At 36.7% G+C, this 65,185-nt stretch overlaps 4 protein-coding genes and 1 non-coding gene across 5 annotated transcripts; 2 read left to right on the plus strand and 3 right to left on the minus strand.

Annotated features, from left to right (window-relative positions):
• Window positions 1-5,545: 5,545 nt before the first annotated feature.
• On the plus strand, window positions 5,546-5,618 carry TRNAF-GAA. The gene has a single exon. It is a non-coding gene; the product is annotated as a tRNA-Phe (tRNA).
• A 491-nt stretch (window positions 5,619-6,109) lies between these two features.
• On the minus strand, window positions 6,110-8,364 carry LOC110737790 (peptide-N4-(N-acetyl-beta-glucosaminyl)asparagine amidase A-like). The gene has a single exon (XM_021918138.1). The coding sequence runs from the start codon at window positions 8,092-8,094 to the stop codon at window positions 6,286-6,288; it is 1,809 nt and encodes a 602-aa protein (XP_021773830.1). The 5' UTR covers window positions 8,095-8,364; the 3' UTR covers window positions 6,110-6,285.
• A 982-nt stretch (window positions 8,365-9,346) lies between these two features.
• LOC110737791 (rab3 GTPase-activating protein non-catalytic subunit-like) lies at window positions 9,347-19,363 on the minus strand. The gene is made up of 8 exons (XM_021918139.1): window positions 18,607-19,363; window positions 17,140-17,274; window positions 16,162-16,353; window positions 14,799-14,860; window positions 14,523-14,680; window positions 10,583-10,731; window positions 10,356-10,493; window positions 9,347-9,760 (listed from the first exon to the last, which is right to left on the minus strand). The coding sequence occupies exons 1-8, from the start codon at window positions 18,955-18,957 to the stop codon at window positions 9,575-9,577; spliced, it is 1,371 nt and encodes a 456-aa protein (XP_021773831.1). The 5' UTR covers window positions 18,958-19,363; the 3' UTR covers window positions 9,347-9,574.
• A 3,548-nt stretch (window positions 19,364-22,911) lies between these two features.
• On the minus strand, window positions 22,912-31,200 carry LOC110737792 (polynucleotide 3'-phosphatase ZDP-like). Its single transcript, XM_021918140.1, has 12 exons — window positions 30,679-31,200; window positions 30,341-30,388; window positions 29,869-29,931; window positions 29,006-29,059; window positions 28,757-28,825; window positions 28,368-28,424; window positions 27,530-27,606; window positions 26,532-26,613; window positions 26,269-26,385; window positions 24,105-24,217; window positions 23,905-23,974; window positions 22,912-23,174 (listed from the first exon to the last, which is right to left on the minus strand). Exons 1-12 carry the CDS (start codon window positions 31,057-31,059, stop codon window positions 23,127-23,129), a joined length of 1,179 nt encoding a protein of 392 aa, XP_021773832.1. The 5' UTR covers window positions 31,060-31,200; the 3' UTR covers window positions 22,912-23,126.
• A 4,350-nt stretch (window positions 31,201-35,550) lies between these two features.
• Window positions 35,551-36,546, plus strand: LOC110737505 (tropomyosin-2-like). The gene is made up of 2 exons (XM_021917861.1): window positions 35,551-35,700; window positions 35,800-36,546. The coding sequence occupies exons 1-2, from the start codon at window positions 35,650-35,652 to the stop codon at window positions 36,316-36,318; spliced, it is 570 nt and encodes a 189-aa protein (XP_021773553.1). The 5' UTR covers window positions 35,551-35,649; the 3' UTR covers window positions 36,319-36,546.
• Window positions 36,547-65,185: the final 28,639 nt, after the last annotated feature.

Consider the following 65,185-nt stretch of genomic DNA (forward strand, 5'->3'; position numbering starts at 1 on the left):
TGACACTTCAGTAGCTAAAACATTGTCTGCAGTCATACAAAATACTGTTTATACATTAGATCACTTAGTGAGATTAGGCTTGTTAAAAGTTTGAAGCTTTGCCCTCCTTGTTTGCACTCCACTTTAGGTGACCGGTGCTTTGTAGCTTGCACTGGGCTGACTGGAAGGAGTCCTTGTTTGACCTACACCCTGGGAGTCTTGTTGGGACAATGGCTGGTCTTGTGAACCTTTCCTTTTGTTGTGCGATTCAAAACCTGGCCTCTCTTAGGGAAAAGATCTATTGCCAATGCTATTTGGTCCTGCTCTATTGGCACTCTGTCAGGGGAAAAACAAGATCACATAAATGTCCATTGCACAGACAACAAAGAAGACAACAAACGTTATGTAGAGTCTTTACCTTCCTTGCTGCTCTTTCCTCCTTCTTCTTCCTTTGGTCCACTACCCAAGGTGAGTTTAAGGGAGGTCTACCTGTTGTTCTTTGATCAGATGCTTCAGGAACAAAAGGCAGCTTGCAAGTCTTTGCATAGTTCCCATACCCACCATAATTTCTACATTGATTCTTCCTATGCTTGTTCTGTTGCTGCTGGACCCCTCTTAATGATCTCTTACCCTGCTCCAACTCCTTTTTCTTCTGTTTAGGTCTTCCTAGATGTACCTTGAAAGTTGGTGGAAGTGGTTCTCTGACATTCACTCTCTCCCAACGTTTAGGACCTGGCATTGGCTGAATTGGGGGTTCATAACTCTCCTGTACATGTCCATGCTGTAGTATGGGTGCACAAACTGCTCAATGTCAGCTCTTTGGTCCAGGACACAAGCATAAGCATAAGCATGGCTAGCCAGTGAGTTCCCAGTGATAACAAGTACAAGTTCCCTCTCCCAAAGTCAACTATCACTGTATCATCCTTCAGAGTCACTTCATTAGTATCTCCCTTGAAGGCTTACACAACAAAGTTTCTATTCTCTGAAAAATTTTCCTCACATGGGGGGTTAAGTTTCTTGTAATGATCTTAGCATCTTCCCATTTCTTATTATTCCTTTTCATCATGTACCTACTCATCCATTCCATTTGGGTGAGGATTGGTTTGTCCCTTGCATCTTTAATGACTACATTAAAGGTCTCACACATGTTGTTCAATAACATGTTTGACCTGCAATTGGGTGTGAAGGCATGCCTACACCAATGTTGGGTGGGAATACTTTCCAAGTATTCATAGGCTTCTTCATTAAGGGCCTTAATTGACTTCATTGCAGCTTCATACTCAAACTAATCATGAAACACAAATAATGTACTAATTACCATATTGTTTTCAATAAGATAATAGCAAAGGATGTTGCAGAGTTACTTACATGAGTAGTTGCTCTAGCAGCACTCCAGAATAACTCCTTGTACAGTGAATCTGAGCTTGAAATTGGCCCAGATGTGTCTACCACAGTATCTTGTCTCAGCTGCAGGGACAAATGCATTCAAAGCTTCAACCAATCCCTATGCAAGAAACAAACAAAGCAAATAAATAAATCCAAGTAGTCATTTACACATTTCAGTACCAAACACAAGAGCACTTATAACACATACCTTCTGTCTATCGGACATGAAAGTGAAACCAGCTCCATCATCACTTCCTATCAGCTCCATCAATGACTCCAAGAACCATTGTCATGTTTCTCTATTCTCTATTTCCACTGTTGCCCAAGCTAAGGGTAAATGGCACTGTTCCCATCTTTAAAAACTGCCACTAGTATTTACCCTGGGTATGCACCTTTGAGGTGGCACCCATCCACCCCAATTATAGGCCTACAACCCTTTAAAAAAACATCTTTTAGTGGCCTTAGGAACTCAAACATCCTCAGAAACAATGCTGGTTGTGGATTATCAAGAGCATCAACAACTACATTACAACCAGACCCATGATTGTGCTTCATAATAGCCTTGCCATAATCCCAGGCCCTAGCATATTGTTCACTAGTTAAACCATAAATGATTAGCTTAGCTCTATATCTTGCCAACCATGCTTTGAAGTAACTAACTTGGATTCCCAAGTCATTGAGCACCATGTCCCTTATTTGTTTCACCTTTCAACCAGGATTGCTCCTGAAATCCTCAAGGTACTTATCTGCAATGAACTCTGCGGTAACCTTACTGTTGTCCTTTGATCTCATACAGTTATGCTGTAATCTCAGACTTCTAATTTTCCTATTATCTTGCCTAAGTAACTTCCTAGCATTCACCTTAAAATTACACTTGACTCCACCTACACATATACAAAGAGGCATCCTGCTTGTTTTTGTACTAAATTGACAACCACATCTATTCCTACACTGAATAGTAATCCTAGTGTTGTCATTGTATAAGAAGTAGTACTCATACCTGTTTTCAATGACATGCACCCTTAAAGCTTTCCTCAAAACCCAACACATTCTTGAACTTTGGAACCAGTTTTACAGTCTTGGTAAAGTCAACCTTCTCATTAAACCAAAGATTGTTGTCTTCTTCATCAGATGAACCATGCAGGCTTCTTAGCTCATCAGAATTTCCTTCAACTTCCTCTTGAATCTGAACCTCAGATACATCCAAGTTGTCACTGAGTTTTGAACTCTTTTCCTTAACCTGCACACCCTCACCTTCTTTCTTTAAACCCTTAACAATTTTCCCTGATACTTCATAAAGAATCTTAGCTGAATTTTGCATCAACCACCCTTCATCACCATCATCATACTCCTCTTCAGTAGGTTCCCAATTTATGTCAACATCACTAACATCATCACTTGAATAATTTGATTCACTCCCAGATCTACCCTCATCACTATCATTGTCAAACACCAACCCCTTTGAAACTAGCTTCCCTTTTCCCTTAACCTTATCCTTCCCACTGCCAGAAGCTTCACATAACCCTATACTCTGTACTTTCCGTTTTCCCTTGTTGTTTTTGGAAGGCGATCTAGATCTAGGTTTGGGTGAGGAATCTTCCCTTTGACTGTCCAGTTGTTCAATTTTATGTAGTCTAGGGCTTTTCCTAAGTTGTACAATGTTACTTGCACTTCTACCCTTTGTTGAACCAATCCTTTGTGGAGTGTGCTGGACCTTAGGAATAATGGGCCTTATTGTTTCATTTGAAGTAACAAACACTTCTACACACCCTTGCCCATTTAGGCATTTACTGTCTCTAAAAGCCCCTTAATTTCATCTTCATTCACTATGTCCCTTTTCTCAGTGTTAAAAGGTCTTTCCTTTTTGCTTATACCAACAGCTGTAATGGGTAGGCACTTGCACATTATAGCTAACAAATCCATGTACAGCAGCTTCCCTAATATAATGCACATCAAGCTTAGATACTTTCACACCCCTCCTCCAATAACACAACCCACCACACCAACAAAGTAAAGTCCTTTTTTTGTTCACTTTCTTCTGTACAAAAGCGCAAAGCTATATCTATCAAATCACTGACAACGAAAACAATAAAAGGCAACATATTATATCCTAATTGCATAGTCACAATGCAAGCTCTAATTCCAAAATAATTAACAACTGAGAAAAACATCAAATTCCTACCACACTACAGTTCACAATGCAACAAACCCATACTTTTAATTAAACAATCAACAAATTATATAAAAAATTAACAACAATTAAGCACTAAGTACGCCAATTTAGCCAAGCAAACCCTAATTAACCCTAAATCACATTAATTGACGCAAACTTTGACTATTTTATAGTCAGCGACATTTTTCCCCAAATTAACCATAATATCAACACCAAAATTTCAAAATTGACATAAAAAAACTACTATAAAAAAGTTCAATTGGTACCTCTTTTGGAATTTTCTTCCTGTCGCTGTCAGTAACCTAGAAAAATACAAGTTTTTTCTTTGATGAAGATGGCTGACGAAGTTACGCTGAGTTGTTTCGCTCAAACACTGACACCTCTCCTTGCAATTCAATTTCCCAACTACACAACTTAGCCTAGGGTTTGATTCTCCATCTCAATTGGTGGTTGAGTCTTATCAGAGAGAATTCAATGTGTGAGTAGTTGGGTAATGAATGAGAGAGGGAGAATCGAATTCAAGAAGTTAAAAAAGTGGATGGTAAAGTAAACTGTGGGCCCCACACCCATTTTCCGTCACAGAAACCGTTATCTGGTGGTGATATCAAAATTTTATTTTCTTATGTGGCTATAATAAAACTTTGGAAAAACGTGGTGTTATAATCTATTTTTTGCAAAATTTATAGTGTTATTTTCTAATTTTTCCCAATTAAAATCAAAATTATTTGATTATTTTCTAAAATTCGCTACCCAACTTTAACCCCTCTTGTCTATTTAAGTTAGAAGGCAAATCTAAAATCGGAAATCAAAATTCACTACCCAACAAATAAGAATATGTGGAAGATGAATCCTTTTAGCCCTTAACCAAATTCAGAACCAAAGTCAACAAACAAGAGGCAAAACCTCAAAAGTATTCTAATCATTATTCTGATGTCCTAATTGGTGAGCAAACCAGCAAGAACAAATTGGCGAGCAACCGAAAGCAAACCAGCGAATTGGCGAGGTAATGAAGAAGATCAAAAATAACAAAAAAATTAAAATTAGGCCAACGAAGAAGAAGATCTGGGGCGGTGTGAGGTGTAAGAGTGTGAGTGCCGGAGCGGGGGCTGTGAGGGTAGGTGTAAGGTGTGAGACTATGAGGGGTGGTGGCCACCTTAAAGAGAGAAAAAGGACTTTACTCACTTCAGGGTTTTTAGGGAGAGTTTTGAGTGAGCTGAAGGATTGAAATGTTTTTTTAGGAACATTAAGAACTTTTGTTAAAGAAAATATACTTCTATTATACTTCATATACTCCTTTATATTTCGGATATCGGTTCGGATATCCAACAGTTTTCGGATATCGGATATCCGAAATTTTGAAAATCAATATCCAAATCCGCATTTAATATTCGGTTTTTCGGATCGGATCGATCCAAAATGCGGATTCGGATCGGATATCCGATCCGAAATGAAAACTCGGATCGGGTATCTAAAAATTCGAATCGGTTACGGATCGGATTATCGAATTTTCGGATTCTCAGATATTTTTGTACAGGCCTAGGTACACTATAGCATATTGTTGCTGGACTAGAAGCAACTTAGCTAATTCATAATGATCGGTGCAGTAGTTTTTAATCTCCTACCCTCCAATTTTCACAACTTTGGCAAAATTTGATTTGTAGTAAGATTTATCCTGCCCTCATTCCTTCACAAAACAAAATTTAAAAAAAAAAAAAAAAAAAAAAAAAAATGATATTATTTTTGAATCATAACGAGGTTGGGGTAGTTTATCAAATTGATTCTAATCAAATGTGTCCAATTAAGCACACGATCAATTTCCAAAAGCTTAAGCACATGATCATTGCCAAGTAGGAGTACATTTATGGAAATTACCGAATCTTTGTAGGATTATATTAGGTTAAATATTCTAATCTCGAGATTTATCTTTTTGGAAATTTTTGCACTGTCACAAAAATTTTTCCCTTGAAATATTATTAAATAAATAAAAGGCAGTAAAAAGTCAAATATGCGGGGATAGCTCAGTTGGGAGAGCGTCAGACTGAAGATCTGAAGGTCGCGTGTTCGATCTACGCTCACCGCAAATCTTTTGTTTTAAAGAAAATTACTCATTAAACATTTAAATACGACGACTCTTAATTATGAGATGTTACAACAATGTTAAAATTAAATTTTAAAGTATGACGAATCTTAATTATGAGATGTTACAACAATGTGAAAATTAATTCCGTACAAAGAGATTCATCACAACCTGAATCAACACCAAAAAACTGAACACTTAATTCTTTTCCTCTGCTTGCACATTCCTATTGCTGCTGGTTTATCTGCATTATAGTTTGTACTGAACATATACTCTCCATTTCAACTAGGTATTTAAATAATTAAGTGAAAATTCATAATGTGATATTGTGAGGTACCTTCTTTCGTTTTTACTTGCTTGCAACACAGCATTGTAGTGTTAATTTACCTTCACTAATCATTTCTTAAAACTGCATGTCTAAAGGTGTGCGTTTATTCAATTGTGCAAATGTGCAGCCAAATGTTCAACTAAACTTGTGTCAGAGGAAATTGTAATGGATCGAAAGTTAACCTAAAAATTTACAAAGATTAACCAATTTACAAACACATTTATCTCTTACAATCTTCACTTCCTTTCCTCGGAAGCTGTATTTATTATAACATTGGCATCCTTATTTATAGATACCAAGCAAAGAACAAACAAACAAATAAATCGAATGTTGAAACTACTCTTACAGTAGTGTAATACGATGATTAGAGAAACGAGGAATATAACCTCGGGTTTCAACCTTACATTTATCTTTCACTTCGTCGAAGACAATAGTGTAGTTGTAGCTGCTCACATTCCTAAAGTAACAAAATTTACCAGTGTTATCAGTATATTTATAAACCTGATGTGTACGCCCCAATCCACCGGACACCAAATTGTTCTTCACCAACATAGTTCCATCCCCCTTTTGCCAGTTTCGCAGAGTGCTCGAGGAAAGCACACCTTCAGCAGCCAATATCTTATCCTCGTCAAATCCTAAGGTCACATTGCTCAGCAAACTATACGTGTTGTCACCTTGATCAATCTGGTTGGTATACACAAACAACGGAAACTTCTTGTGTGATTCGATGTTATACAGCAGAGAGGCAGACCCAATGTTTGCAGAAACAGTGGTGTTAAAGTCAATAGTCTGATTCACTGTCTGAAAACTTCCATCATTTTTAAGCACATTAGTGTTTAGGAAATCGAATTTTTGAATCGAAACAGTTGTGATATTCCCCTTAGAGGATTCTACCCAACCTTTCGACAATATAGCTCTGCTTGCACCAGCTTTAAACTTGCCATTAAGACCTTTGAAGTGTGATTTCGTCGACAAAGTTAGAGGCTCAGCATTGTTCTCCAATAACTCCCCCTTCACAACCTTCACTTTATTGTCCAACCAAAGATGCAAATTAGCATCAACATACCACACATTTAACGCATTCGTAACACTAAACCCAAGATTATGCAGTTTTCCATCCAACAACTTGCCCAAGAACGGAGTGATTTCAATGTCATATGTAGGAAGATCAAATGATCCAATCGCGCTAATCGGCCTCCAAAGGAGGGGATTAATTCCACCAGTGAAGATCACAGTAAACGGCCAAACAGCACCAATCAATTCACCATCCAAACTCACCAAAACCTCCCTAAAAGCCCCATTTCCGGCCGTATTACTACTCAAATTATTCGCCAACAAATAATCATTCGGCAAATTTGTATACCAAAATTCATCATTCTCATGAAACGAAACATAAACTTCTAACACAGCCCTATAAACATTCCTCGGAATGGACACCTTTTTCGACTCAAAATCAGTGGAATTCTCAATTTCAAACCACAACCCATCATTCAATGGCAAATTCCTCGAAATGGGTACTATCAAATCCGCCCAATTTCCATACAAATCACCCGAATTCCCATGATCATTCACAACAGGGTAATAATGAAAAGTGACATTAACATGATAAACACCAGTATAAGTTTGATCAACCAGATTCCCAATATAAACCGCAAGAGTCTGATTAGATTGCGAAAGCAAAGAAGAATACTTAGAAATATCCTTACGAACCTTCCAGAAAATACCGTCGCGCGTAGGCTCGGCAGTGCAGCTGCGAAGGAGCTCAACCCCAGAAAGCCAAACACCAAAGATGCGGTCAAATTGGCGGCCACGGCAAGCGGCGGAGAACTCGAGGACGACGGCGGAGAAGCGGGTGAAAGGGCAGTGAGAAGGGGGAGAGTAGGGTGCGGTGATAGGGGGGCGAGAGTAGGTGTTGGCGAAGTCGTGCGAGAGGAGGAGGTGGGAACACGGGGTGGTCGTGCGGGAGAGTGGTGGTGGTGGTGTGGGTTTGGTGACTTCGAAGAAGATGGTGGGGTGAGGGAGTAGTGGTGCGATGGTGGAGAGGGTGGTGGTGGTGGTGGCGAAGGGCGGAAGACGGTGGGGTGGGATGGCCGAGGAGGAGTGGAGGAGAGAGAGTGAAGTGAGGATAGAGAAAATAATGATTGGATGCATTTTTTTATTTTTATGTTTTTTTGTTTGAGGTCAACTTGGAGAATTATATTGAATGTTTGTTTTTATTATGATAGAAGTTTATAATTAGAAAAGATAATAAATTGAATTTTATCCAAATCATATTAATTTATATAAAAAGATCATGATGTTGATAGAAATTGAATATTGGTTGAAAAGTTAACATAAATGAATGAGTATGATAGATTGAAAAATATTTTAGGTATGGTCATAAAAAAATATTGTAAATACTTATTATAAGAGATATGATTGTGTGATAATTTAGAAAATTAGAAGTATTATAGATTCATAGTTCACATATTCTATGGACTTAAAAAGTCTTGGAGTGATATCGAAAACTTGAAATTGAATTCTTTCTATATGAAGTATATGACCACCAATTAGCAAAAATTGATTTGTTTTAGGTACTCACTTTACAAGCATAGTTTGGTAAATTTATCATTCTCCAAATCTCCAAGTAGCATTTTATGGTCCTCTCACAATTCCTTTACTCTTACTACTAATCTGCTATTGTTCCATCATTTCCTAATATTGTATTCCAACTATTTTGCCTTAGTTTTTCACATCACACCTAATTTACCCGTGTTGCTTTTTGCCTTTGTTTGAAATCAATGAGCATTTGTTGTGGTATCCCACGTAGGTATAAAGATTCCAAACACAATAGTAACCTAATAAGGTGTATGATACTATGATATCTTACTCTATTTCTCAATATATGTATCATTACTACTCCGTAGTTATTACTATAATCCCTCTGTCCTCATCTATTTGCATTAATGGGTAGATTTTTGAATTCGAATTTTTGGTTGAAACAAGTTGATAAGAGAGAAAAATGGCAGGCTTAAATGTAGTGCCTGGTAGAGTAAAATTGTGGATTAATACAAGTAAAATATTTTTTCATTTATAAGCTTGCTCCGTTTTTATACAATGTATCATACTATCATCTTCTATTTTGTATCACAATAATTATCTAAGTAGGATTACATAATATAAAATGGAGGAAATACTAAATTTGACAATGTTTTATTACTTAATATATAATGATAAATATACTTGTTTTTTACGTTTTTGAATTAATCAAAATGTATATTTTTATTACTATGCACTTAATGTCTGTAATCCAGGACATAGCCCAAACTGATGCCTGCAGTGATGCAGTATTGATGAACTCCGTCTCTCTTATTCAGGATATTATCAGAACAATCAAATTATTCATCCTTTTTAAGTGCAACAATTAAGCAAAAGAACAACTATGTCTAATTTGAGTTGCTAAAAAATGAATAATTTACAACTTTGTCATCATCCCCGGAGAATTCATGCCAGGAAAGTGCTCAACATACTTCGATGGATCTGACTTGCGTCAAGCACAAGTATACATTGTTAGTTTGTTACTATTATAAATACATGTGAATTTTTACAGCTTATAAAATACTACGTACAAAAGAATGTAAATTAAATCAAATTAGTGAAGTGATCTGTTTAAAACCGACAATTGACCGGAGTCTCCATTTAACAAAAAGACCTCTAAAGGCATGTATGATGAAGAGGATGTCATCGACGAGCTGAATCTGTACGTAGGCTGCAGAATCTTACTTCCTTTGGCGCATTGAATTGTTAGGAGGCGTGGGCCTGTTCTCATCTGCCACACCTGTATCAGTGAATAAGTTATGTTCAGACGTCATTGAGAACATATCACAGATATCCATTAGTTTATGAGTTCTAACATTTCCTATTCTGATTTCTGAATATAGAATTCAATTAACAGATCTAAAGCAAGCTCCCACACCAAAACACATCTTGCCAAAACTTCCCTCCCTTGAACCACGACAATGGCTTCCTACAAATGTCATAGCAAAGTCAAGTATCGGACTAGTGGGATCTCATTAGTGTTGCAGATAAAATAGCAAACAAGACTCCAAAAAGTATGCTTCCAAGTGTAGAAAATAAACAAAAGCCCAATTGTCTTATCTATGAAGTATGAACCAGACCACAGGGCAGGTACAAGGCCTAAAATTATTAGTTGAGCCAAATTTTTGCCAACTCAAAACACACAAGTGAAACAGAACAGAATTAGATAAAATGAGGGAAAAAGGGACACAATTTGTATTGATGGATCAAAATGATCAAGGACCAGATACAATCTGCCCAATTTCGAGAGGTGGGGGTGCTCCTAGGAGAAATTTTAACTTATTAAATGGTCTCCTCTACAAGATAACAAACGTAATTACTGATTTTGCCAGTACCTCGATGATTCCTTTTTTCGGAGCATAAATAGCAAGACACAAGCAATAATCGCTCTTCTTGTACTCGTGATAAGAAGTTGATGCAGAATCTTTGTTGACCAGCATCTCCATGAAAAGACAGTTGGCATCACGATATCCCTGGTATTGAAGATAAATAACATGAATTTACATTTGGTTCTATTAAAGGACCAATTCAATTGAAGTGTGCCATGGAGCACAGAACTCACCTTCCACAACCGGACAACGACAAGAGCTTGTGTGTCTAAGAGCAATATACGACCAAGTGAGTCTGTGATAGTAGCCAATGTACCACTAGGTGACAAGGTCAGCTTCTCTCCTTTTCTTGGTGGATCTTTCAAACAAGTCAGAGAAGCAGCTGTCACACCACCAAGGCAATGATTCAGCTCAAGATAAATCAATAGCAACTTGCCCTCATTTTGTTTTGTACATATTAGTAAAATAAAAAGAAAAAAACAAGTCAAAGTTGGTATATGATTAGTGGAAAAGGCAGAGTAATGCGTTCATATAGGAGCTGTGGAACTGTGGGAGTATTATTTTACCACTAGAATGTGCATCACGAACTTTGTAAATAAGTGGCTAGCTTAGGGGGATGTGTGGGTGTGAGTCTTGTCAAGGGTCGGTTGTTGGTTTTTGTGCTTCATTGTTACCCTCTTTTTGCATAATTGTTCATGAGTTGTTAAGGTTTTATGTGGAATGTTGGATGTGAAGGCTTTGATGAGGCTTTTGGTTATTGTGGTTAGTTTTATATATTGTCCTAGCTAAAGTGTGCTTTCTTTAAGTTGGTGTTTGATCTTTCTCAAGATTATATGGTACATTCAGGCTAGAATTATTGCATTATGATGTGGATAGCCTCACTTTCTTCGCTTATACATGTGCATTAGAGTAACCTTTTTCTGCTTAATTTTTTAAGTGGAGTTTGGTAGATTAATTGAGTGTGCTGTGGTTGATTGAGTTGCCTTGGTATGGATTGAATTGATTTTATTAGGCTTGATTTGGTTGATTGTTTGACTTGATGATAATTATGATGATGTTGATGAGATGTATGGATGAATTTTTCTCCCTTTAAATCCCAAACCCAAAATTCCAAATATGCTTACTTTAAATCCAAATTTTTGTGTTAAATTTATTTTTTTTTTCTCCTCTCTTTGAGGGGGAAAAAAAAAAAAAAAAAAAAAAAAAAAAAAAAAAAAAAAGAAGAGAAAAGAATAGAAAAAAATGACAAAATCTCAAGTCTAAAAAAGATTTCTCCCTTTTAGTGTAGTTTTTGCAAATATTGTTCCTTATTTTTGTAGTTTCCCTATGATGAAATTGGTGAATGCATGGTTAGATTCAATTTTATTCCTTAATTTGAGAGAGTTTGAGCATAAATTGGATGTCTTTGGTTGAGCTTTGAACCTGGCTAATTTCGGCTAGTAAAGAAAATATTTTTAGAAAATGCAAAATATCGGTTTAGGGGAATTGAAGTAAGATGGTATCGCTTTCCCAAGTGATTTTAAACCCGAATAAGTGAAAATTGAACCTTGGTGAGAAATTTTGAGCCATTTAACGGTTAAGACCTCCATCATTTGGCATTTGTTCTTTTCATGTGTGGTTTATTATTCCTCATCGAGGCCATTTAGATCAAGAACTTGCATTGTGACTCTTGTAATCGTGACTCAAAATGTTTTTAAAAGATAATTGAGGTAAATTATCATTTTATCTTCATAGGATTTAGCTTTCTTTAATGTGTATAATTGTTAGTTTTATTTCGTTGTTTTGTTAGACATATGCCCTCTTTGCTACCCCCATATGCAACCTATTCCTGCCTTTATAGCCACATTACAAACCAAAGCCTTTATATGTATCTATTTTGACCATTATTGGCTAGTGGAACATGTTTCCCACTAAATGGAAGTAGTATTTGCAAATATCTCACAAAAAAAAAAAAAAAAAAAATGAAGAAAAGTAAAAAGATAAAAGAAAAAAAATGAAAGAAAAGAAAAGAGGAATGCGTGTTGAAGAATGGAATGAAGAAATGAAGAATGAAACATTATATTATTCACTCCACTAGAGTAGGTTTTGACCACCATTTCCCAAATTTAATCTTACTTTACCTTAAACCTCATCACAGCCCTAAAAGCTGCCCTCAAGATTTGAAAATGGTAATCGAGTCTTTGTTGGTGGAGAGAGTCACTTTTCAAGCATATATGGAAGGGATGGTTTACGATGATGCGATTGTGCTCTTCTTCCCTTAATTTCGTCTCTTTAACTTTTCTAGCTCCTATTTGGATGCTTGAGATGCCACATAATAGGGCCAATTTGAATTTGGGGAAGGACGTGGTATTAATGTTTGCGCCAACCGGATTTAGCATTACTCTAATGGGTTTTTGAGGGTAATCTGTTCTATGTTCCTTCTTTGACATCCGGTTTACGCTCTACTTTCTTGTTGTGGGAAAATGTTTGAATATTTGCAAGCATGATCTTATAAGCTTCCCCCTGTTCCTTATAATACAATTGCTAGGGGACAAGTAATTAGCTAGCTTAAGGGAGTTTGATAAATGGACTTATAATCTACTCTCTATGTAGTGTTTTAGTTCACTTTTGTAGTTTTTCTCCGTAATTTAACTATTTTCAACTAAATCAACAATAATTAGAGAGTTATGGGAGCTTTAGCTTCCTTCTTATAAATACTAGTACTTCCTCAAATCTTTTAATATTGCACCATAGGGGCTTCGCACAATTTTTTTGGTAGTGTGAAAAAGGAAGAGAGAAAGGTAAAAATACAAAAGTGCCTATGTGATAGTAAGCATAACTAAAGAAACAAGTATTAAAAAGTAAGGGTATATTGGGTATTTGCAGTGTGAACAAAGATATATATTTTCCTAAAATGGATATGGTGCAATATTTGTGAAACTTCTTTTAAAGGCAAGTGATGCAATATTGAAACAACAGAGGAGTATATTATTTCATCTACTTATCTATTTCACCTTTGTTTCTTTTCCTTTTATTTAAAACCCTTTTTCTCTTCTGGTTATCAATAAAGTTCCAATGGCCTTTTAATGTGCTTACAACATCTGAATATAAGGCCATATATTCTCAATCTTTCATAATTAAATAAATAAAAGGTTACTTAAAGCTCCTTCATAATAGTTGGACCGGTGTCATACTTTCCTCATCACTCAATCTATAAAAAAAGTAATTCTGGTCATCCTAAATTACAAATTTACAATACGTCAAAAGACTCGAAACAATCAGTCGACATACTTTTTTTATCTCCTGGTTATCGAATTAAGTTCTAGTTCACCTTCCTTCTTGTTCCCTTCTTTAAAGCCCATTTCATTTGGTCATCGGATAAATTTCTAGTAGCCTTTTAAAGTTACCCACCCTGTCTGAAAGTAATGCCGCATAGCTCAACCCCTCAGCATATTCTTTGTGGCACAACTTAACTAAAATCCATTCATAATTGTTGGGCCACTCTAATAATTTCCCCATAACTCAATCATAGTAAGATGACAACTTTGTCTGGTCATTTGAAAATGGAATATGCACCTATTAAATATAAAAAGATTCATAACATGAACAAATATATCACTGGAATACTGGTTACCATTATAGTCAGCCATCAAGCCTCGACCTTGTCTATTATTACTTTCAGAATTACAATTATCCCCACACTCCCAAGTCCTTAACACAAAATTGGCTCCTCTTGGTTCATAGTCTTACTCCATAGTATCACTTAACTTTTACTCAATCTATCAGAGTTTCCCAAAAAGTTATTATACTTCTAAAAGGCCTTTTAATAGCAGAGATAAAACCATAATTTGGTGAGATTTTTTATGCTGAGAGAAGCAATAATTGAGTGGATCATTTCACCTCAGGGTAATTACCTGTGAGGATGATTCATATAGATATGAACTCCACTGGAAAAGGAATATTCAGAGAAAGACAAAACGTTATGCCCTTTGACAGTATTAGCAATAAAGCATCTGATAATGTCTTTCAACAGTCCTAAAATTATTCATTTCATTACTGTGACCAATGGCCAAGGTGAAAGGTGCCAGCATAATCACTAAGAGTACTCAATTCAAGCCTCACTTCTAATTAAGCATTCTTCTACCATTTGCATGATTTTCTAAATTTTGCATAAAAAGAAACAGGATGTCTTACCTCGGGCAAAAGACTGGGGCTTTGGTTCAGCTTTTTTTGGTGTTGCTCTGTCACTTCTCCATATCAATTTAGAGAATGAAGCTATTGTTGAAAATGTTGCAGGAACAACTTTTGATAAGATAGCGCCAACAAGAGACCTATTCTTGTCTTCCGAAAGCCTGTATTAAATTGAAAGCCTCATTCAAGCATGATTCTATAGATAATTATGAGACAGCAGTAGTTTGATAATCAAAGCTGAATAAACAAGCAGCTGAATAAACAAACACATAAGTATACCTGTATGCTGAAATGACAGCATCATTGCCGATTGTGACTGCACGATAATAGCGATGGCTTGACTGCTCAAACATAAAAGTAGCTGAATTCAAGTACCAGAATAACTTCAGATAGCTTCCATAGGACATGGATATACAATGAGCAACAATGAAAATTTGTCTCTCTTATTTGTAAAGGGAACTTGAAGTGAGAGAACAATTTTCAAAACAATTAACAGCCCTTGTAATGGAACTTTAAGATAAAGCCACTGCAAACACACAGCATGGAGTCAGAGACAGCTATGAACACACCTCACAAGTCACAACTGATCCAAATACCTCCAGACAATTTTCACAATTACAGTGCGACCACAGCGTCAGTTGTACCTTCCACTCACCCCAGCCAGATTGCTTCCATCAAGTCGAAACTTCCAACACTTTTAAAACTAATACTCATCACCTCCCTTCGTAATATATACATTTCTACATAAGGTTTTTAGCGTCATTTACAAAATCACCACACCCCTAGAATTGAATCTCCAAACACATTAACACAAAAATCAACTTAACCTAGAGAGAAAGGAGCAGATGGTATTTTTTACTCCTCACCCCCCCCCCCCCAAAACAACCCACAAAATAATGGAGAGGTATAACAATGTTAAATTGACAGAGTAGAGAATTTTGGTGGCCACCAGAGTCGCCCAATATTCTCAAGTCACTCATGAGTCCCTACTTCCTACATAAACCCCTCCCCTCCCGACAAAAATAAAAAATAATTAAAAAAAAAAAAAAAAAAAAAAACCACTCTTCAATGTGCAAATTGGAATTGTAGGATGTGTTACTGTCTTCACCTCTAATTTACAGCCTGATTAATACAAATTAAGTAGAAATCTATATTCACATACCTGTATAAGTACCAGAACATACTTCTTTCCGGGGAACAAAGAGTCCAGAGGTATAAAAGGATTAGGAACAGCACCAGAACTGTGTTTGGTAAGGTGTGTGATGCATTGTTATCTAAGGTTTAAACACTAGCTCTTCATCTTATACTACAGGAGCGCTAAATACTAATAAGTTGCACCTATTGTAATTCTGATGAAGACAGATATCCACAGAGGTCCTTTTTGACCACTTAACATGCAAAAAAATGTATTTTCCACCACAAAGAGGTAGAAGACCACTATTTACAGCTACAGAATAAGGTTATCTTTGGAAGATCAGGATATAAGAAAATTTAGAGTGTACTTCAACACTTATGGCAACCATATGTTGAAGTAGTTTGGCAGGAGAATAATGTAAAGCTGCAGAAGGCTAAAAAATATACAACAGTTCTGAATCCATTCAGCAAACATCTTAATCAAATGGAAAAATACTAGAGTAAATACCTCAAGTTCCATTAATGGAGGTGGCATAACACCTGTAATTGCTGCATCAGCACAAGCTCCATATTTGTTAACGCTCCACAGCTGGTAAGGAACTCTCTCAAAAGAATTTTCAAAATCATCCAAGTCCCTCTTCTTCCTCTTCTGATCCCAAAAGTTTGTTTGTGTATCTCGAAACCATCGCCGCAGCATATCCTGCACCACAAAATGAGGGTGAGATCAACTGAAAGTCTGAGAGTCATATAAGGTCAACTGAAGTTGTACCCAAAATAAAATAAATGGAAAAAATAAAAGGATCAACTGGAAATCATAAAAGTCAAAAACTTGAGAAATCAGAACTGTATCATTGTACGAAATAAGATATAATGGAGATTCAACCACTTTATTAGAAATAAGATGGATTCTATATCTCCTTTTCAACATTCTATCTACGTGAGGACATGCCCCAGCAACAAAACAAGCAAAAGCGAGAGAGGAAAAGTGATGACAGGACCCCCTAATATCCACTTATCCAGGACAACTCAATTTTTTAAGAGTTCTATAACAAAACTAGTCAGAAAATAGTATTAGCTTTATAAACCCTTATTAGTTTAGAGAGAGAGAGAGAGAGAGAGAGAGTGTGTGTGTGTGTGTTGGGGGGGGGGGGGGTATTGCAGTCTTGACATCCAAAGTGATACCACTGATTCTGGTTTTCAAGTAGCCAGTTCCTTTTTTTCTTTCATAGGTAGCTGGTTGCAATCTATTTCATGTTATGATGTTTTCACCTGTCTAGAAGGAAAGAAAAGCTCCTAGTTAGATAAGAAAATTAGTGTATACCAACGGAGTGACAGAAATAGACAACTCTTTCAATGGAAACATGAAGAGAAGTCGAGGAAAAAAGGCAAACAAAAAAAGGACAGTTCTTCAGAAATCTCCAGTATAGAACTTGGACAATAGAAAAACCTACTATAGCTTTGGTATTATTACAGAGAGACCAATCACCTGTAAATCAGATCCATCAAAGCGTGCAATCACTCCATCCATAACAATGCAAACCTCCTCATTTGATATATCTTGTGAAATATCTCTCTTTGTCCCACGAACTCGAAGCTTCAAGATCCGTGTAGGATATATTATCTGCATAGAAGTTTGAGCAGATTATGTCTAAGTTAAACAAAAATAAGTTCTTAAAATCCATCATAAACCTTCACACTAAGGCAGGCACAAAAATGGAATGGATCAACATATGAGCAACGTGGAAATAAGTTGTGAATAATTTCATGATTTCAGATTTAAACCAATGCAATGGTATAAAATCTTGCTTTCCATTTGAGCAAGCTTTGTTATACAGCCTGCATGATTACTAATTATAGCTACAAACAGAGCAGGATAAACATTTCAATTACAAAGGTTGCCCATGAGATACTACCTAAAGTGCAATTGAATCTTATTGAAAACAACTAAGAATGAAATGAGTTTGTAGCAAAGATCCAAGCATGCCCATAACGCCCTTCAAGGGCTTCAACCAGTTAAAGCATTGTAAACAAATTTTCTAACTTGTGCATGATCTGAAAGAAGTATGCACAATTTCAAAGCAATAGTTCATGGTTGAGCCAATTCTCCCCCATACTCCCATAGTTCTCTAATATAGCTTATTAAGGGTTCTCATGAACGAATTCAATAAATACGAGTATAATAACTACTTGTTGAAGGGCATTAAGAGAAATAAAAATCTAAGCTCAACAGACTAGGTAAGTGATTATTGCATGACCGAGAACCAATTCAAACAGCCCACTGTTAACCTTTTTCCAGCTCCATTCTAGTTCAATCAAACCACTTGCAACCCTCGCCTACAAGTGACCATTAAACTTATACTCCAACAGCAAGAAAACTGAATCCTCATTCCAGGAAAGAAGGTTCAATCCACCACAACCACACCCTAATGAATTAGAAAAGACCCAAAGAAGGAGCAACTAATCCTACCAGCCTACACCCAACAATAATTTCTTAACTTTTTAATATTTTTCCCACTTTTACTTTAAACTCAGAGCTTACTACATCATTGCTACTGCAGATTTCATATTAATTCTTACTTCAAAGGCCTACATTCATTCAAGCCAACCATTATGCATAGAACAATCAAGGCTTAACTCAAATCAACCAACTCCTAATGTGGCAAAAATGCTACATTGGCCATAGAATCTACCATTTCAGGACATCAATATAGAATTTCCTATCTTTCATCCAAAAAACATAAAATTAAAAAAATAATCAATAGCATTGATTCATTGTATCCCTAAATCAAGGACACAATTACAGCTCCATAACCCGTGATCGAATCTCGTCTACATCACTACCCCTCTTAGCTCCCTACACACCCGAAAACATCCCCAACTCCCACCCCAACAAATTAAAATCCCATTTCCAAAATCAAATATGAAAATTAAGTTAAGAAGATAAAAAATTCACCTGTTTATGGATCAAACCACCATCCAAAGAATAAATCAACAAATACCCAGAAGAAATCCCAACAGCAAGAACACGAATATCATCAAAAACAAGCCATTCAATGGCAGTAATATACTCCCCACCAATTGGGGAAAGCTCAGGGTGGATCTTAACCTTCATATTATCAAACGGGTCATCGGACCACCCGAATATAAGTATCAAAGACTTGTTTGAAAGAGCAAGAGAATGAGTGTCGAGTGCAGATAGAATGAAGGGGTTTTCGACTAGCCATGATTCTTTGCCTGCGCCCAATTCACTGAGTTCATCGCAGGCTATGCAACCTAATGGGGTTGTGTGGTTTCGTTTCGCCATGTGAGGGAGTCGATCATGGAGGAGAGAGAAAATGGATATTGAATGAGAATGAATTAATGGGTTGATGCCCAAATTCAGGAACAAGGAAGAGATGATACAAGGAAGACCAAATTGTTAAGGAATCAAATGAGATTGTGAGAGGGAAGGAAGAAGGCGAAGAACCAAAGAAGGCACAATGTTGGTATAACACATCTTCCAAGGTAAAAAAAAAAAAAAAAAAATTCTTCAACGATACAGTATATTCGTAAATAAATTAATAATTTTTTAATTAATGTCAGCTTTATAGTTGATGGTGGTTGGATAAACTAATAATTATTGTTTATCACTAAGAAAAAAAGTGAGTAATCTATTATCTATCACTCACCCTAGTGGCTCAGAACTAATCTCGAACTGGGTGGAACACCTAAGAAAAAAAAAAAAAAAAAACTCATCCTAGTGGCTCTCTGAACACCAAAAGTAAAAAGTGGGACAAGGTCTCAAAGTACCAAGTTCATGCCAATAATTACTAGTACTACTTTTTGAAGAATTTAATATGAGTAATGTTGAGTTATTTTCAGATTTTAATTTAGGGTAAAAAGTCCCAATTTTGCAAACCCTAAATTATGAAATCGGAGTACATGATTGGGCATTGATTTAGCTATTAAATCATATTGAAATTGAATGCTTTAAAGCAAATTACAACAAGTTTTAATAATGAACTTATATTGCCGAATATTTTATGTAGTAGCTACCTACTTTGAATATATTATGAAAAAATTTCAAGCATTGGTTAATGGGAAATTTAACTGAGGGTTTCTAATTAAATTAGAGCATGTTTAGAAGACTTTTAAAGTGTTTTCAAGTTAGTTTATATTGCTAGAAATTGTGAGAGAATATGTATTAATGTGTATTGGTAATTACTGGTTGTAGGAGAGTACGAGCGAAGTGACTTATTGCAATAATGACGATATTACTATCATATTCGAGGTACGTACACGTATAGGGAATATTTAATCATGTTAGGAATTACTCCCTCGTTTTAAAATACTTGCTCCACTTTTCTTTTCCAACCGTTTTTAAATACTTGCTCCATTTTCTCATTTGAAAAGCTTTTGCAATATTTAATTCATTTCTCTCACCCAGTGGATCCAACATAAATCATATTTTATTAATTTCATATTCTCTCTTCTCTAATTCTCTCAACTACTTTTGTTTTTTACAATTTTTTATTCTTCCTCATACCCCACTACCTCCATATTTTATTACTTTCTTCAATTTCTCCAATCCTCATAATATCCAAAACACAGACCAATTCTCTCAAAAGTTCAAATTTAGTCAAAATACCATTTTCAATGGTCACTTAGGTCGAAGAGCACTGGTTTGGAATAAAGAATAAAAAGAAGAAACCAATATTTTTTATAGAATATCATTCATCAACTTCACCAGCATTGCGTTTGTAATTCACCAAGTTTGTTTTCCTCTTGTCTTGAATAATTTAATTATAGCAACATCTAACATTTTAATTATTGATTTTCACTAGCATAGCATATTTTGAAGGAAAATTGGCTTAAAATAATACCAACTATCAACGGTAAAATAATACAAACTTACTATTTACTATAAGTGGTATCACCTTTTGTACTATATGTGCAAAATAGTACGTCGGTTACCAAAAAAGTATCGCAAGGAATATTCCGTCTATATTTACTATTAAATTATTTTGTTATTAATTTTCTATTTTCTTTTCAAAATACATATTATGTTAACAATTTTTTTTACAGTCCAATCCAAATTAATAACACCCCACCCCTTTGTTAGTTTTTTTTTTTTTTTTTTTTTTGAATTGTCAATTTTTATTTAAGTTTTTTTTTTTCAAAATACATGTAGTAATTTTTACTACTACAGAATAGTAAATAGGGTATTTAAATGCATTATTATTTTGATATGTTTAGTTTCAAAATTTTTATAAAAAATCCAAAAAATTTCCCCCATTATTTTGGTTAGTGAATGTGGGGAAATTTTGGATTTTTGAAACAAATTATGTCAACATAATAATGCATTTAAATTCCATATATATTATTGTATTATAGTAGAAATTACTACAGGTACTTTAAACACATATTGACAATTAAAAAAAAGGTCTAGCAAAGAGGTGAGGAATTATTAATTTGGATTATAAAGGAAATTGTTAACATAATATGTATTTTTGAAAAGAAAGCATAAAATTAATAATAAAATAATAATAATAATAATAATAATAATAATAATAATATAGACGGAATATTCCTTGAAATACTTTTTTGGTGACCGGCGTACTGTTTTGCATATATAGTATAAAAGGTGGTACCGCTAATATCAAATAGTTGAGTTCGTATTATTTTGCACAGACACTGTTGATAATTGAGATTATTTTTAGCCAATTTTCCTATTTTGAATATAAAGATCTATTATAAAAATATGCACTATGTTAAGAGGAAAATTTGATTTGTTATTTCATTTATTATTTGAAATAGAAATCAATACGCTAAACAAAGATCCATTTATTACATGAATACATGTCACATAACACGATTCCTCTCATTATCATATACATGCTAGAATACAACCTGCAAACAAATTTGTATCCATACTATTAAAGGACTGGCTCGAGTTTCCTTCTTGTGTTACAGAGGTAAAAATCTCATGGCTATGAGATTTGAATTGAGCGACTAAGGTGGTAACATTCGTTGTAGTCATCAACTCTTACAAGTGTAACGTTTCTCCTTTCAACGCGCAACTTGATACCCAAAGTGCAGAAGCTGTTGAGAAGGAGTTCAAGGAGTTCAGAGATGATGATTAGATGAATGAAAAACACACTTTCTCAGTTTAAGGGAGGTTTGCAAGGCTCAAGAGCCCCGTCCTACTTCATAGCCATGCCAAATTGGGAGAATGTGTCTTTGTAGAATGTATTTTTTATCTATCTTTGTCATGCATGGGATAGATTTTCTACTAAGTTATTAATCTCCTTTTTTACTAGATTTTATTTTTTGTCAAATTATCTCTTTTTTTTTTGTAGCCACCTAACAAGTAAAGTTAGGTGTGCATATTTGAGGACAGTCAAGCAGCCATTAAGTCATAAACTAGGTTCGGTGGGAGAAAATATAAGATCATCTTCGTGATAAATAAAAAAGTGTTTATCTTGTGACATTTTTGTAAATAACTTGAATAATTTCTGCGGTTAAAAAACAAAAAAAAAAATAATAATAACACGCAAATCGAGGCATTTACATTTTTTTTTTGCAAAATCTGAGGTCAATTTGGATCCATAAAGGCCACAACGGCCCCCAAAACCTTTAATAGACCATTTTCCATCATGTAAATCGATAAAAAAAATATTAATTAGTGGAGAGTGGGCTCCACTAACAATGATTAAAACAACATAACGGAACTTATTAACGGTGAGATAACGGTAAGGTCACTGTATGGTTACTAATTATACCTGAGGGTTACAATGTGTAACTTTCGAAAAGATGGGGCAAAATACGCAAAAGTAATTATCCCTAAATGATTTTTGTTTATCATGAAGTTGAGGCTCCATCGCGCTTGTGCCATATTATACCATCAATAAATACCCCTTTACAATTTCAAGAGTTTTGATTTTAAAGAGCTTAAGACTCTGCCTTACTGCCCTACTAACAATTTTAGCATATGCTAAGCTAAGAAATATGTTAGGAGTAAAATATGGGATTGAAGAAGCTAATGCCAACGGTCCAACAGTACGAAATAGTAAAAATTATATTTTGGTTCTTATTAGCAATTGTTATCTTTGCTTATATTTGAGGATTAGTAATATATCCTGTGAAAAAAAAAAAAATTCAAAAAAATAATAAAAGTTTGTGATTGCAATTGATAAGAGCAGACAGCTTATGTAAACAATTAAATAACACTACAATAGTAGATCAGTTCTACCAAAGGTGCATTATAAATTTTTACTAGGGCTAAAACAGAGATCTCAACTTCATTAGTATGTAGAAATATGATAATTGACGTACATATGAAGCATACAGCAGATCAGAAAATTTTCAGCAATGATCGACCATTTTTTTATGTACAAGGGAAAATCAGGATGACCATCGAGAAATTAAGCGCAATCAGCTATCAGCAGCAGCCCAGGAATGTCAGTTCATATACATGCTAAGATTAGTGCATGTCTAAACAGTGAAGAACTCCTCTGGAACATAGAACTTCAACCCAACACCCTGCATAACAACATGATCATACACATCAACCATACTTATCAGCATCCTGAAAGTCGAGAAATTTAACCAGCTATTGCAGAAAACCTCAACCAGAGAGCCATAGAGGTAGCTCTGTTGGGAACAAACCTCGTCAAGCAACAAAAAGGATAGGGGGTTTTGGGAAGGATATACTAGCACTGTGTTAAAGGGAATTTAATGAAATATAACTTACCAAATTTTAAATATACAATCAACCACTTTTTGACAAAGTCACATAAGCAACGACAAAAGTTGAACAGTGTTTAAAATGCAATGCATATGTAATAGCTAAAAGCCTAAAAGTCACCATGGTTATACATGAGGCTTGGTCACTCAAGAGAGTTGCAATGCTCAAGTTAAATACCTAGAAATCGAATTATAGCATAGAGATTCAGAGCATGCATAAACCGCTTGCATTTTTACTGATACTGTAGGTCAGTTTTATTGTTAATTGATTCAAAAGAATTCCCAAGCACAATACACTTTGTGCAAAAAACTACTCTATCAGATATTTTCTATCAATCTCGTTAACATGACATGTAACACAAGCTACTTTAAGCTACAAAACAATCTAATTTGATTCTCATTATCTCACCATATTGTAGGAGGCAAAATGGTGATTGTTAGTATTGTTTCTACCCTTAGTTAGAAATTGATAAGATGACATCAATCAAGTATTCAAGCTGTTTAACAAAGAAACCTACAGCAATACCTGAGCAAATTTGATATCAGCATCACTGTGATCATTTTTCCTCCCAGCTGCATCCCCGACATAAAAAGACCTGTCCACAGGACAGCTTATAGCATCTCATAGATGACAGGATAGGAAATTTTTTATAGTTTACTTGTATTACATTATCCTAATCAGATAAAAAAAAAAAAAGTTTTACACAAAGTGGAGAGAGAAATTACTGGTCCATATCAACTGGAATTCCAGAATTAAAGTGCTGTTCCATAACATGCCACATTCCAGTTTTGGGTTTACGGTATGGGTCTGTAGGTCCAAACCCGCATGCTATGTATACCTGTAGATAAATTGTCATCGTATCACTTACTATCTTGCAAGGCAAAGCAATAACATTAATATACTCCCTCCGTTTTTTTATTTTTTTTTATTTTTTATTTTAAGTGTTACACTTTGATCGGCACATAATTTATGGCAAATTTATTGACTTGAATTTTAAAGGATGTAAGTGGGGAAGTTGGAGTATTAAAAATTATAAGAATAGATAACGGGGTTAATATTTTATTGAAAAGTAACGGATGTGAGAGGGAAAGAAATACTATAAAAGTTGTAGTCAATTTGAGTGGGGAACATGAGAAGAGAGAGAGAATTAATATTTAAATAGAGTAGGTTGTCAAAAAAAGAAGTGTAACACTTAAAAAAAAAGGGCTGCAAAAGGAAAGTGTAACACTTAAAAAACGAAGAAAGTATTGACTTTGCAAGCATGAAATGATAATGCAAGTCTCAGAAGAAAAGCATAAAACATCTAACTTTATCCAATGCCCGGTAAACAATTAATCAATCATATAAACAAACAATAATATTTCAAACTTCATAAGCCTTTACTACTCAGACTCAGTTGCTCATGTCAGTTTGGGGCATGTGCCTAAGTGTCCGATTCGGCTATATCGTGATTTCAGCCTAAACTAAAGTGGCATAGTATCCATATCCATGTCGGAGTGACAAGGATCCGACATTGGTACATGAGGCGATATGAAGAGCCTGGATAACATAAGTCAAAAGCAACGACAATATAAACATTGCTAACAGCAATTACATGTCAACTTTTGGGTAAAGCTCACAAACTAAAAAAGAGAAATGAAATTGGCATGCTATATAACCAATTGATCTATAACGATGGCTCAAGCAAACCATCAGTCCATCAATTTTCCATATAAACATGTTTTCATTCATTGGGTGTCTCTGTATCTCCTTAGAAGAAAAATGACGATGTAACTACTAAAGTCAGTAGTCACCTGTTCAAGCTTCATCAACACTTTTCTGCCTCTCAGGCTATCATCCAGCTCAGCTACTTTCCACTGTATTATATGGAGTTTACTTATACTTTCTGCAGAAAGAGGTCTTTCCGTTCTTTACATTTTTTCATAGAAATGCTGGGTGGGGAGTAAAACTAGAAACTCCATTTGATGTTAACTGATCACTAAACTAACTTCTTGCATTTCATATTACTTGTCATTCAAATTTCTATGCATTATTATCTATTGGTTTAAATACAATGCAATATAACTTCTAATGCATGAACTAACAATTATTATACACCTGGGCATAGTCTTTGATGAAGATATAAAGAACAGAGTAAGTACTAGACTTATTGTAAGTTCAACACTTTAACTTCAAAAAAATTTGGCCAGTAAACCACTGCCCAACTTCAGCACTTTCAGCAGTGCAAGTGTGCAACACTGCAAACATTGGACTTAACCTACCCCAAACTAACTTTTTCCAAAGAATTATAATGTGCAAAGCTTCAACTATCTTTACAATAACTAAAATATGCGTAGAAACCTATGAATGCAGCCCTCCATCTCTCCATCATATAGAGCAAACTAAGCCTACTTCAAGAAGTACACCAGATTTTTGCTGTTATCATGCAGCCTTGGTATCAATCAATACAACTATCTTTAAGACGAGCATCCTTCTTTCTCCATATAGTTTATCTGTGTCTCTAGATTTTCACTTTTGTATAAAGTACCTTTCTCACAATTTTTAATGAATTTAGTTTGGCCAGAATCTGCTGTGTATCGGGTGTAAAGCAAACTTGAAGTCAAATTTCAAATTTCTTTTCCTTTCCCTTATCTATCTTTGATCATATCAATCAATGACAAGGAGAAAGAAGCTTCTTTGTTATTGACATACATATATTTCTCCTTGATTCATTGATTGGCACAGAACATATGATATTCAATCACATCTAGTAAGTGGAAAAGTTCAAAATCATAACAAGAAAGGTTTGACATATTGTCATTGGTAAGTAAAAAAGGTACTAAAACTCAACACCATAACCTCATTAGGCCAGTAATATTACCAACACAACAACATCTACAGCTTTTATACCTGAATCGGGACTTTCACAAGGTTGATAAAATTGTTCAGGCGTCCAACTTTTGAATCCACGGCTTTCTGTCTCTTATTCTTCCAGCGGTCTATGTTGGATTCATTAGTAAATATGACCTGAAATAGTTGCAGTCCTATTGAATACATTCTGAGGAAAGGAGAGCATTCCAATTAATAGATAAGATGCCTTTTTGTTGTCACTTGGGGTTGGGGGAAGGGAAAAAGGGAGTCAAAATCTGGAAAAGTGGAAGAGAAGATGCAACCAGCTTGTAGCCATCATTATACAGCTTCTGCAATTTGTCAGGTATTGCTGGACACATAAGTGACCAGGCATCTGCACCAGTCCTAATAAAATGAGCTGACATAAGATTGTCTGCAACTTATTACATCAAAGTATCATTCCCTAGAAAGTTAAAAGATTATCTTTCAAATCATAGAAGCTAAGGAGTAATTTTTCAGTTGACCAGAGCAAGGAGAAATCCATTCAAGCTTCAATACATCTTATTATTTGTGAGCTGATTGATGATACAGTCATAGTGCTATACACCTAAGCTACAGGATTTTCTAAGACATAGAGTAACACTCCCATTAATACGAGTATATAGCTGACTGAAGTAGGGGAGGTAGTTGTAATCATGATAATAGAAGTGAAAGAAATTAAAGAACTATTGACCTTAAAGGGAACAGGCACCCAAATAACCTTTTTACGTTTATAGTACAGAAAATACTGGATTAATTTTTAAGAAATTGTTCGACAATTAAAAAAGCAAAATTACATATTGTACTGGCTCCAAACAGAAGCTTGCATGCAGTCATGTAAGAAAATGAGGTAATGTCTGCAATCATTGCATATCGAAATTGTACTATCCGGTTACATTATGTGCTCTATAATTATGCAAGTAAAATATTCTGCAGTGCTTACACAACATACTGTTTTCAGAGCTTCAATCCCTTTTTTATCTCTTCTATCAGGGAGGGGTGGGGTGGGTTTCAATATAATCAGCTCATGTACAATATGTTTCTGTTTCCCTAATTGCTTATCAGGGTAATAAAATCTTAGTTCACGTAACCGACCCCATCTTTGGGATTAAGACTTTGATTATTGTTTTCGTTGTTTTAATTGCCAGTCACATGAAACATCACAAAACTATATAATAAAATTAAATAAATTAAAAATTAAATTTTATTTTTTAAATTAAAAAATAAAAAATAAGCATACATGCTAAAGTAGTAAGGCAACTTTCTGGGCTGTTGAACATACCTCTTCACATCAGTGTTGGCAAGACATCCATCAAAATCAAATGCAGCAATTTTACTTGAATCTTGTAGGCCATCATCCTACTCAGGGATACAAAAGCAGAAGAGAAGTAGATTAGATGAAAACGCATCTGGTAATGATTACACACAAGGTATTTCAAAGAAACTACTACTCCTTCCGTCACTTTCTACGGGTTTTTACGATGGTATTAAGAAAAAACATTGGAAGTATGTAAAATGAGAATATTTGTTTTGAGAGTAAGTAAATATCTAGGTAAATGGAAATATTTGCTTTGGTGAGTGATAAATATTTTGGTAAATAAAAATAGTTGCTTTGGGAATGTGTTTGGTAAATGGGAATAGTTGTAATGGAAATAGGTAATATGAGAGTAAATGTGTAAAACTAGTATTCTATTTAAGGAAAGTTTAGGAATGTAACCATAGAAAGGAGACGCCCAAAATAGAATACGTAATCATACTAAAGTAACAGAGGGAGCATTTAGAAAATGTTGAATCATGAACATATGCAAAGATATGGACAGCTACCTCCCTCGGTCCATGAAAGAAAGTAATATTTAGAAAATGTTGAATCATGGGTACATTCAAAAGAATATGGACAGATATCTCCCTCGGTCCATAAAAGAATTGAAGAGTCAAAACATATTTATAATTAAAAGGGAAAAAAAAAAAAAAAAAAGATGCTTTGCTTGAATTCTATTAAAATAATAAAATGTAATTCTGAGCAAAAAAAAAAAAAAGCATAATTCCATTCGGAATCTGAAGCTCATATTCCTCATACAGCATAACATGAGCATAAACCTCTGAGTTAAGAAATGTCTCACCTTCTCAAGAAATATGATACTATGAAATGCTTTCCAATTTGGCAGTAATGTAGCTCCCTGGATCAGAACTTTTGATATCAGAATAATAAAATGCAAAATTGACCATCTCAGAATAATAACAATGCGAAATTGACCATCTCAAACGACCAACCATCAAATTTTGAAAGCATTGATCAAAAATAAATTACAGACTATGCTGATTATGGGCAAAACTGCAAAAGGCCTCAAAAAAGTCAGCTTGAGACGGCCAGCAAAAGGAGTATAAGTGAAGAAGTAAAAGATTAACGGGTAAACATAATAATGTCACAATACAGTAAGAAGATGAATAAAGGAGGGAAGACGAGAAATTATAATAAAATTGGACACTAAAACTTAAAAGTATTTTGTACCTGGTATATATCCTTTATATCAGATGTTGCAAGTGTAATCTTGACATTTGCCTCCTCACTCACAGAAAGCTAAAAGTAATCGTGTCAAAAAGGAGAGGAAATAAGCAACCATATTGAAATAAGCTTAGGCTTTGTATCCCCAAAACATCAACACTTTAATACCATACAACTTTCCAGACATGATTACCTAAGTCATGTCCTAGAAAGTTCAATGGTGAGACCCTAGGAAACAAAAGGCATTTCCCTTACCTGCAATTTCTTCGAACTTTCTTGCTTCTCAACAACATCATCACTATCTCCACGCTGCACAAAGTAAAAACAAATGTGATGTAAATTGTATTTATATATGATATTGACCATTGTAACATAAACTTGTTTACAGTACTACATTGAATGGATTAGCCATTAAATACACATAACATGCAATAAAACATCTTAAAGGGAACATCAAAATATGAAATCCACTTTTAGGTGTCCAAATTCCAAAATTATACATTCATATAAGCAACCATTCTGTTTTTGAATTTCCTCATTTTAGTAACCGCTTATCAGTTATACACATATAATTCAATATCAATAAAGTATGAGATTGCAAAAAAGAGTTGCTTGAAAAGATTTCTTAGCTATTAAGTCATATATAACTCTAAAAACTAAAAAGGGGTCATATATTTTGTGTTGGTGTAAACAAGCCTTCACCACATTTGCTACCGTACAAAACTTAACTTAGGGGGGGATCAGCAAGGCACCATGATTTGGAGAAATTAACATAGAGATATCTTAAGTTCCCAAACATGTACGAGGAAAATATTCACGGAAACATTATATGGTTTGTCCAAATTACAAAGTATAACTTGAGGTTGCAAAAATAATGCAGGGCATCCTATACATATATAAAGATATGAGAGCAAATGATATTCACTCTCACCAGGCTTTATGTTATAGGAGAAGAATTCATTTCATTAATCACATACACAACTGAATTTTTTCCAATTTACAATCTGGTTTTTTTTTTTTTTCCATCTCAGATTCCGACTACTTTGCTCATCAACTTTCACTGACAATATTCTCTCCCCTTAAACAGGATTAAGGAAATAACACAACTATCTTTTTACCTTCTGTTTCTTGGAAACGTTTTGTTCCTGTCCAGCAGCTACATCATCATCGACAACCTTCTCCTACAGAAGCAGTAATGAGTAACTGGTGTACCAAAATTCGCCTAGTATACGAAACCAAGAAACTCAAACACATACAACCCAAACATCATCTACTAAAAGAGTCAAAATGGAAAAAGGAGAGGAGCAGCAACTTCGAGCATTATCCAGCCCGAAGTTCCATTAATTTCAAATTTCGGTCAACAGACCCAACCTTAAAATTTAAATGAGTACTATATCGAGTTTGAACTCATAAATTCGGGGTTATATAATCATAATCAGCCTCCCAGGGCTTCAACTAAATCAAAACCACTACCACAACAACAACAACAAAGCCTTAGTCCCAAAATGATTTTGGGTCGGCTAACTATATCCAGACCAATGAAACCAAAATACAAATTTTACAATTAACAATAAAAAATTAAACTCAAACCTTGCCAAGTTCCTCCACCAATTTCTTCATAGCCTCTTGATCGTCGCTCTACATTAAATTCAAACAAACAACAAAAATGTCAACCATTAAAACTATTAACCTCCGTCTCTTTCTTGACAGGTCACTTTTGACTTGTTGCGATAAAATAATCGATTCAAATTTGACCAAACTTTTGTAAACCATAAGTTTGGAAAATATTATAAATATTATAAATTCAACAAATATAATACAACATTGTCCAATAACTCAAATTCTACTCAACAAAAACCCTCAATCAATCAATTAACCCACAATTTAAAAAAATTGAACTACAATAATGGAACTCTTAAAAAAAATACCTTAAGAGAATCAAACCCTCGAATAGCCGAAACAGACGAAACGGAGTTAGACTTAAAGGAGAAGCAGTGGAAATGGTGCCATTTAGTGGCGTCAAACCCTCTTTGTTTGTCTTTGGTGACAACACCCAACCTCAATGCATTAGCAGCAATTTTTTCGGAGCATGTTTTGCAAGCGGAGCGATTCGATTTTGCGTACTCGGCGACGAAGGAGGACGCCATTGGAGGCCGAGCTTGGAGGTGGAGAAAGGAGGGTTTAGAGGTAGGGTTTTTGAGGAGGAGCAGAAGTTGAGGGGGAGAAGATAAGAGATGAGAGAGAAGTGGACGGCGAGGAGAGAGAAAGGCTACGCTGGTGGTGGTGGTGGAGACGGCGGCGATGAACATTCAAGGTCCTGGGTTTGTGGACTTTGGCTCTGGCCTCTGGGGGTTTTTGTCTGTGTCTCCCGCCAAAGTTTTGGGTAAAGCTTAACCCAGCAAATTGCTGGGGTTTGTTTGCCCAGCACAACTTGGAGCGGGTCCGCATTTGTATTTGGGCGTATTACCATATACATGCGTATATCACGTGGTATAGAAATATGAATTGGCGCTCTTTTCCATCCCGTTACAATTAATTTCTCGTTCTCACTTTTCCTTTCCCTGTCAAACTAAAGTTTCGTCTCCATTTTTTCTTGTAGTTTGCTGAGTGAGGCGATTAGCGGCGTGGTAGGGGTTGTCAATCCGATGGGTGGTGATTAGATTCCATCAGATTTGGTACGGTAGCGTCGCAACAATTGGCGGCAGGAGTAAAATATAGCGGCAAATTTAGGGAGTAAAACTTCAATTGTTGTGTAAATTTAACATTCAATGACTGAATTGGCTTGAGTATGGTATAAATTTAACAATTTAATGACTGAATTAGCTTAAGTATGTGTTAATTTGAGTAATGGTATAATTGAATTCCAAGAATTAGAACAATTCACTTGCTTGTATGTCGAAAACTAATTTATTGATTGTCATTATTGGATTTGACATAATTTTATTTGGTGAATATTATTATCTTTATTTTGTTGGGATTTTGGATATTGATTTATATTTATTATTTTGGGATTGAGGAATATGAAGTGAAATTGAGGAATGTGGTGGTCGGATTCCATAATTTGATGATTGCTCGATGTTGTACTAGTTATCTAGGGTAATCTGTGTTCATGGTTGACTATATGATAATTCTGCAAGCAAAATTAGTAAGCAATATAGGTTTTAATATGATAGTATTAAAAATAAAAATGACAAGAATTCGATAAGGAAAATGTCATAATCCTGGCACTTTAAGCCTGTAATATGCATTGTTATGCTTTATTTTGAGTGCTTTGTTTTGAGCTTATTTCTTAGATTAAGGTATACTATGCTGTGAACTTATTAGTATGGCAGTGTCTAATTTAGTTGGAGAAGGGTCGATAACCATATATAAGAAATGAGTTGTTATTGGAACAATGCTTTTGGTGCTTGTGCCTACTAAGTAATTAAAGAATGAGCATGTTGCTGCTTCGTGTTATGTTGAGCATGAGCTTGTTAGCTTTTACATTAGCTTGTCAAAATTGGCCAAAAAATTATCCCCATTTCTTGAATGCTTTCTTCAACCTTGCCACATTACTTGATCACCTTAGTTTACCTTGATCCTTAATTAGAAGCAACAATGGCAAAATCCGAAATTACAATAACTACGTAAAAAATATAACAATAATACCATCGAATTGACTTATACGACAATGGCGATATAATAATAGTCATAATAAATGGGAAACTGACAATAAAACAATCTTAGTTGACAATAAACATAAGTAATACGACAATAGAAAATATTAGAATGACTCTAAAGGTTTAGGTCATTCAAACTAATTATATACTATGCAAAATACCATTATTTACAGTGTAAGTAACTTATCATCGCAATATAAATACCCTAACTTCTAAATACCCTAAACCCTTGTGTTTCGGGATTTTTTGATGTGTCCTGCGGGAGAGTTACAATTCCAAGAATGCCCTTCGACGCCTGTGCCTGCAAAATCACGAAGACTCCTGGGGGTAGGAGCTCCGCCTCCGACGATCAAGTTAGTAAAGATACGGGAGGTAGAATGCACGTAATGTGGAAGTTACTTCTCGCGTAATGGGAGAATTCTGCAATTAATATTGCTCGGGGTAGGTGTTTTTCTTTTTGAGGAGTATTCAATGTGAACAACAAATGTTCCAACCCCCATTAATGAGGGTCCTTCCACTATTTATAGTGGGGAAGGGATGGTTCCCCTTTTAGGGTTTAGAGGACACGTGTCAGCAGAGGATTGGAGCCCTGCTGACCAACGGCTGGATGCCACGTGTCACTAGGCCATTGGGCCACGTGTTTAGGGTATTTTTACCCCAAACATTTGCCCCTCACTGGTGCTGACGTGGCAGGGTGCCACGTGGCGCCGGTGAAAGGTTTTTTTTTTTTTTTTGTTTTTTTTTTTTTCAGATTCCTTTTGAAGGATGGAAAAGCAGAAGGCGAAGAGTCACGACTTTTCACCTTCTGGGACAAATTCTATAAATAGGAGAAGATGTCCCCCGAGCTCTCATTTACAAACTTTGCCAAATTTCTGAAGATTTGAGAGCAGCCGACAATTTGAGAGTTGAGAGCATTCGGAGTTGAGATTCGTTGAGAGCAACCGGTCTACAGACCGTCTGGGTCGTTGCAAGCTAGCCAAAGATTTTCGAGAGGGTAATCAGAGAAACCCAGCTGGATTTTGAACCGCCTGCGTCTTCGCAAGCATCCCAGAGAATTTCCAGATTTTCTTCTAGGTACCGTCTCTATTCTTTCTAGCTTTTTCATGAATTTCCGTTTGAGTCTTTTACTCGCATTTTTGTTCATTGGTCCCATAAGTAGATGGACCCCTTATACCCATACCCGGAACCTAGCTGTGAACTCAGCCGGTTTATTAGTACGGCTGAGTCTAGAACTGGGTCTGCCGCCTCTGTTCTTTGGGACAACCCTTTTTCAACACCCATATCGACCGACTCTGTGTCTGTGCAGGACACAATGGCCAGAATCCGGTCTACTGCCAGAGATCCCAACTACAGAAGTGGGAGCTCAGATGAGCAGCCGCCTGAGGTCCCAGCTTCAGGCGGTGAAGTAAAGCATGGAGAGGTAGAGCAGAGAGGCTCACCCGGGGGCGCTCCTAGCACCCCGGGTGATAGCATTTTAAACGAAGAGAGTGCTCCCCTCCAGGAGACCAGAGAGCAGGTAGGCTCTGATAAGGAGGTCTCCAACTCCCCAGCCGGCTCTAATGCCGGTCACGTTCAAAGTAGCAGTAGCAGCTACTTAACCGAATCTGAGGATAGCGAGGAGGCGGAGAGGCCTTCTTGGGATAATAGGAACGATCCTCTCATGATCGTCGTCTCCTCCAAGGACCGCGAGCTCATGCGGGCTGCGCTGCCAGATTTTATCAAACGGCGGCCGCTGGGTGGTGACTATACAATAAAAGTCCCGGCTGCTCTGGGAACAATATGGTGGGAGGATGGACAACCGAACGCGAACGCTTGGTTCGGGTGCTACGAGGCGGCCTTCGTGGCCGGAGTCCGCTTCCCTCTCCACGACACAATAAAAGCCATACTTAGGGGGTATGGCCTAGGTCTCTGGCAACTAACCCCCAACTCATGGGTAAATATTTTAGGGTATATCGCCGCCTGCGAGATGCAGGGCCTCAACCCCGGCTGGGAGGCGTTTGCCCACATGCATTACCTGAGTAGGAGCCCAGGCGGCTGGAGAGCCTGGTATACCTTGACCACCCAGCCCAAATACCTTATGACCTTGGACAAGCCATCCAAATGGTCGGACTGGAAGCACCGGTTCTACTTGGTTAAGGCCCCAACTACGGCAGAGAACAGAGAATTCCGGATCTACAACCGGAAACCAGAACTCTTGGGGACCAAGTGCTGCCTGCCCCCTGTCCCGGAGGATGATAGAGAGACCATCCTTGACTCCGGGTTTTTTGAGTTAGTTCCTGACACCCTCTCATCCGGAGAGATAGTAAGGGTACCTAGAAACTGGGTGCCCAAACATGAATTTTTTAGGGACGAATGCTTCTTGTCCGCTTGTGGTCTAAGCAGCATGTTTGAAAAACGTATGTATTCGGAACTCAGCCGGTTTCTTTCGAACCGGATGCTTTTATTTCCTTGCTTATTTATTATTTTAACCGTGTGCCTTCCTCTGCAGAAGAAGCCAAGAGAATGCTGCCCACCGAGAAGACACCGGCTAGGTCGGCTGCCGACATCCGGAAAGCCAATCTCGAGAAAAAACTTGCTGCCCAGGCGGCGAAGAAGGTATAACCGTCTGATCCTTCTCGTTTATGTCAATCCTTTTATCCCATAACTTATATTTTTCTCGTTTACAGGACGGGAAGCAGATGCCCCGGTCCCTTCAAAAACAGGTCAGGCCTCCGCCGACCCAACAAGAGTCTGCATCCAAGGTGCAGAAGACAGCCGACCGGCAAACTACCGGCGGCAAATCAATAAGGGTCCCAGACGGGCATGGATCTGCGGATGTGCTTTCTGCCATCCCATTGAGGACCGCAACCGGTCCCTCTGAAGGTCGTTCGGGCCGCCAAGGTAACTTCGACCTTACACTGCTTGACCTGCCCATGCGGGTCAAGTCTTATTCACAGTCTCGATCGCAGCCGGGGGATTCTCCAATCAGCCGGAAATCTATAGGCAGAGCATATGCGAGTTTCTCACCGTCTGTTTCTGGTGCAAATAATTCTCCCCGCTGGCCGGACGGGGCACAATATGCCCGGGCCATGCTGAAAGCCGTCCCCAGGGACGAGAAGGAGGCGATCCCTGGGATCAACTCCTTTAATGCCGACAGGGTGCTGGTCGACCTGGCCGACGTATGCTCCAACAACCATGCGGTAATTTTCTTGACGTGCATTTTTAAGTATGCAGTATTAACCGGCTGTATTTTTGCAGGCTATGCTGCGCGTAGAGGGGCTCAAACGAGCTTATACCCGCAAGTCTGAGGAGGTAAGGAGAAGCAAACGGGCTGTTGATGACGCCCATAATGTTGCTGACTACTCTTTGTACATGCATGGCTTAGAATCTAAATCTATACGCATGGAACAGGCGGAGAAGACCAAAGCCCTCCAACAGCAGATTGATCAGCTGAAAAACCAAGTTGACCAACTGCAGGCGTCCCTGGATGATGCCAATAAAAAGTTGGAGGAACAGACTGAGCCCCTCCAACGGCTGAGCAAGGCGGAGACTGAAAATGGCCGCCTTGCCAAAGAGAATGAGCGCCTGCGCAAAGAGGCGGCTGCTGCCAATGAGAACTTCAAGGCCACCTTGGAGTCGGAGCAGGAGAGGCTCATTGAAGAGAATGAGCATGACTGTGCAAACCGGATGCAACGGGCGTTTTCCCTCATCCACCCGGAGGCGGACTTCACCGTCTGGGAACTCGCCTTCAAATATTCTGATCTTGCCATTCTGGCCGAGGAGGCGAACGAGCCGGGGCCCGGACCCTATGACGCTTGGGTTAGGGAGGAGATTGCGCGACGGCAGGCGGAGGCTGCTGAAGAGGAAGAAGTCGTTCCTGAAGCCGACGCAGCCGCTCACCCTGATCCAACCCAGAACCAACCGGAATAGGACCGGCTCACTGTTCGCCTGGAGTAGCAACTACTTCCCGGCCTGCGAGCCTAGCATTATCTTGTAATAGCGCCGGATGAGATGGGCTAAGCTGTAATAATTTTTATTTTGAATATAAACATTTTCACCGGCTGAGCCGGCTTTTGAATGCTTTTTATGTTTCTGCACTCCAATATTAGAATTCTTGTTATTTTTTATACATATTTCTGCGAGGATAACCAAAAGAACCCCGCCGGTAACACTACCGCTTGGGTCTGCGCAAACAGCAAAGAAATTTGCAAAGGTTGCCAAGAAGACCCCACCGGTAACACTGCCGTCTGGGTCTTCACAAACTAGGCGAAGAAATTTGCAAGGGTTGCCAAGAAGACCCCACCGGTAACACTGCCGTCCGGGTCTTCGCAAACTAGGCGAAGAAATTTGCAAGGGTTGCCAAGAAGACCCCACCGGTAACACTGTCGTCTGGGTCTTCGCAAACTAGGCGAAGAAATTTGCAAGGGTTGCCAAGAAGACCCCACCGGTAACACTGCCGTCCGGGTCTTCGCAAACTAGGCGAAGAAATTTGCAAGGGTTGCCAAGAAGACCCCACCGGTAACACTGCCGTCTGGGTCTTCGCAAACTAGGCGAAGAAATTTCGACCCAAAACCAAACCGGATGGCGTCTGGGTAATTGCCCCTGGATAGCGGTCTGGGTCTTTGCAAGCCAGGCGACTATCCATATGATATAGCTCGAATATACACTAAGTGCCAACATTAGATTCGGGAGCCAGTCGGTTTATACTGAATTACTGGTCGGGACTTCGCAAAAGAATCACGCCAGATTAGGATGTCCATTCACCGGTTGGGCTTTTGCAAGCATACCCCTGAATGAATTATGGCCTAGACCAAATGCTTAGGCCTGCTCTTAGAGAGTCAGGCGGCGGTACTGAGTACCGGCTGTCCTTCCAAAAAGTGAGCCGGCTGCAAGTTTGGGGTTGCTAGCCTGCCCCCTTTTTTTTTGCGAAGGATCGTCAGGCGGATTTGACCGCCTGTGTGATCGCTTAGAACAATTTACCACCCAAATGGGAGATGCTCTCTTCGATGAATTCACCCGTATGGGTGTCACCGGATGATTTTAGGCCTGCTCTTAGAGAGTCAGGCGGATTTGTCCAAAAAGTGAGCCGGCTGCAAGTTTGGGGTTGCTAGCCTGCCCTTTTTTGGTGCGAAGGATCGTCAGGCGGATTTGTCCGCCTGTGTGATCGCTTAGAACAATTTACCACCCAAATGGGAGATGTTCTCTTCGATGAATTCACCCGTATGGGTGTCACCGGATGAAAAAATTAGTTACTGGTGCCGCTTGTGGTAGGCACAAGACATGGCGACTGTATACAAAATTGAATGTAATTCTCATTAATCATTTGAAAATTTTCAAAAGATGTACAATGCTTAGAAGTAGTATTTTTTGAGGTTATCTACATTCCAAGTTCTAGGCAACTTTCTTCCGTCTGGAGTTTCCAGGCGGTAAGTGCCGTCTCGTACTTCTTCAAAGATCCGGTAGGGTCCCTCCCAATTTGGGGTTAATTTGCCTTGTTCATTGGCCCTACCGGTTGCCTCCATTTTGCGAAGCACAAAATCTCCTTCTTTCAAAGGTCTTTTACGAACCCGCTTGTTGTAGGCTCTAGTCATACGCAGACGGTAGATCTCATGACGCAAGGCAGCATTCCCCCTTCGCTCTGGAAGAGCGTCTAATGCCAACCGCATGGCTTCCCAGTTAGCCTCCTCATCATATAACATAATGCGTAGAGTAGGCTCATAATGTTCAATGGGAAGAACTGCTTCAGTGCCGTATGTCATGAGAAATGGGGTCTCACCGGTTGCCCCCTTTTCGGTTGTCCGGATAGCCCAAAGGACATGAGGTAATTCCTCTGCCCATAGTCCACCGGCTCTTTCTACTTTCTTCTTTATCCCGTCTGAGATCAACTTGTTAAAAGCCTCAACTTAAACGTTTGCCTGAGGACGACCAACGGATGCAAAACAATGGGAAATTCCTTGGTCTCCCAACCAGGTCTTCAGGACAGGCGTTTCGAATTGCGGTCCGTTGTCGAAAACCATGGACATTGGAACCCCGAACCGGGTGATGACGTTTATCCAGATGAAAGAAATCACGTCTTTCGTTTTAATCCCCTTTACCGCCTCTGCCTCAACCCACTTGGTGAAGTAGTCTACTGCTACAAGAATGTAGCGGCGGCCGCCTGACGCAGGCGTATAAGGTCCCAAAATGTCCATGCCCCATTTAGCAAACGGAACCGGACTATGGATTGCCGTGAGTTCTGTTGCCGGTTGATGTATCAACTTAGCGAATTTTTGGCACTTGTCGCATCTCTTTACTAGATCCATGGCATCCGCTTCAAGAGTGGGCCAAAAGTACCCTTGCCGTCTGGTTCTTCTGGCCAGGGACCTGCCGCCAATATGCGAGGCACAAAACCCCGCGTGCAGATCTTCCAAAACTTCTCTCCCCCTATCCGGGGTTACACATTTCAAAAACGGCTGCAGGTATCCCTTCCGGAGGAGTTCCCCTTGATGCATAACAAAACTTGAAGCACGCTTCTTGAGCGCTGATGCTTCTGAAGGGTCATCCGGCAAGGTACCATCCGTCAAAAAGGACCGGATGGGATCCATCCAGGTAGCGGTTCTGTCCAAGACTCCAATGGGATCATTCTGAATACTTCGTTTTTCAATGACTTCCCAAAAGACCGTCCTAGGAGCATCACCGGAGGCTGATGATGCCAACTTTGAGAGGGCATCCGCCTGATTGTTTTCAGACCGGGGCACCTGTCGCAGATGAAATTCATCGAAGGACCCAGCCTCCTCTTTGACCGCCTGCAAATATTTGATCATAGCCGGATGTGTGGCTTCGTAGTCACCAAGGTATTGGCTAACGATCAGCTGTGAATCTGAGCAGGCGTCGACCTTTCTTGCACCGGCTGCCTTACACATGCGCAATCCGGCTAGCAGGGCTTCATACTCTGCCTCATTGTTGGAGGCTTGGAACTTAAACCGTAGTGCATATTCAAACTTATCCCCTTCCGGGGAATGACAGATAACACCTGCACCACAGCCGTTCACCGTAGAGCTGCCGTCTACAAATAACTTCCAGACCTGATCAGGGTTTTCCGGGTGCACCGGCCTAGTCATCTCGACAATAAAGTCGGCAAACGCCTGACCTTTCACGTCCCGCCTGGGTTCAAAAGTTATCTCAAGGCCTTGTATTTCAACAGCCCACTTGATCATTCTACCGGATGACTCTATAGCAGTCATCGTACGCTTGAGCGGCTGATCTGTGTATACCACAACCGGATGTGCCAAAAAGTAAGGCTTCAACCGCTTGACTGCTACGAATAAGGCCAACCCAAATTTTTCGATCATGGGGTACCGGAGCTCAGCATTTTTTAAGACATGGCTGATGAAGTACACCGGCAGCTGAATGCCGTCTCTCTCAGCGAGGAGAACGGCACTAAGGGCGTGATCAGAGACGGCTAGGTACATGTACAGAACCTCCCGGGGTAGGGGGCTCACTAGCCTTGGCAAAGAATGCAAGTGCTGCTTAAGCCTCTGGAATGCCGCCTCTGCTTCTTCACCCCATTCAAACCTTGACCTTTTCCTGATTGCCTGAAAGAAATAGAGGCACTTGTCACCTGACCGGCTGAGGAACCTCCCCAATGCCGCCAGACAACCGGTCAACTTCTGGACTTCTTTTACAGTGCGGGGAGACTTCATGTCAATTACCGCCTGTATTTTGTCCGGATTAGCTTCGATGCCTCTTTGGTCAATCAAGAATCCGAGAAACTTCCCAGACTCAACACCAAATACGCATTTCTTTGGATTAAGCATGACCCGGTGCCGCCTGAGTGTGGTGAAGGTTTCTCGCAGGTCTGCTAGGTGATCCGTCTGTAGCTTGGATTTGACTATCATGTCATCGATATACGCCTCTACATTCCTGCCAATCTGGTTGATAAAAACGGTGTTTATCATGCGCTGGAATGTAGCCGGTGCATTCTTCAACCCAAACGGCATCACCATATAGCAGAATAACCCCTGATCAGTGACAAAAGCCGTCTTCTCCTGATCTTTCTTCCAGAGAGGTATTTGATGGAAGCCGGAATAAGCATCCATAAAGCTCATTAGCGCATGGCCGGCTGTTGAGTCGACTAGGCTGTCAATCTTTGGAAGCGGATAGCTATCTTTTGGGCATGCTTTGTTCAGATCTGTGTAATCCACACACATCCGCCAAGTACCGTTCGGCTTCTTTACTAGAACGACATTTGCCACCCAATCCGGGTAGTAGCATTGCCTAATGAATCCAGCATCCAACAACTTTTTGACCTCAGCCGCTGCCGCTTGAGATCTTTCTCCACCATGATCCCTCTTTTTCTGCCTAACCGGCTGCTTTTTGGGATCTACGGCTAGCTTGTGGACAGCAAGATCCGGGCTGACGCCTGGCATCTCTTCCACTTCAAAGGCAAAGATGTCTTTGAATTCCTTCAGCAGCTGGAGCAAACCTTCTCCCAACCGTTCGAAGGCTACCGTCCCGACCTTGACTGTTCTTTCAGGACGGCTGTCATCTAGGATGACATCAAGGCAGTCACCAGCCGGCTGAGGTCGTTGGTCATCTGACCTTTCCCCGTCTAGTGATTGCTATTTCTCCTTTTTGACGGGTGCCAGTTGGTCCGCCTTTCTTTTCATACCGGCTGCCCTTGGAGCCGGGACTGCTGGATCGCAGTTATCAATATCTATGGGCTCGCCCTGGCCGGCTGCACCTACAGTTGTCTTGACGTCAGAGAGATAGCACTCTCTTGCCGTCTTCTGGTCCCCGCTTAGGGCACCGACTGTACCATCATCCTTTTGAAATTTGACCAACATGAGGGACGGGATGATGACAGCCTTAGATGCGTTGAGGGTAGGACGGCCAAATATCATGTTGTAGGCGGACAGCTCCTCCACAACTAAAAACTTGACTATCATGGGGCGTCCTTGCCCCTTTTCACCCAGCCGGATCGGAAGATCTATGCTTCCGACCGGATGCACTACTCCACCCCCAAAACCGACTAGTGGGTGAGGAGCCTGGTGCATGTTACCGGATGTGTACTTGAGCTTGGTCAAGCACTGATAACTGATTAGGTCAGACGAGCTCCCGGTGTCTATTAGGATCCGGCCAACCTTCTGGTTGGCAACCTTGCATTCGATGACGATGGGGTCATCATGAGGCCGCCTGACCTTGCCCCGGTCCTTTTCAGAAATAAGGACCTCAGGGAAGATGTCTTTCGACGCCTGGCCCTCATCCACTGAGTTGACCAGCTTCCTGATGTTGTCTTTGGTGCCCCGGATGGTGGGACCCCCTCCGGCAAAACCGCCTGCTATGGTGAAGATGGTCTCTTCATCCGTCTCGGAGTTTACTGGGCCGGTTTTTGCCGCCTGCCCTTTCTTGGCCTGGGTATTACCCTTAGCCTTGGGTAGATAGGATTTTAGGGCCCCCTCATCTGCCAGACGGTCCAATAGCCGCCTGAGGCTATAGCAGCCATTGGTGTCGTGGCCAACATCCTCGTGGTATTGGCAATACTTGCTCTTGTCTCGTTTATTCACGGGGCTTTTCATTTCAGCCGGTTTGTCGAGAGACATCCGGTCTTTGATTTCCAGGAGGATGGTGGAGCAATCTTTTGTGAACTCGTATTTGGGGACATATGGTTCTAACTTCCGCCTGATCTTCTGGGCCGGCTGTCCTGATCGGTCAGCTGCCCAGACCCCTTTTCTCTTTTCTTCCTTTCTTGCCGGCTGATGCTGTTGCCGGCTCTCTTTTTTGTCAGACTTTTTATAATCTGACGGCTGCTTGACAGCACAAAGCTCCGTAGCCTGTATATAGGCTTCAGCTTCAATTAACGCCTCTTGGAGGGTAGCAACCCTCTTCCGGACGAGGTCAAACTTAAAGGTCGACCCATCCTTCAGACCTCGAAAGAAGTCTGTATAGGCCACTTCGTCTGATAGTCCTGGAATCTGAATTCTCATCAGATTGAACCGTCTGACGTACGACCAGAGGCCCTCCCGGTCGCCCTGCTGTATTGCCCCTAGATCGAGGCTAGTCTTTTTGGCAGGAATATTCATTGAGAAATTTGACGTAAACAAGTACGCCAAAGTTCGAAAGCTGTTGATGCAACCGGCTGGTAGGTTACCAAACCACCGGTGGGCTATGCCCTTGAGGGTAGCCGGGAAGCATCGACACCAGACGGCATCATCTAACCCCTGGAGGTACATGAGGTTAGAGTAGGCCATTAGATGGTCTTCTGGGTTGGTGGTGCCATCATAGGCCCCCACCAAAACATTCTTGATCTTAGGCGGCTGTGTCGCCTGGGTTATCTCTGGTGAGAACGCCGTTGGCTGTTCCCCCAAATTTAGCAGGCGCAGCTGCCAGTTCGTGGGTTGGAACGGCTGCTGCGCTTGCCCACCGAAAAGACCCGGTGACATGAAAGGGGATCCACCCAACCCATTCGGTGTGCCGAATAGGCCAGGCTGGATCACTTTGGGTCCAGACCGGGCAGAAGCTTCGTCCGTCTGGCTCCTAAGGTTCGTTCCCGTACGCCTGTGTGAGACGTCATGGAAACTGTCCGGGAAGGTCGACGTTGAGGCCGACGCAGACGCCTGACCTCGCTTCTCTTGGAGAAATGTGCGGCCGTCTGAGAATGTTTTCTTGGAGCCATCCGGCTGTACGTGCCGGATGGCCTTTCGCAGCTCCCCTTGAGGAAAACGGAGTCTTCTTGGATCAAACCTTAAACCCTCCCCCTCCTTTGGCTTGGGATGAGGGGTATGAACTCGTTCTTTGACCGCCTTCTTTCCAGAAGGCTTCTTGGCCGGCTGACCCTTCTTTGGAGTAGCTGACCGGATGAGGCTCTTGATCTCACCCTTGAAACTATTCATGAAAGACATGAGTTCGTTTCTTGTAACGGGGGCTGAGCCCTCCACCGTTTGGGCAATTCCAGCCGGTTGCCCGGCTGGGTTGTTGGGAGCAGCTTGGCTGATTTCCCGTTCTCTTCTATCTTTAGCACGAGGGTGCTTTGTTCTGAAAGACCCATCCGGGGCCACATATGTTTCAATTTCGTCGCCACTTTCATGGTCCGTCTGGACCTCAGGCTCGACCACAGGCCGTTTGCCCTGATTCGGTGACACAGTACCAGAAGTCATCTTAGAAGTACTCTCCCCACAGACGGCGCCAAATGTTTTGGGGTTTTTTGATGTGTCCTGCGGGAGAGTTACAATTCCAAGAATGCCCTTCGACGCCTGTGCCTGCAAAATCACGAAGACTCCTGGAGGTAGGAGCTCCGCCTCCGACGATCAAGTTAGTAAAGATACGGGAGGTAGAATGCACGTAATGTGGAAGTTACTTCTCGCGTAATGGGAGAATTCTGCAATTAATATTGCTCGGGGTAGGTGTTTTTCTTTTTGAGGAGTATTCAATGTGAACAACAAATGTTCCAACCCCCATTAATGAGGGTCCTTCCACTATTTATAGTGGGGAAGGGATGGTTCCCCTTTTAGGGTTTAGAGGACACGTGTCAGCAGAGGATTGGAGCCCTGCTGACCAACGGCTGGATGCCACGTGTCACTAGGCCATTGGGCCACGTGTTTAGGGTATTTTTACCCCAAACACCTTGTAAGCCCTGAACCCTAACTTCTTAAAGTTGTATTCTTTAATAGGTTTGACAAATTCAAATAAGCATCAATTCAAATCAAGCATGAATTTAAACCAAGATATGAAAGAGGTTTGTGAAAAAAAATGTAATACTTTGTCCTTCAAGTCTTCAACATTCATAATCATATCTAATAAAAAAAAAACCATGTAATTCAATAAGTATTAATGCTTCCTCTTTTAAAAACTCTATTATAACTATCTACTTTGTCCTTCAACATTCATAATGTAACACCCTAGAAATTCCTTTCCTTTAAAATACCTGTTTTGCCCTTTTTGAAATAGGAAATACGAAAATCTAAGACATTACCGCCACCGTGAAAACGGCTAAGGCAAATGTCAAAAACACACAGCGGGAGACTTTTTGTAAAAACATTCAAAACAAGTCAACTTAAAAGTCAAACCAAACGAAAGTAAAGTCAAACAAAGTCAACCTACAGCTTGGAACCATTATAGGCCCTTAAAACCAAACAATACTGAAAACCTTTACGTTAGTCTCATGAGCATAATAAAATAAATAATATTCAAAGCAAATAAAACACACCATATTCCTATGGAAACTAAGCATGATTTTCTCTTCACTCATGCCCATTATGAAAATGTTTCATCACCTGAAAAACTTCTCTCTAATCGTCCCCACTACTCGCCATTAGAAATGGGTCGTCGTAGGGCCAAGGTAAAGACAAGGCCAAACAAAGATACAACACACAATCAGCAATGCTGAGTACATAAGCGTAATGAAACACACTATCATGCTTTCATCCTATCACCACACAACTTACCTTGTTGCACCTGTAAACAAGCATACAAGACATTCAACACTTAACTAGACAAATACCAATGTCCATTTAATTTGATTACGCATCAAACGGGTTTCCCCCTAACCTGCCCCAGTAAAGGGGTACTAACACGGGAGCTAACCGTGCCAGTATAAAAGAACCACTGTAAGTGGCGAAATTCCTGCGCATAATAAAAAGGAATATACAGCGTCCTGTACTCCCACTAGAAGTTATGGTCAAATATAAAGTCGCATAACTCCCTTCATATGTTCATACTCAAGGTATATACATTCCAAGAGTTTTGGTGCGTAATCTCTTTCACTTTACGTTGCTTTACATATTATTATACTTGGTGATGACTCTCAAACCATAACACAATCAAACATTATAATTCATTCAAGCAATCAAATATACCAATTTAATTCTTGAATAATTAGTGACCACATAAATTTAATGTTGAATCCTTTTTAAACTACCTCGGTGTTAAATAACACCTTAAGCGCATAAAGCACCACAAATCTTATCCCTCGGTGTTTAGAACATCTTATGTGCACTTAGGCACCGCAATATAATTTAATCCTCGAGTACATAGACACTTAAATAGCTCCTTCCTCATGCTTATAGCATCAATAAAAATTATATGAACCATAATAAAATTTCCTTTTCATATTCCAAACCAAATTAAACAATTAGTTTAATTAAACATGCTCTCTATCATGCCAACAATAAAAGTGTGGTTCATAATCAACATGTCAACATATTAATTCCAATTAACAATTCATCATAAACAATTCATACATCACAAATCATTTACCAACATCAATCCAATCAACAAATTCCAACCAACACCTATCATGATATTGCTTGGAATTAATTAAACAAAATCTAGCATGCTTATACATATTCAAATAATTACCAAGTACGCGAACGTACCTTGAATACAATCTCAAAATCGCCACAACTAAATAAAATCACTCACTTGGAAGTCTCTTACAAACCAAAATTACAAAGAGGCATTAATACCTATTCCACACAAATTTCCGGCAATATATACACTCTTTAAATCACTCATAAACCCTCTAAAACAAGTTGAAATCTAATTTAAAACCCTTACTTTTATTCCCAATTAATGGGTAATTAAAAATCCTTTCAAGAACTATAATTATAGCTTATATATAAAAATTCCAGCTTTATTAAATCATCTAAAATTGTTGTAATTGTGCTTTAAAACATTTATTTCAATAATTTAAATCACCCATAAACAATATCCATCAATATACATAAACTTAGAAACCTAGGGTTTACAATTTGGGTCTTTTTAATTCAAAACCAAATCTGAAAATTTATTTACAAAATACTTATTATTAAACATCATAAAAATCATCACAAAACCTAAAAACAATAATTAGATTAAGGGTAGATTTAATTAAAAACCAAAAAGAACAATTTTTTTTATTTTTTTTATTTTTTTTTACAAACACACGCACAAGGGGGAAGAAAGGGAGGGTGGCTCACCTCCCACGTCTGATGCTGTTGCCGGGCCTGTGCTAGCGGCGGTGGCCGACTGTGGTGGTGGTGGCAGTCGCCCACCGTGAGGTGTGTGGTGATGGTGGTGAAAAAAATTAAAATTAGAATAAAGAGAAGGGGAAAAATTAAGAGAAAAAGAGAGAAAATAAGAGAGAGAAAGAGAGTTACCTTTGGGTATTCTCAACCTTGGGTAAAGTTTAATTTGCTCATGTGATGGGTATTTATACTTCATTTTCTAAAACCATCCTGGACTTAAATTCCCTTTTTACCCTTAATGATCCCTTTCCTAGTCAAACTAGTATTTTGACTTTCTTTAAAAACTCATTGACTTTAAAATTTCCTTTTATAAAATAATATGCCCCAAAGTTTCCAAATCATGAAATAAAATATTTTCAGGATTGTTAAATAATTAAAAATAAACTTTTAATTAAAATAATTCATTTTAAATTAATGAAACACCATAAATAATTCATTTCGAATTATTAATACTTTAAAAAATACTTATTTAAGTTAAAATATGGATAAAATACGGGGTATTTCACGTAATCATAAATAACAAAAGACCATGTAATTGAAAGTAGTCATTAGCAATACAAATTTAAACAAACAATGGTAATGGATATGACAAATATTGAAGAAAATAAGAAAATGTAAAGGTTTGACATTTGATCTCAATTAGAAAGGCTTAATGAAATGACAGTAATATAGACTATAAGACAATAAAGGTTTAACAATGACAATATAGTACTGTGAATAAAGTTGAGAATTATTGGCCATTAATTCACATACAATTTGACAATATGTATTGGAATAATGAAAATAACTATTAGAAAATGACAATAATTCAATTCATCTACCGTTTTCATATTGGTTTTTTTTTTTCTTGCATTTTTTGTATAATGGGCCCCACCTTATTCTACTTTTTTACCTGGGCCCTACCCTGTCACAAAATAACCCCGTTCCTTTTTATGTATTATGAAACGGTTCCTTCTAATCATTTATTTTAATTAATAATAATAACACCGTTTCTCGATTTTCGTAACGAAAATTGCTCGTGTAAGGTTTTTTAGGTAATTTTTTAGGTAATTGCATTTAGCAATCCTAATTGAATCTAATTGAAAGTCAAATCCAATCAACAATCCTTATTGAATCTAATTCAAAGTCAAATCCAATTAGCAATCCTAATTGAATCTAATTGAAAGTCAAATCCAATTAACAATCCTTATTGAATCTAATTCAAAGTCAAATCCCAATTAACAATCCTAATTGAATCTAATTGAAAGTCAAATCCAATTAACAATCCTAATTGAATCTAATCATCGAAAAATCAAATCCAATTAACAATCCAAATTGAATCTAATTGAAAGTCAAATACATTTAACAATCCTAATTGAACCTAATTGAAAGTCAGATTCAATTAATAATCCTAATTGAATCTAATCGAAAAATCAAATCCAATTAACAATCTGTAGACACCTAATTGTGTCTCCCCAAAAACCAAACCCAGTGATGAGTACCTTTCACGTCTTTGATTATCGAGTTAGAGGAAGAGTTGAAGAGTCTCGTGAATTTCCCTTTAGCCTTGACCATTTCTAGTCTTTCCTTAAATGTTTTAAACCAAAATGATTCATTTCGGGTGTGTTTGGATTGAAGGAAATGGAGGGAAAGGAAGGGAAGAGAAATGGAGAGACTGAATATCTTTCATTTGGATAACAAATAAGTAAGGAAGAGAATTGGAGGGGAGAGAAATGGAGGGATTAAATTGTAGGAAATTGATCCCTCCATCAATGGAGAGATTTGGAAGGAAATCTCACCATTTGTCCCTCCCCTTCTTTTCTTTCTCCTTTCTTTATCCAACACACTGTTCGTGTCTTTGAAAATCATTCATTTCGTGTCCTCTTTGTAAAAACGTCCAAACCAGTCTATTTTGGTCCATAATCCTGGTCCAATTATTGTGTAGTTGGATGGGGCTTGAAAAGAGTTTTTCAACGATATATTATAAGCCCAAATCCGACTTAAAACAAATAAGTTATGGCCAAAATACTAAATCGAACCCAAACCGGACCTTGGTCCACCTTACCTACGACCCAATGATCATGAGGAGGGTCCAATACCTTATTTCCAATTCTAAACCAATTAGGATTCATTAGTAGCTTCTAGAATCCTCTAGAAGGTTCTAATTTATCCTTTTCGAAAAGATAAAGATTAAAGAGTTTGAGATTGAATAAAATTTCTCTTTTGATAATCCTAATCCCGGTCAAAACTGAATTTAGGGTCTTATAATTTTTATCCAAATCTTGAATGGTTGGATATCCCTTGAAATTATCTTTCCAATGATATATCATAATCCCAATTCCGATTAGAAACGAAAAAGATATGATTAAAATACCAAACTCTATCCAAAACTAACACTGTTCCACTATTTTGATCATATCTTTTATTCTACAGAAGATATCAATCTAATTCCAATTGAGTTGGAAAGTAAAATTTTAGAGCTTTCCAACAATTTATTATTTATCTAATTCCGATTTTTGGATCAAAAGTTATGATAAAAACAAAAACCGCAAAATTACAGGATCATCGCGTCGTGATGGACCTGTCGCGCCGCGATAGGCTAGTCGCGCCGCGATGAGAAGCGTTTTACTCCAAGTTGCATTCTGAATCTTTTCTGATCCTTCGAACCTCTTTTTTCCTTATAAAAAGAGGTTGTTTCACCACATTTTCAATCATCAACAAGCTTGATCAGCAACAACCATCATCAAATCCCTTCTCTAATACTCTCCCTCTCTTTCTCTCTCTCTTGAAACTTTTCTTACCCTTAGCCAAAACATGTATTAATACATCCTTGATACTTTTCCCTGAGAAAACACCATACTTCCTTCACGAGCTTCGAATACTCCAAGCCAATCTCGAAGTTGCCTTCGACCTCGACGTGAAAGGTTGATAGTTTTGAGGGTTTGGTCCCAAATTTATATTTCAATTCTTATTTGATTTATTTATTTGATTTATTTCTTTCTTGAAGTTACTAACGTGTGTATTGTTTTGATAGAAAGAAGTACGAGGCATCAAAGTGAGTAATTCGATTACTTAATTACTCTTTTGATATAAAAATCATATTAGGATGTTGATTTTTATTCCTAGTATCATGTTTAGGGTGTTATTAATATTTCTAATATCATTTTGATTTTGATTCCTAGTATCATGTTTAGGGTGTTAATTAATATTTCTAATATCATGTTGATTTCTACTATCATGTTTAGGATAATGCTTTGATTATGATTTTTATTAGTGACATGCTAGGGTTTGTTATTAATCCGTTTAGTATCATGCCTAGGATCTTATTAATAATGTTTTGATAATGATTTGATTATGATGATGATGATTGTTGTGTCAATTATTACATTGCTTGATGATTGATTGTTATTGCTTGATCACGCTCTTTCTTGCAGGTTTAAAGGGAATTTGTACTTGAAATCACGCCTAATAAGATAATTAATAATTTGATTTTAGGTTAATAAGATTTTGATTCAAGTGATCACCAATAATAGATTTATTATTTGTGCATTAATAATCAACCAACGTAGATTAAACAGGTTTAGGGCTAACTTGATGTATGTTTGTTGATCGGAAAGCGCACATGAATATCATAAGAATTAAGTAGAGGCCGATTTAGGGCGGATTCAATCTCTTTTAGGTTGGATTTGTACCATCATCCCCGAATATCCAGTCATGGTTCCGAACCACTATGGAGTTAGCGATTTCCGTGATCATGAATGGGTGTAACCTTCACACCCGTGAACGATTTACAAGTTCCTAAAACTTGTTGGCAACTCTTTTATCTCTAGCTTCTTTCCCTTTGGACGCCATCATGCTTAAAGACATGATCACAGTGGGGCTCAAAAGGTTGAGTTTGAAAAATTCCCTACACAATCCTAATTGAATCTAATTGAAAGTCAAATGCATTAAACAATCCTAATTGAACCGACTTGAAATTTAAACCCAATTAACAATTGTTATTTAATCTAATTCAAAGTCAAATCCAATTAACAATCCTAGCTGAATCTAATCATCGAACAATCAAATCCAATTAACAATCCTAATTGAATGATTTGAATCAACTACATTTAACAATCCTAGTTGAATCTAATTGAAAGTCAAATCCAATTAAGAATCCTAATTGAATCTAATTGAAAGTCAATTGCATTTAACAATCCTAATTGAATCTAATTGAAGTTAAATCCAATTAACAAATCTAATTGAATCTAATTTTAACTGTTATTTTCATAATTCAAATTCCTATTGTCAAGTTGTATGTGAATTACTGTCTTATTCTCTTCTTTATTCACAGTATGTTATTGTCATTATAGAATCTTTTTTGTCTATATTCTACTATTACTGTCAAACCATTACGCTTTGTAATTGAGATCAAATATCAAACCTTTAAACTTTCTTATTTTCTTCATAATTAGTCATATATATATGCATTACCATTGTTGGTTTAAATTTGTATTGGTAATGACTACTTTCAAGATGCATTGTCATTTATGATTATGAAGGACAAAGTAGATAGTTATAAAAGAGTCTTTTTAAGAGGAGCTCATTGATGCTTATTTGAATTACATGGTCTTTTGTTACAATTGATTATTATGTTGAAGGACAATAAATTACAATTTGAATCACCTCTTTCATGCTTGTTTTGAATTCATGCTTGATTTGAATTTTGAATTCATATCATGATTGAATTGATTGTCATATATTGGTATTGTACTGTCATAGTTATTTTTGTTATTATTACAGAGTTCTTGTCATATTAGATGTTGTTAATGTTATTTGTGTTTGTTTTATTGTCATTTTGCATGTTGTTATGTTTGTTTTATTGTCATTTTGCCTATTGTTATGGTTATTGTTAGTTATTCAATGGTTATATCTTTGTCAGCTTTTACATGTTATTGTTATTTTTGTTTTGTTATTGTAAATTTCATGTTATAATTACAAGAATACATAAGTTTTTTTGGTCAATACATTTAATTTACTGGACTTATTTTGAGATGTTCAATACTTGAATATTTTTCCCAATTTCAGAGACCAGGAGAAAAATTTACACAGTGATACAACTTATATAACCAACATGGGTACAACTTATACTACCAAAATGTGCACCACACTTAGAAGTTGATTTACAAATTAGGCCAACATTCCATAGCAGTCTGTCTGATGGTTCACAACAGAAGGTGTTTAATTAACTATAACACATCTTCCCTAGCCTCGTTAAATTCTAACATTAGGTCTTCACACAAGAGCCATGACCTTTAAAATGGCATATTTGTAACCTGTGAATGACTAACACCAAGTCAATACACACATTTGTAACATAATCAATAAAAACCTCAAACATAACTCATAATATGAATAGACTAACTTCTTTCGATTGGGTGACACAGTGGTACAATTATTCACCTTCTTATGCTTATGGAAGTTTTCTACAACTATCCTAACCTCCTTTACCTTCCCTATATTACTTTTCGAGTTATAATATCACAATAAACAAAATTAGCATAATAAAGAATAAAAGTGCAATTTTATTTATCACCAAATCATCAAACTACTTTATCTTTAAACTGATTTAAGGTAATGTGAACTACATAACCTAACATACTTAGATACAACAAATTATGTTGTTTGTGACAAAGGGAGGAGTGCATAAGGGATGAAACAATTAATAAGAACGACAAAAGAGAGAACATGAAATACCACAAAACATAGATCAAATACCATATAAGAGCAATACCATAGTAGAAAAGTTGTCTCTAGTAGAAAAATTCAAATACTATCTCTATGGCAGGCTAGAAACTTTAACGTGCACAACCATCAAGTAATAATCACATCAACACATCAAGTAATGAAAAGACTACAACAAGCACACTTGAACCCCAAACACATGCATAACAGTGGCACAAAACATGCTTAAGAGTGGCACAAAGCATGCTTAATAATGGCACAAACACTTACTTACCACATACATAACAAGTTCGAATTTCTTTTTACCATGATTTAAATTCACATCACCTATCCGCGGGTTCTTTTTAGCTTAGGGCCAACCACATTCGAATTCTCGCTTTCATCCTATGTGTCTAAAGTACTCTTCTTTTTCCTTCTGCAATTGTTCTCTTTTCTTCTGCATTTCTATTTTCTTCTACATTTCTTTTTGCTTCCTAATTTGTTCTTGCTTCTCATATAAAACTAACACTTCGCTAGTCATACTTTCATAATCCGCACTATAGCTTTCACATTCTGATGATTCCGCATCTAAATTTGGAAAGAATTCAAAATCACTGTTCGACATTGAAACATTACCATCGTTAATGTCTTTGATCCACAACCTTTTTCTTTTTATGCTTTTTCCAATTAACCATCCCCTGCACATCCAACAAACACACAATTTTACTCAAATATATCAACCTAAACACCACATCAACCTAAACGCCACATCAACCTAATCAACATTCCGAAATAGAAAAAGACGATTCCCAACATCAATATAGACCTACTCCCATACTTCACAAAAATATTACAAACTACATTATTCTAAATTTAAAGTCAAACAAAGTGAAATTCAACTACACTCCACTAAAGTTCTTCCCTATTTAAACTCAAATTCAACTACATTATTCTAAATTTACTAGAATTCTATAATTCATCAACACTCCCCAAGATCAATTTTTTTTCATACTTCAATACACACACTAACAGAAATTCATAGAAACTCAACTCCACAAAAATGTAACCAACTACATTATTGTAATTGTAATACCTCGTATTTTTATACGTATTATAATTTAAATTGATATTTTATAAAGTATTTAAATAATTTGAAATGAATTATTTATGGTGTCTCATTAATTTAAAATAGAATTATTTTAATTAAAAGTTTATTTTTAATTAGGAAAAATTCATGGGAATAATCCCACCTTTGGGCCATTCGTTTTTAATAATCCCACCTTTGAGATATTTTTTAATAATCCGACCTTTACCCCCATTCTTTTTTATTGGTCCCATTTGACCAGAAACCGATTGAGTAGGTAATTTATTTTTTTTAGGTTTAATTTACACGTGTCGTTTCTTAATTGGTAAAAAAAAAACAAAAAAAAATAAACCAGCAACCTAACTACCCATGACCCACCTTCCCCTAAGCCACAACCTAGTCCCCCATGGATTCCGGCAGCCTCAATTCCCATTTTCCGGCCAACTAGTCCCCCTTCCCTCTCTTTCCGGCCAACACTCGAAAATCCTCGCAACTCCAATTTCTGCTGCCCAACAAACTTTGCTATGCAACACCATAGCTTCATCTCGTTCTTTTTTTTTTTTTTTTTTTAAAAAGGTGATTGTTCAGATCTAGTGAGTTTCAAGCTAGATGGGATGACTTCTCCGTTTCAGGGCGTGGGTGGGTTGCTCTTGGTTGGGTTTCACATGTTTTCGGGTTGAGTGGGTGTGGGTGTGGGAGTGAGTGTGTATGTGGTGGGTGGTATGTTTTAGGTGGGTGGGTTTTTGTTGTTTATGGTTTACAATTAGAGGTGGTTTTCGGGTGTTTCGAGTGGAGTAGAACAGTGGTAAAGCAGCGGTGGTTGGGTTTCGGGTGGAGGGGTGGTTGGGTTTCGGGTGGAGGTGAAGAATGAGGGTGGGTGGTCGTGGTTGGGGTGGCTAGGGAAGTTGGGAAGGGCAACAGGGTGGTTGGAGAAGGGCGGTGAAGGTGGCTGGGAGTATGTCCGAATTTATGGAGGTGAGAAAGAGGGTAAGGGCAGGGGAAAAGGAAAGAGGAAAGAGGACATAAAATGATTTTTATTTTTTGTTATCTTTTTTTGGTTTTTTTTTTGTTATTTTTTTAATTTTTTAACCAATCACAGGTCGCCACGTGTCAGGTAACTTGTTATAACAGGTTACTTGACCGGTTGGGACCAATAAAAAAAATGGGGGGTAAAGGTCGGATTATTAAAAAATATCTCAAAGGTGGGATTATTAAAAACGAATGGCCCAAAGGTGTGATTATTCCCATGAATTTTTCCTTTTAATTATTTAACAATCTTGAAAATATTTTATTTCATGATTTTGAAACTTTGGGGCATATTATTTTATAAAAGGAAATTTTAAAGCCAATGGTATTTAAGGAAAGTCAAAATACTAGTTTGAATAGGAGAATTGATCATTAAGGGTAGAAAGGGGAATTTAAGTAGGAAGATTTAGAGAGGGGGTATAAATACCCATCATATGGGCAAATTGAACCTTGCCCAAGGTGGAGAATACCCAAAGGTAACTCTCTCTCTCTCTTCTTATTTTCTCTTTCTCTCTCTTATTTTCCCCTTCCCCTTTATTTTTATTTTTATTTGGTTTCATCACCACCGGCCGGCCACCACCACAGCCACCATCGGCCGGCTGCCACCACCACCAGCACTCGCCGGCAGCGGCAGCAACCAGGCGAGCGCGGTAGCAGCCCGGCCTTGGTGGTCGTGCGCCCCTTTAAAAAAAATTGTTCTTTTGATTTTTAATTAAATCCACCCTTAATCTAATTATTGATTTTGATTTTTATGATGTTTGATTTTAACTATGATGTATATAAATTTTCAGATTTGGTTTGAATTAAAAATCCCCAAGTTATAAACCCTAGGTTTCTAAGTTTATGTATATTGATGGAAATTGTTTATGGGTGATTTAAATTATTGAAATAAGTGTTTTAAAACACAATTACAATAATTTTGGATGATTTAATAAAGCTAGAATTTTTATATATAAGCTATAATTATGTTTCTTGAAAGAATTTTTAATTACCCATTAATTGGGAATAAAAGTAAGGGTTTTAAATTAAATTTTAGCTTGTTTTAAAGGATTTATGAGCGATTTAAGGAGTGCATATATTGCTGAAAATTTATATTGAATAGGTAATAATGCCTCTTTGTAATTTTGAATTTTAGGAAATTTCCAAGTGAGAGATTTTATTTAGTCGTGGCGATTTTGAGATCATATTCAAGGTACGTTTGCGTACTTGGTAATTATTTGAATATGTAGAACCATGCTAGGCTTTGATAAATTAATTCAAAGTAGTATCATGACAGGTGTTGGTTGGAATTTGTTGATTGGATTGATGTTGGTAAATGATTTGTGAGGTATGAATTATTTATGATGAATTGGTGATTGGAATTAAATATGTTAGCATGTTGGATATGAACCATACTTTTATTATTATCATGATGGAAGTCATGTTTAATTAAACTAAATGTTTAATTTGGTTTGGAAAATGAAAAGGAAATTTTATTATGGTTCACATTATTTTTATTGATGCTATAAGCATGAGGAATGAGCTATTTAAGTGTCTATGTACACAAGGATTAAATTATATTGCGGTGCCTAAGTGCACATAAGGTGTTCTAAACACCGAGGGATAGGATTTGTGGTGCTTTATCACTAGGCGAAAAAGCTAATTTGGCACCGGTTCAAACCCCCCTTAAGGCACCGGTTTTGAATCGTTGGGGATTTGAGGGGTGCCAAATCCCCAAAAATTTGGCACCGGTTCAAAACCGTTTCCAACTAAAGCAATTGGCACTGGTTAACCGGTGCTAACTACACACTTTGGCACCGGTTAACTGGTGCCAATTACGCCTTCAAATATAAATGCACGCTGTTTTTTTTTTTTTAATTTTAACTTCAATTGGCACCAGTTAACCGGTGCCAATTACGCCTTCATACAATAAAAAAAAAAATTATTTCAGCATACAATTTATTCATCAATCCAATTTATTCATACAATCCAAAACTTGAAATCGAACAAGGCTATATTCATCAAATAAATTGTTTTTTTTATAATTTATTAAAAAAAAAACAGAGAAATTGCTGAAAAATAAATTACAATCCAAAACCCAGAAACTTCGAACTTCATACTCTGCAAATTCACGACCTTCAAACCTGCATCAATTAAAACAATAAAATCAGATAAATTCAACAAAAATCGAACAAAAAAACCCCAAAAAAATCGAAAATAAATAGAACTAATAAAACCAAAAAATCGAACAAAATTCGATCAAAAGAACCCCTTACAAACGAACGATTAACCCAGATAAATTCAACAAAAAAAAACCAAAAAAAATAGAACAAATAAACCCCAGAAAAAACGAAAATAAATCGAACAAATAACCCCAAAAAATCGAACAAAAATCGAACAAGGCACTAAGATTCAACCCAGATAAATTCAACCAAAAAAACAAAATATAAATGGAACAAATAAACCCAAAAAAATCGAAAGCCAATCGAACAATTAAACCCAAAAAATCGAACACAAACCGAGCAAAATCGTGAAAAAACCCAGAACCCAGTAACTCATAACCCAAAAATTACCCAGATTCAAGAACCCAAAAACCGAAAAACCCATAAATTACCCAGATGTAAGGCGGCAGCGATGTTTGTTGTGGTTGACGACGACGGCTTGGTTGTTAGGAAGGAGAGCATGCAGAGCTAGAGATCGAGAGAAGAAGAGCATGAGAGATGAGAGATTAGGTAGGAGAGCATGCAGAGCTAGAGATCATAGAATAAAAACGAAGAAGCTGCTTGTATATAGAATGAAAGGTTGAATTGAAAAATGAAGAATGAATTGAAGTATTATACGGAGTATATATTAAGGAAATGAAACCCGGTTTTATCTCATAAATGGCACCGGTTTGAACCGGTGCCAACTCTCTTCCATACCATTTTTTAATTTTTTTTTTTTTTTTAAAGTTGGCACCGGTTTGAGTTCGAACCGGTGCCAACTCTCATTATTTGGCACCGGTTTTAGTTCGAACCGGTACCAACTCTCAATTTTTCACTCCCGCCCATTTCTTTTGGCACCGATTTTCAAGAACCGGTGCTAAAGGGGGGTGCCTATTTCATTTTTTCTACTAGTGTATGCGCTTAAGGTGTTATTTAACACCGAGGTAGTTTAAAAAGGATTCAACATTAAATTTATGTGGTCACTATTTATTTAAGAATTAAATTGGTATATTTGATTGCTTGAATGAATTATAATGTTTGATTGTGTTATGGTTTGAGAGTCATCACCAAGTATAATAATATGTAAAGCAACGTAAAGTGAAAGAGATTACGCACCAAAACTCTTGGAACGTATATACCTTGAGTATGAACATATGAAGGGAGTTATGCGACTTTATATTTGACCATAACTTCTAATGGGAGTACAGGACGCTGTATATTCCTTTTTATTATGCGCAGGAATTTCGCCACTTACAGTGGTTCTTTTATACTGGCACGGTTAGCTCCCGTGTTAGTACCCCTTTATTGGGGCAGGTTAGGGGGAAACCCGTTTGATGCGTAATCAAATTAAATGGACATTGGTATTTGTCTAGTTAAGTGTTGAATGTCTTGTATGCTTGTTTACAGGTGCAACAAGGTAAGTTGTGTGGTGATAGGATGAAAGCATGATAGTGTGTTTCATTACGCTTATGTACTCAGCATTGCTGATTGTGTGTTGTATCTTTGTTTGGCCTTGTCTTTACCTTGGCCCTACGACGACCCATTTCTAATGGCGAGTAGTGGGGACGATTAGAGAGAAGTTTTTCAGGTGATGAAACATTTTCATGATGGGCATGAGTGAAGAGCAAATCATGCTTAGTTTCCATGGGAATAAGATGTGTTTTATTTGCTTTGAATATTATTTATTTTATTATGCTCATGAGACTAACGTAAAGGTTTTCAGTATTGTTTGGTTTTAAGGGCCTATAATGGTTCCAAGCTATAGGTTGACTTTGTTTGACTTTTAAGTTGACTTGTTTTGAATGGTTTTACAAAAGGTCTCCCGCTGTGTGTCTTTGATATTTGCCTTAGCCGTTTTCACGGTGGCGGTAATGTCTTAGATTTTCCTATTTTGTATTTCAAAAAGGGCAAATTAGATATTTTAAAGGAAATGAATTTCTAGGGTGTTACAGTAATTAAAGTCAAAATTAGTGAACTTCAACTAAACAAAAATTCAACTATAACTACATTATTGTAAATCTAACCGACTATAATTCAACTAATTCTAAACTTAAACTAATTTAACTGAATTATAGTCATATTCAACTAATTCAAACTCATATTCAACTAATTCAAACTCAAATATAGCTAATTCAAAACCAAATTAAACTAATTCAAAGTCATTCTAATCCATTATACTATATCATAGATTCGCAAACCCTAAAACCCAAAATTTGCAAAAATTTAGAAACACTAAACCATAGATTCACAAACCAAACACAATACCCAATACATCTACAGTAAACCCTAGAAATTTAGACAGAAATTCGCACCAATTTCGCAAACAAAGTGCAAACTGAAATCAAAAGGCCTAACCTTATCGCCGCTTCAGATTTGTAACATAAACCTTCGACGGAGCCTAGCCGGAAACACAAAATTCGCAAAAGAGCCTTCTTCTTCTTATTCAGAATTAGTTAGTCTCCTTGATTGTTTATAAGTCTGGGTAGTTCAAGTGTTGAAGAAGCTGAATAGAAGAAAATATGAAGAAGATGAAGAGAAGAGAAGTGGGAAATGAACCTAACGGGATCTAAAATAAACGGGGATAACATATTATATATTAGTGTTTTTATACGTATAGCACAGTTCAAATACATAAAATTTAAGTTTAGGGCCATGCGAATTTACCTCTTTACCCATGTGCTGAGAAATTTTACCCCAACAAATTGCTGGGCTGAGACCGGTTCTAAAGTTTTAATTATTAGTCTATTACAGAAAACAGGATTCCGTACTTTACGATGTTAAATTTATTTTTTATTTATTATTTTTTTTACAAGAACTTTATATGTTACTTAATTAGTTAATTATCTGAACTACACTTGATTTCTGAAATTGAAAATGTAAAAAACTTTATTGAGTACTCTATTCGTTTCATAATACGGAGTAATTGCACACTTTTTATATTCATCCCTACCTTTTAAAAAGTTAAGTAAATTTTTATAAGAGCATTCTCACTAGTGGGAAAAAAAAATGCCCATTATCAAAAATTAAGGTTTAAAAAAATACCCATGCACCTCATGTGGGGAAATCTTTGGAGCAAAAGTATGCATTAATTACAATACAATATTGTATTTTTTTTTTCTGAAAATTTTACCAATAAATGTAAGATAAAATTCCAACAAATTTACAGTAAAAAAAAATGGCCGGAAAAGATGAATAAACTGTCGGAGAAGATGACAAAATCCACTAACGTCGGCGAATTTTCCGATTAAGTATCAAAATACTTGAATTCTTATAGAAAATCAATTTTGTTCAACAATCAACCATGTTCGATTCAGTTTTAATTTTTATTTAATTTTTCTTTCATCCACCATGTATCTGGGTTTTTCAGATTAGGATCAGAATTCATGTACATAATATAGATTTAGTTAAAGTATTTTAAATTAGCAGTCTTGTTTGGGCTTAAGTACGCTTTTGAGGTTGGTCTCCGTACTCTAATCGTGGAGTCAAATTGCTCAAACCTTGTTGACCTTCTACAAGCAAAATCTGTTGAATGCTCTGCTACACAAGTGGTCGTGAATGACATTCCAACCTTGGCTATGACTTTTAATTACTATTGCTTTTATTTTGCTCATAGAACTTGTAATAAAGTGGTCAATTCTATGACTAAAGTAGCTTTATTTTTTAGGGAGGATTTGATCTGGATGGAGAATGGTCCTCATAAGTTGTAATGTCTGCTTTGTCAGACAAAGGACTTGTTCTCTTCACCTGAAACAAGGAGATCTGGTCTGATTTTCATAAGGTTTGATCTGGTCTGATCTGAATTTTTATTATCTAATCTGGTCTGATCTGATTTAATAATTTGACTAAATTATGATCGCATTTTAATACTAATCTATAAAAAAAAAACATTGTCAAAATGGATCTTGTTAGATTCGTTTCATTATTAACTTTTCAAATATGTAATTTTCATAATGTTTGTAATACGCAATTAACAATATTTAGCAATAAGTAAATGATAATTAAAAGTTCTGATCTGGTCTGATTTGAATGTTTCTGGTCTAGTCTGATCTGAATTTATTAAGGAATAAGTATTAAGTACCTGAAATAAGTTGAAGAGAACATGTCCAAAGCTCTCATTTAAAAAATTTGGTTTGGTTTTTGTTAAAAAAAAAAAAAAAAGTTAAAATATTTCTTTATATATAAATAATCTTTATGTCATTTTTTCATTTCTTTAGCTTTTGACAAAATTCTAAACTCCCGTAGAACTTGATTAATAAATCATATGTCAACAATTATATCTGATAATCTGATATACATGCCGTGATATGTAATTCTTGCGACGTCCCTTTCTAATCCAATGTTTGTAATTTTTTTTAGTAACAGTAACATTTTCTTTAGTAACAAACTAGTATAGTATCCGTGCAATTGCACGGTATATATAATAAGTTCATATGTATAATGTACTTATCAAAGCAATTTTTTTTAATAATTATGATGAAGTGAAAATCAAAGTTACGCTCTAACATATAAAGCTCCTAGAAATATCATAACATAATTTTACGCTGGTATTTAAATAATTATTCTAGCTACTATTATTTTACCTATTAAATTATTTATAGACTTAAAATTAAGGATGGCTTGTGGGTATAAAAATGCGAGTCCCGTACCGCACCCGCCACATTTGGAGCGGGTATGGGTCCAACTTTGGCAGGTAAGGACGCGAGTATAGGTACAAAAGTCATACCCACCATGCCACCATGGGTAGCGGGTAAGCAGTGGATTTGGTGTTATACCCGCCTATTACCCGTCTACCCGCCCACTTACCTACCAACTTATATTACTACCACTAATTTTTTTATGTAATTGTTTTTGTATTTGTAATGATAAAGGACTACTAGTATAATACATTATTAAATTATATATTTACAACAATTTAGAGATAGCATAATGACATGTTCTGTAGGAAATTTATCAAACAATTTTTGTTAGGTTAGCGGATAAAAGACATTTGGGTAGTGGATATCCACATGGGTGGTTGATCGGATGTGGGTCTCCCACTTATTAGGCGGGTGTGGGTGTTAAAATTCTACCCATTGGGGGTGGTTGGTAGGTCACAGGTATAAAAAAACTTGGCAGATATGGATGGGGGGGGTACCCTAAAGGCGATCAACACCGGTCTGGCCCGATTCGGCTCGAAAATAGGGCGGGTTTGGGCAAGCCTTAAAACGCATTTTTAGTTAAAAACCCGAGCCCGGCCCGAAAAAAAGCTCGAAAAGCAAGTTACTTTTTTGCGAGTTTGGGCGCGAGGTATCATGAGGCCCACCCCAATATTTTTTATCACCTCTAGGGTACTCGCACCCGCACTGTCCAATTGCCATCCCTACTTAAAATCATGAACCAGTATTTGTTTTATACTACCTCTGTACTTTTTTGTTATATTCACTTACGTTTGTGATGAGGTCTCCAATGTCAATATTTCACCAAATATTTTAAGCTTGTATGAATGTATGTAAATTTGGTATAGTGATATTTGAATAAGACGGAGTATACACTAAAATGATTATAGTAAGCTCGTACAGGGATTTTTTTTTTTCCTGGTATACAAATAGCAAATGATGGCCAAATTTTTTTAGTTTGACACCATAAATACTGCGATGTACCCCATGAGTGAGTAGAACAAAAAAAAAATGACGATAGTATTATAGATTTAATATATATATTTAATTTGCTTGTGTGTGAGAGAGTAATGTGCATATATTTTTACGTATTTGATATTGCCTTCATTTCATAATATTGACACAGTCAAACTTAGCTGACTTGCTAATGTTTACCCTAAATATAAATAGTTAAAAAAATATACATAAAAATGTAATATTATAAAACTTTAATTTATATGCATGATCTTTCATAATAATACTTGTAGTAGTAATTCTAGAATTTTCAAAGTATACATGGAGAATACATTAGTCCAAATATATATGTATATATAAGTGTACAAATTTTTTTTCTTTTGACGGGATATAAGTGTATAAATAATTATGAATATTTGATTAAATTCTACAATATTATATCAAATTTTCATTATATTATATCTAAATAAGATGTTACATTATCAAAGATATAAGTTTGAAAATTGTACAACTTACTTAAATTACATTATCTTGAGATCAATTAGTGATTATTAATAAGACTAAAAGATTGCACTTTAATATATTGCAATAAATTTTAGATTCACCATAAATAATATTATGTAACTAGGCGGGAATTTTTTTATTATGAGAGCGACATGTGTGCCAGATACATATACTATTGAAATTGCTTTATTTAGGATTGCGAAAATGAGCGGAAAAATTTTCAATGAGATAGCGACATGTGTTAAGTTTGCTTCGAGTGCCCTCTGTTTATATATATATATATATATATATATATATATATATATATATATATATATATATATATATATATATATATATATATATATATATATATATATATGGCTAGTAAAATCAATAAAGAAATATCCCTAATAATTCCGTTTAATTATATCTATTAACAATTACTAAAACAAACATTGCTGACATCTCAATCCTTAAATTATTCTACGTGTCATTCTCACATTAAAAAATTTTCGTCCAATTCTATGTGTGATGTCATCAATTATTAAAAATTTTATTTGTTTAACTTATACTTTTGACTTTAATGCATAAGTATGTATATAAAATTCAATTAATCAAGTTTCTCTCCTAAATTATAGTTTCACATACCTAATTTGTTTGATGTTTGATCATGGTTTCAATTTTTATTTTTTTTTATTTTTATATTTTCCTTAAATGTAAATTATTTTTATATATAGTTAATTCTAATCTTCATATACAATGTAATGCAACGAAAAATAGATTACTGTTTAATTCTAAACGTGCATCACATGGGAATAACCTAGTTTATTTGTAAAATAGCAGTGGAAAATTGTTCACCCAGTGAATATCCGACATTAATTGTTAACAAAACTATGCTTTCGTTAGATATTGTGTTTGAACTTTTCGCTAAACATTTTTTGAATTGTAAAGTATGTACAAATTTGTCACAATAAATCACATGGGATTGGGCATAGGCCAAATTATATGCTTAAGGAAGAGATCGAACTTGAAACCATGTACGATTTATTGTATTTTTATTTCAAATTTTCATCATTATTAACCAAAATTGCAAAATTATTAGCAAATATTGCGAGATTCACCTTATAACATATTGCAAAATTATTGTATCGGCCTTTTGTGATATATTAATTAGAGTAGTTACAAATCAATATGATTCTTTTACTAGAAAACACGCAAACATACTAAAATGTCCACATTGTAGTGTTATTAAGTATGTAGTTACCAAATATTGATTTAAAATTAAATTAAAATGTGTTAGATACAATAGATGAAAAGAATGTGATGTATTATATTTATAAATAAAAGGTTAGTATTGTAAAAATAAAAGGTATAACATACTTATGACCTTATGATATCGTTTTTTAAACCATATACACATCCTCCTCTCTTTCCAAGTATTATTCTTATTCTGGCACATGCGATATTTTATTTAATATAAAAATTTATTGTTCTAACAAAATGTATGTCTATTTTTAACTTAGGAATTCAATTACACTATTTGTTCAAATTATATACATCATTCCATTATTCATAGGTGAAATATAACCTTAGTTTAATTTATTAACTTAAGTGGTGATATTTCATTTTGCAATAAGCAAAACAGTTTTGTCAACTAGTATTGTGCAATAGTAAAACATTGTCGGAATTTAATCAAATTTAATTGTTGTCTAATTCAATGCTTGTTAATGATGTGAAACAAGATTGTTATTTATTTGATTCACTTTCCTTATGTTGCTAAATAATTTTCTTGTGTTACAGAATAATTTACTACTCGTGTTACTAAATAAATGGCTTGTGTTAGTAAATAATTTTCTTGTGTTACTAACTAATTAGTAAATTAAATAATAAATAATTATTAAGTTAGTAAAATAAAGTAAACTAAATAATAATAATAATAATAATAACACAAGTAGTATAGTAGTAGTAGTAGTAGTAGTAAGTAGTAGTAGTAAGTAGTAGTAGTTTTTTTTTTTTAGTAGTAGTAGTAGTTTTTTTTTTTTTTTTTTTTTATTAGTAGTTATATATATTTAGTATTTAGTAGTAGTTAGTAGTAGTAGTAGTTAGTAGTAGTAGTAGTAGTAGTAGTAGTAGTAGTAGTAAGTAGTAGTAGTAGTAGTAGTAGTAGTAGTAGTAGTAGTAGTAGTAGTAGTAGTAGTAGTAGTAGTAGTAGTAGTAGTAGTAGTAGTAGTAGTAGTAGTAGTAGTAGTAGTAGTAGTAGTAGTAGTAGTAGTAGTAGTAGTAGTAGTAGTAGTAGTAGTAGTAGTAGTAGTAGTAGTAGTAGTAGTAGTAGTAGTAGTTAGTAGTAGTAGTAGTAGTAGTTTAGTAGTAGTTTTAGTAGTAGTAGTAGTAGTAGTAGTAGTAGTAGTAGTAGTAGTTAGTAGTAGTAGTAGTAGTAGTAGTAGTAGTAGTAGTAGTAGTAGTAGTAGTAGTAGTAGTAGTAGTAGTAGTAGTAGTAGTAGTAGTAGTAGTAGTTAGTAGTAGTAGTAGTAGTAGTAGTAGTAGTAGTAGTAGTAGTAGTAGTAGTAGTAGTAGTAGTAGTAGTAGTAGTAGTAGTAGTAGTAGTAGTAGTAGTAGTAGTAGTAGTAGTAGTAGTAGTTAGTAGTAGTAGTAGTAGTAGTAGTAGTAGTAGTAGTAGTAGTAGTAGTAGTAGTAGTAGTAGTAGTAAGTAGTAGTAGTTAGTATAGTAGTAGTAGTAGTAGTTAG

The sequence above is a fragment of the Chenopodium quinoa genome, unplaced genomic scaffold (genome assembly GCF_001683475.1).
Source record: "Chenopodium quinoa cultivar QQ74 unplaced genomic scaffold, ASM168347v1, whole genome shotgun sequence".
Classification (NCBI taxonomy): Eukaryota; Viridiplantae; Streptophyta; class Magnoliopsida; order Caryophyllales; family Amaranthaceae; genus Chenopodium; species Chenopodium quinoa.

Coding starts and splice junctions, on each gene's coding strand:
- LOC110737505 (XM_021917861.1), top strand. CDS start 35,650: ATGCTGCGCGTAGAGGGGCTCAAACGAGCTTATACCCGCAAGTCTGAG. Junction 35,701..35,799: donor ATACCCGCAAGTCTGAGGAG/GTAAGGAGAAGC, acceptor CGCATGGAACAG/GCGGAGAAGACCAAAGCCCT.
- LOC110737792 (XM_021918140.1), bottom strand. CDS start 31,059: ATGTTCATCGCCGCCGTCTCCACCACCACCACCAGCGTAGCCTTTCTC. Junction 29,060..29,868: donor ACGTTTCCAAGAAACAGAAG/GTAAAAAGATAG, acceptor TACTTTGTGCAG/CGTGGAGATAGTGATGATGT. Junction 27,607..28,367: donor GTATCATATTTCTTGAGAAG/GTGAGACATTTC, acceptor ATCCCTGAGTAG/GATGATGGCCTACAAGATTC.
- LOC110737790 (XM_021918138.1), bottom strand. CDS start 8,094: ATGCATCCAATCATTATTTTCTCTATCCTCACTTCACTCTCTCTCCTC.
- LOC110737791 (XM_021918139.1), bottom strand. CDS start 18,957: ATGGCGAAACGAAACCACACAACCCCATTAGGTTGCATAGCCTGCGAT. Junction 17,275..18,606: donor GTGGTTTGATCCATAAACAG/GTGAATTTTTTA, acceptor ACTTCTATGCAG/ATAATATATCCTACACGGAT. Junction 10,494..10,582: donor TCGTTGTCCGGTTGTGGAAG/GTGAGTTCTGTG, acceptor CTTCAATACCAG/GGATATCGTGATGCCAACTG.